The sequence below is a fragment of the Perognathus longimembris genome, chromosome 16 (genome assembly GCF_023159225.1).
Source record: "Perognathus longimembris pacificus isolate PPM17 chromosome 16, ASM2315922v1, whole genome shotgun sequence".
NCBI lineage: Eukaryota > Metazoa > Chordata > Mammalia > Rodentia > Heteromyidae > Perognathus > Perognathus longimembris.
The window spans coordinates 45,685,222-45,756,946 of NC_063176.1; the positions used below are offsets into that span (position 1 = coordinate 45,685,222).

Genomic DNA, 71,725 nt, shown 5'->3' on the forward strand with positions numbered 1-71,725 from the left:
TCCAGTCTCCTATAAGCTAAAGTATTTCTAAGACAGCTGTCTTTTGTTCTCCTTGGCCTTGAGATTCTTCTAAAGATTGAAGATGTTAATGTACATAAAACTACTTTGCAAAGTAACATGCTCAGCAAATGGGCCGTGATTAGATTGGGTTTGGAAATTGCCTGTCTCTAATTTAGGCAGGGAACATATTAGGTAAGGAACATGCTATTCCAAGTCAAGGTGGGGAGAGAGAGTTCCCCTTAGGGGAGGCGGGGGGTTCATGAAGGAAGAGGAAGACGCTGGGAGAAGGTGACCAGCTTGTTCTGGCTTTCCCAGGACTTCCCTGGCTTTAGTGCAAGTCTTATGTCCCAGGAGACCCCTAGGTTCTGGACACACCAGAATCCTGGGTCCCTCAGCCTGAAGGCATAGGGCACAGAGCCTTGCCTTTTACCTATAGCACCTGCTGTTGGAGCAGGTTGTTAGCTGACCCCAAAAGGCCTAGCCACTTCTTGCTGGAAAATCCATCAGCTGATGATACACTGTAGGCCAGAACATTCTGCACTCAGCATTTCAGCTGAGCTTCTGGAATGAATTAGTGGCTCTGAGAAATGCTCACACACTTTCCTTGGAGCCTCGCTCTTCTTCCTCCAGGACAGAGGGCGTGTGGGTGTTGTCCACTCCTGAGGAGGCAGGGCTGGCTCCCAGAGGGTGTGCCTAGTGCTTACACAGTGCCCCGCCCACACCCATCCCTCCAGACATCCTACAGCACACACATCCTGCTGGCCTTGGTGCTACTCCTTGCTCCCCATCTCTAGTCACATTTTGGTGACCCCCCCCCACCCAATCACTCTCCCAGTTCATTTCAGCTGGAAATGAAACTCTCCTATCAGCTATTTTGGTGATCTCTTTCCAGGTTTCAATTATCTGTGATCAGCTGAGGTCAGCAACTATGAAAAAAGAAAAATCTAGAAATACACAAGTTACGAGTTCCACGTGGCATACCGTTCTGAGTAGCGGGCTGAAATCTCCTGCTGTCCCCTGTCTGTCTTGGTAAGACAGCGTGTCCTCACCACACGCGCCGCCCTCCCATTAGTCACTTCGCAGCCATCTTGGTTAGCGGATCAACTGTCTTGGTGTCACGTGGCTGGTGTTCAGCTCCACTTAATTTTATCTCATAAGGATCAGTTTAAAAAAGAATGTTTCTTTTCAGGGAAAAGATGAAGTTCTCTACTTAATAAGGAAAGGAAGTGCTGCATCTTGGGCTGCGGAGATCTGTGGCATGGGTGAGTCTTCTCCCCATGAAAGTATGGAGGAGGAGGAAGAGATCTGTGCTTGTTTTGTGGTTGCACCTTCAGCTGCACGGCAGTTGCTGGGATGGAAGGATGATACTGAGCATGCGCAGGTCGATGGGGACGGTAGCTCATGTACGAGTTGAAGAATCCAGGGAGCTGGGCCAGCCCACAAAGTCTGGAGCATGAGTGAAGCTTTAAACAAAGGTCAACAGTTGCCTGTCCTTGACTTCCTGAGATGAGCATGGGTATGCAGCTGAGTTCAGTCTGAGCACTGGGATTTTGAAAGCTTCCAGGTGGATCAGAGGCTGAGAAACGTTCGATAACTCACATTTAGATCTGCCACTTAGGAGCTGTGGGGACTTTGAGCACGTTATTCAACCTCTCTGAGGCAATTTCTTCACCTATAAGATGGGTATAGATATACCTCCTTCATCTGGTACTTACAAAGGTTTAAGAGTACCTTTAAGTAGGAAGTGCTTGGTTAGCTGTTAGACATTCTTGAATTTTTAAATAGTCGAGTTAAGGTTTATTTTGACTCACTGTTTTTCAGCCCCTGGTTGCCTGTCTGGCCCTGTTGCTTTGGGCCTGGCAGTGACTAAGTTCATCACCGTAGGAGGGCATAGTGAGGGAACCTGTGTCCATCATGGTGACCCAGAAGCAATGAGAGAGACAGGAAACAGCTGGGGTCCTAATGTCTCCTTCAAGTACGTGGCCCCCTCTTCCTGCAATGACCCAACTTCCTGTCCTGAGGCCACACCTCTGAAAAGGTTTCACTACTAAAGGCCACAGCTGGCCTTTAACGCTTGGGCCGTTTTAGGATATTGAAGACCCAAACTCTAGCCCAGAAAGGGAAAATAGACTCCATTTTGGTGTGAAATGTGGCTCAGAAGCACAGGGTGGGGAGGGCGCCTGGGGACTGCAGGCTTTACACAGGATCCTCCCAGGCCCGACACTTCTTCAACGTGGGGTCTCTGAGTTGCTCTCACACATCAGACCTCTCCTGGGTCCTAATAGACAATCACGGAATCACCAGAAGTAGTCCCTAGGCTCATGAGGTGTGGATCTCAATGAATAAAAAAGTGTCAATTTTATTAATACTCATTAACAGACTTAATTATGCAGTGTGGCCTATACTGTCATGCCATAGGTGGCAGCTGCAGGAGACAGTTAATACGCTGCCCTCCAGTCCCGTAGCAGACACACTCGAGTGTGACAGGTATCTAAGCAGAGAGCACACATTCCCTCTAGGATTCCTGACTGGCTCCTACCTGCAACCCTGCCTGAATCTACATCACATGGCGTGTCTGTTCTAGCAACACTAAACCAAAGCAATCTCTTCTCTCCCCTTCCTACAGGCCTCTGCTTCTTGCCCTGGCCCTGTGATAGACCACCCTGGAGAACCTGAAAGAAATGATGTCTCCTGCTGGGACTCTGATTTCATGAATGTAGTGGTGAGATACTTCGATCAGCTCCTATTACACAGCCAGATCGGGATCGCTGACCTTGGCTGTGCTTTCCTTAGCCACAGGGGCAGTCTTACTGGCATCCAGTAGGTGCTTAATATAAGAGGAGCAAATGCTAGTGGCTTCGTTCTCCAGCAAGTGGAGCCACTCCTGGCCACTGGGAAAACCACTTGAGATTTGGTTTGTTCTGGCAACTATAGGTGAGGGCAAGGACATGGGGTTTGTCTTCCCCTCTTTTAGAAGCAAGCTAAGCTGGGAGAGCTGGGGCCTTGGACGTCTCTTGTCAGGCTTGGGTGGAGGGAAGAGGCCCTTGATCTGAGGAGAAGGGAAAGAATTTAGGAGGTGCAGGACCTGGGGCTCTCGGAGGGTTAGCTATGCTCACCGAGGCTTACGCATAGCACTGTCTGTGCTAGGCACCAAGCCAGGGCTGCTCTGACCCTCTAAGGAAGACAATTGTCATAGCCATCTCATGGCTGAGGAAACTGAGGGTCTGAGTGGGTGGAGAGTGACCTCAAAGTGGTCAGGACTGTGAGGGAGTCCCTGACTGTGGGGGTGTGACTCTGGAGGTTACAGGACAGGACAGGGCCTGCCACCTGACCACTGTGGTCTGAGAGGTCTGAGGGCCTCGGCTCCACCTCACTGGAGTCCCAGATGGTGAGACTGTCAGTAAGTACCCCACCCTGAGGATGGGAGACCTGGTCTGCAGGTCTCTGCTGCTCTTGACTCACGTTTAACTTTCCTGTCATACATAAAACAATACGTTGTGCTAGAATAAACCCCACCCTCGCCACAATATCTGGGCAGGCAGAGGGACACAGGACTTGGGCTGTCTTGCTTCCAAGCCTCGCATCTTCCTCCACTAAATTCAAGGTTGCTCCGCTTGTAGGCAAGCTCCCGCAGCGTGCGTTCCTATCCTCCAGCTTGGTGTCCAGCAGCTGTGACTTGCCCTCAGCTCTGCAGCCTGGCTATGGGACAGCATGCCTCTTGTCTCAGCTTGTCTGACCCGGATTTGTCGGGGCGGGGGGGGGGGGGGGTGGGAGGTGGGGCGGAGACTTAAGAACTAAACCTGGCTTAACTCAGACCTGGTACTAACTCATTGTATCCCCTGCTCTTACTTCAAGCAGCCAAAGGAATTTTTTAACCACCCAGGGAGGGGCCGTCCTGTCCCCGGGGCTTCTCTTTGCCCGCCCCCCCCCCCCCTGTCAAACTTCCTTGCAGGTGCCTGTTAACAAGAACTCTGTGTTTGGTTATTGATATTCGTGCTGGGTGCTGCTTGGTTGGATTTAGAATGTTCTGAGGGGAGAGTGCTTCACAGAGCAGCGGGTGGGTGACTGGCAGAGACAGAGCATTTTGAGGGAAAGAGCCCCTTCGTTTAGCTTTGAGAGTCTGAGGATGGCGACAGAGCAAGGTGCAGATTACAAATCAAACACTTAGTGTGGGAACATGGCAGTCACCCTCGCATCAGGAAGTCATAGGAACAGGAAATACTCATGTGAACAACGTGTGCCTGGTACCCAGAGCTGCACTGCTTCCCTCATATTCTCTGTCTCTGTCTCTGTCTCTGTCTCTCTCCCATCCAACCTCAGGGCCCCCCTTGTACAGATGGCAAGACTAAGAACCAGACAGACAGTGGGTGCTGGTGGCTCATACCTACAATCCTGGCTACCCAGGTGGCTGAGATCTGAGGATCGCAGTTCAAAGCCAGCCTAGACACAAATGTCCATGAGACTCTTTATCTCCAATTAACAAGTAAAAAGAAGAAAGTGAGCCAGATACTGGCGGTTCATGCCTGTAATCCTAGCTACCCAGGAGGCTGAGATCTGAGGATCACTGTTCAAAGCTAGCCCCAGTACTGGCACACACAAAACAAAACGAAAACCTAGAAGGGCTGTGTGCATTGTGCCTTAGATGACACAAGATGGAGGGCCCAGCTGGGCCTTAGGCCTGAGCCTGTCTGAGGCACCGGCTCTTTGAAGCGCTGCGCAAAGGTAGCAGAAGCGAAGCCAGAACCGACTGTTGTCAGCTGTTCTCAAGTCAGGCTGCACAGTACAGTCAGCTGGGAGCTTTTCAGCCAGCCCTGGGGCCTGGAGCCACCCTGAGAGGCAGGCTGGCTTAATTGAATTGGGCTGCAGCCTGGGCAGCGGGCGTGTCTACAGCTCCCCAGGTGGAGCTTTGTGTGCAGCTGGGGACTGGAGATGGTCCGGAGCTGAGAGGAAGTCCTGAGGTGACCCCAGCCAGGGCAGCCGAGCCGGGGGTAGTAGCAGGGAGCACGGGAGGAGGAGGACAGGGAGAATCAGGACGCTTACTCTTTCTTGTTAGGGACAGGTGACGACTGAGGTAGGAAGGAGGAGAAATGCCATGTTTCCCTAGATGGAAACATGGAGGCTGGAAGTTACCCACAACTTCATTTCCTCAGAGCTCAGGCTGCGAACATCATCGCCCTGTCCCTGAACCAGGTCAATCCAGGCCTGGGAGTGAACCCAGACCTCATTTTTGTTAAAAAACAAAATAGGATTATTTCTAGAATGGTAACACAATATGCATAACCTCAGTTTGACCTCTTTAACCATTTCTGGGCACAGAGCTCAGTGGCACAGAATTTATTCCCAGGGCACGCCCTGTTGTAAGACAGTCATCGTCACCACCATCTGCCTTCCGTGTCTTTTATCTTTCAACACGGAAACACTGTCTTCTTCCCCCCATCTCCCCCCCTGTCCCCATGAATTTTGTCTACAACCTAGACCTGATTTTATGACAGATTAATTATACCTGTGTCAGCTCAAAAGCAAATAACAGTACATACCCTTGAACAAGCAATTAAGGGCACAGCCATGGTCCCGTAGGTACTGTCACATTCCCCCTTCATACTGAGGCTCCAGATACCACAGCAGAGACGATGCCATGTCATGCCTGAAGACCGCCTTCCTTCCCTCTATGGTGTGGGGTGGGGGCCCGCCACCGCCTTCAACCTATAGGAACTAGGCAGCCGTGGTGGAGGGCATTTCTAGGCCTTATCATTCCTACTTTCTCCTACACTACTTCCCAGTCAGGTGTGTAAGGGGGCTGTGACAAAAGATGAGAGGAACCTGACTTTTCAAGTCCTTGCTTGGATGGAATCACTAAAAATGGGTACCCAATCTGCATCAAACTAGAGCATGAGCCAGAATCTCAACAGAGCTATCCCGGGCAGCTTTGTTAGTGCCGCTCAACCTGTCCTTTTCTGACTAACGCAGAGAGGTGAAGGAATCACCAACCACATAGCCAATAACTATTGGAGTCGGGATTCAAGCCCAGCTCCCTGACGGCAAATCTGGTGGTCTTAGAAGACATTGTACCTATTATCATGATATTGTTTGTATTGCTCTCGAACTATTTATTTGAGGTCAAAGATACAATTAAAAGAAAGACAACTCCATAAGAGAAATGATAGATATTTTAATGTCTTCTTTCTGCATATAACCAGACCCCTGCCGCACCCCCCCCCAAAAAAAAAGAAAACTAGCAGAAACTTCTGCTTCAATCTATCCTCCCAGATGACAAAAGGACCCTCTGGTATTCACATAAGGCAGATGTTTAAATCCATTCTTTAAGAGATGCTTCACCAGCTATTTGTTTTCTGTCACCGTCTGCGTTTTCTGTCCACGAAGAGTGATATTTTGTTCACCTCTGCTGACTTTGCCCATTGACTTTTGCAGTAAACGTCTTCTGCCAATTCTGGTACTATCCATTAGGAAGGGCCACCCCTCTGATGTCCTCCCAACAAAGCTGCTTTCTCTGTTTGGCTTTCAGCCTGGTGACATTTTTCCTGAGCACATCACACACCCCTGCGTCCTCTCAAGTGACTGTGTGGGCCTCCTAAGTACGTTTTAACCAAATCTTTATTCTCTCCTCCCTGTCAATTCACATGCATTACGCCAGCCCTGTGCTGGAGAATATTTGTAACACTTTGGAGAGGAAGAGAAAAAAAAATTGGTCTCGAGATAGAACATGAATCTGGGGACTTGGAAGCGGCCAAGTAAAGTTGGATACAGAGCAGAAAGGCAGGCACTGGTGCTCATACCTGTAATCTTAGCTAGATCTGAGAATTGTGGTTTAAAGCCAGCCTGGGCAGACAAATACAAGAGACTCTTTTTTTTTTTTTTTTTTTTTGCCAGTCCTGGAGCCTGAACTCAGGGCCTGGGCACTATCTCCAAGTTTCTTTTGCTCAAGGCTAGCCCTCTACCACGTGAGCCACAGCACCACTTCTGGCCTTTTCTGTTTATGTGGTACTGAGGAATCAAGCACTCTACCACTAAGCCTCATTCCCAGCCCTCCAAGAGTCTTTTATCTCCAATTAATAAGCAAAAAGATGGAAGAGGAGGTATGGCTCATGTGGTAAAATGCTATCCTTGCATGAAGAAGCCTAGCAAGAGTGCAAGGCCAGAAGTTCAAGACTTGGTACTGGCAAGAAAGAAAATACAGAGCACCCATAAGTAAAAAGAAAAATACAAGAAAACTTCATACATTGTGACTTTTATAGGACAGAAGATTACATGCTTTGTACTCAAGTTCTGAGATCAGGTGCAGCAAATAAAACAAGGTGAAAATTAAGTTCGAATCGTGTGTGTGTGTGTGTGTGTGTGTGTGTGTGTGTGTATCTATCTATTACTTAATATGAACTGGGTTCTGGTGGTTCACACCTGTAATCCTAGATGCTTAGAAGGCTGAGATCTGAGGATTACAGTTCAATGCTAGCCCAGGCAGGAAAGTCTGTAAGACTCTCATCTCCACTAAACTACCAAGAAAGACAGAAGTGGACCTGTGGCTCAAGTGGTAGAGCACTAGCCTTGAGCAAAAGAAGCTTAAGGACAGTGCCTTGGACCTGGGTTCAAGCCTCAGGACCGACACACACACATATACAATATATGTATATATATATACTTAATATATTATATAATTAATACATAGCATATTAATATGTAATAACTATAGAACAATAAAATATATACCTAATAAATTACATAATTAATTGTATATAACATCAATATATAAGTTATACAGTTATATATATCAATATTAATCCTAAATCAATAGTATTAACACATAAATTGATACTTATTAATAATGCAGATTATATATTAATAAATCATATATAATTATGAATAATGAATAAATGTTATATAATGTATTCAGTAGTTTTTTATTTATTAAATAGTTGAATCTCATTTTGCATAAGTATGTGTCATGCAATGTTGGGATATACTTGTGTTGAAAGTATTTCTGGTGTCTCTGAAGTGCACAGATAACTGGACAGTCTGCACTGTCCTGTAGCCCTATAGAGGGTGGCAGAGAGGGACCGAGGCAGGGGCTCAGAATGTTTGCCTTCCAGCCTTGCTCTGTCCTTGCTGACAGGGTCACCTGTGGAGAGAATATGGAACCTCCCAGCCTTCGTTTCCCCATCTTGCCAATGAGAATGGATGGAGGCCTAATTGGAGATGTACAAAAAGCCTGTGTGTGGGCCTGACACTCTGGAAGTGTTCAGGAAACAAGCCAGGAGGCAGGCTAGGCTGCCAGCGTCCTCAAATTACCTAACGCTTCCACACCTCTGGGGGTGCTGTGTTCTACTGGGTGCCTCTCTGGTGACTCTGGATGAGGTGCTAATCTCTCCGAGGCTTGGTTTCCTCATCTGGAAGAAGCAGCTAACAACACTGCCTTTTAGCATCACTAAGGCATTAGTGACTGTGTGGCAATTGTGGCAGTGCCACGAGACCAGAGGAGGGATGGGCCAACCCCGCTGCAGCTTAGGGAAGGCTTCCTAGGGGAGGTGACACTCTCCCAAGTTTTGAGAGATTGGTCATTCAAGAGGTAGAAGGAACAAAAGAGAAAAATCTAGCTGCTTCTACAGCAATGATGTCCTATATAAAACTCACCCAACAACAGCAGAATGTCAAAAGTAGTATCGATCAACATAGCTGAATATTTATGGGGATGGTAAATATTTTTATTTATTTATTTATTTATTTTTGGCCAGTCCTGGGGCTTGAACTCAGGGCCTCAGCACTGTCCCTGGCCTCTTTTTGCCCAAGGCTAGCACTCTACCACTTGAGCCACAGCACCACTTCTGGCCTTTTCTATATATGTGGTGCCGAGGAATCAAACCCAGGGCTTCATGTACAGGAGGCAAGGACTCTTGCCACTAGGCCATATTCCCAGCCCCATGGTAAGTATTTTATATATCTGATTCCACTGGATTCTTAGGCTCATTCTTGGAGAGAAGTGTTCTGAATCTCCCTTTCTTCCAGCTCGTTTGCCCAGCATTTGCCTGGCATGGAGGGCTGGGGTTTCCCTTGTTGACTTTTCTTATCTCTTCTTCCCCAAGTTAAAAAGAAAAAAAAGGAAGAAGTTTATGGTCCTGGTCTTCTGGCATTCCTTCTGCAGTGTCTCTACAGTGAGAGGGCCCTGCCTGTGGGCTGGGTGGCCTGGCTTCTAGTGCAGTTGATCTTGCCTGTGTTTGGCCCAGCAGAGGCAAAAGCGAACGCTGGAGGGCAGGAAGTGGGCAAATGACCGTATGTTTTTGTCCTCTCATGCCCCGCCTCCTCCTGTCCCCAGCAGGGGTTACATCTTTTCCACAACATCTTTGGCTCTCTCCAGCCTAAGGATCAATGGACATACAATCTCTTACGAGTTTTCTCACCATAAATTTGTCTGCTTGGTTTCTTCATCATCCAGGCAAACAGTGCCTTGAATTTCTAAGTTTCCTGTGATTTCAGTACCAAGAGTGACTTTTCTGTTACCTGGCAGAGTTCTAACTGGCCCAGAAAGAAAGCTAATTTGCTAGGCAAAGACATCCAGATTGCAGCTCGGTCTATTAAAACTATTAGTCATCCTATCCAAGATGATTTGGTGCAATTCAGTTCAATGCAGTGACTCAATTTAACTCAATTCAGACTAATGAGTGTTAGCTCTGTTGGGGAAGGCAAGTCACTAGATGGCAGGAAGGACAGAGGCTCATGCCTGTAGCTACTCAAGAGGCTAAGATCTGAGAACCTTAGGATCGCCCCAGCTGGGCCAGGAAAGTCCACGAGACCTGTACTTCCAATTAGCCAGCAAAATGCTGAAGTGGAGGTATGTGGATCAAGTGGGTAGAGTGGCAGCCTTGAGGGAAAAAGTTAAGGGACAGTACCCAGGCCCCGAGTTCAAGCCCTAGCACTGGCACAAATAAAAAAATGCAGATGCCAAGAAATGCCTGTCAAGGAGTTGGCCCTCTGGGGGCAGAGAGGGTCAGGAAGGCTGAGTTCTGCTATTCTGTCAATGGGTTAAGTTAGAGGTGGTTCCTGTAGAAGGCATCTTGATAGATGCCACCAGTACCAGACCCTACGCCTTTAACAGGGACTATAGAAAAGCTAACAAGGGCAGAGAACTAACAGTGTGGCTTTTCTGTACAGCCCCAATGCTGAGCATATTCTGGTGTGACAAGCCACCACTGGCATCTGACACAGAGTAGAGGATTCTAGCTGATTGTGGTAGAGAGTCTGGCCTTGAGACCAGACAGACCTTGAACTTGTATCCTCAGGGCTGATGTAGTGCCACGCTGCTGAGGATTTCTGATGCTCTTTTTCCCTTTCAAATGTTAATGCTTTTAAGAGCCAAATTCATCTTCCAACAGAGCTGTACATTTAATGAAGTGTATATATTTTTTTGTTGGTCCCAGAGAAGCAGTTAGGCGATCAATGGTGAGTCCAACGGTCAATGGCATTTCAGAATTGAGAAACTCCGTTTGTGGTCTTGAGTAAATTCTTTACTTTTTGGAGTCCTAATTTCCTTATCTAACAAAGGGCATGGGAGCTGTAAATAATGGAGATACATATGTGGCCTTAGCACAGGCTGGTTGCTTTAATTCCTCCATCGAAAGTCGATTCTGAGTTTCAAATAGAAGATCTGCCCGACTAGTGTTCGGCTAGCATTCTAGCAAAATCTATATACTGTGCTTGCATGATCAGCTGTGCATTTTGGCTTCTCATGGTTTCAGAGGAGAAACAAGAGAGTATATATTTTTTAAAGGTTCTCTCTTTGTATGTGTGTGTATGTACACACTGGGCACTGTCCCTTAGCTTTTTTTTCACTCGAGGCTAGCATTTTACCACTTAAGCCAATAGCTCCACTTTGTTTTTTGGTAGTTAATTAGAAATGAGAGTCTCATGGGCATTCCTGTTTGGACTGGCTTCAAACCATAATCCTCATCTCCCAGCGTCCTGAGTATCTTGGATTACAGATGTGAGCCACCAGCACGTATCTCTTCTGTATATTTTAACGGGTGCTGCATGAAACCTCTTTCTCATATCTCTGCTTTCTGATGAATGCTGAACCATGGAGGGAGAGGTACCAGCAACTTCCACCAGGGTGCGCTCTTACAACCTAGACTCTTCTATTTTCTACACTGCCTAGGACTGTGCTTCTTCCCTACAAGAAATGTATCCAATGCCCAACGTATGATACTGTAACCTCTCTGTACGTCAGTTTGATAATAAAAATTTGAGAAAAAAATGATAGGGATTTGACTCATCTATGAAGCACATTTGTGATCGTTTTTAATCTCAGGGCAATTACTTATTCTATTTTGACATCGAATGCTCTTTCCAGTTTATTCTTGGTGAGCATTAGTCAGCGCCGTTATATTTCAGGAAAAGATTCTGCTGGCTCTGAACCAGTAGTTGGAGTATCACTGGATGAAGCCATCTGAAGTCTCCATTGATATCACTCTTTGCTCTTTCTTTGACTTGAGCCAGGCCATGAACAATGGTATAAATTAAGCATTCGGATGATTCTGTGAATGTGTACGCATTTAGGAATGTCCCCCCTGCACCCCCAGAAACATCACAAGGCTATTAGATGTCTTAACTATATTTAAGGTGGCAGGCTAATCTGAACTAAGAATAAACTAGAAAACATATATTCGAATTAAAAGCCTCAAAGGCGATTGCTGAGGTGGGGCAGAGATATAGGAAATGAGTTGATGACGTCTTTCAATAGAGATGTCTCCAACACTTTTTGATGGAGGAGGAGGCAGCCATAGGGAGAGACAGAGTTCAAAGTCTGCCTTTTCCACTGACAAACTTTTGTGGATGCTAGGAAATCATTTCTCCTCCGTTTATGCCACTGTGGTCAGCTTTTTCCATTGCTTGCTGTGGGAAGTATTGTATTGTATATATTGTAAGAGTTGATTAAACTTTTGGAAACAAAGCAAAGCAAATCACTGAGAACGAAGCTGAGTGAGTGAAGTAGAGCAGTGGAGTGTGTGTGTGTGTGTGTGTGTGTGTATGTGTGTGAGTGTGTGTGACAGGGAAAGAGAGAAAGAGAGAGAGATGGGAGAAATTGAGGTGTTTCTAATTGGCTTTGAAACAACAGATCCAATCGTAGTGGGCTGAATGGTGCCTTTTTTTCAAAAGCTATGGAGTCTGTGAAGGTGACCTTCTCTTGGAAAAGGGACTTTGGAGATGTAATTAAACAAAGGATCTTAGGTGATGTCATTCTTGATTGTGTTGAGGCCTTATATCCAGTGGCAAATGTCATTAGAAGAGACTGGCAGGGGGAGACATGAAAGGCCATGTGAAGATAGAAACAGACATTGAAGTGATGCCACCACAAGCCAAAGGATGCCCGCCACCACCAACTGCTGGGCAAGGCAGTGAAGAATTCCCTTCTGGAGCTATGGGAAGGAATACAGCCTCATTTAATGACATCTTGATTTTAGACTTCTGGCCTACAGAACTTAGATTAACAATCTAAGTGTGTGATTGGCTAGCTCAAAAAGGATTAAAAGTTTACCAGAGCACTCAACCAAAACCAGGACACCTAACCAGAGCAGCTGGTGAACTTGAGCCATGCCTCCAAGCCCCTAGAAAAACAAGTCTTAGAACAGGATGTGGCTTCATTAAAATAACTTCTTGTACGATGGCGGCTACACTTAAAATGGCCATGCTTCTGTGAAGTGACCACTTTGACCGAAAAGATTCTAACTCCGACAAAGCAAAGGAAAAATGAAAGAAGCCGTTGACACCAAGGAATAGCAGACTAATAATAACAGACCGTTATAATACAACATGTCACTTAACTACCTAGACCCTGGGTGATGAGAGTGCTTTTGTAACTTTTCATTTGGTTCTCCACACCTAATGAGCGAGGCCTGATTCACCCTATTTTGCACCGGAGGCTGGTGAATCTCGGCAGGTCAAGTCTGTCCAGCTGGTAAGCATGTGAGCTGGAGCTCTCCAGTCAGATATTTTAAGTGCTCCATCATTGCTGCTGTTTCAACAGCTGACAGCTTGGCTCTCTGTCATGTGGACGCTGGAGAACACCTGAACTCAATCATAACCAATGTGTGCTATGCAATTGTTTACACACAGAGTCCACCATGTATAAATAAATCAGTGACATGTCCGCCTAGCCACCGCACCCCTCTAGGGCAGGTTCCCTCTAATTCTGTTCTTGAGCAACTCACAGACTAACAAGCGGCAAAGCCAACCATGGTTTAAAGAAGAATGGATGGCTTAAGTGCATTCATTCATTCATTCATTCATTCAGGTTGTCCATGGAACAGGCATCATAGACTTCCCCTGAGCTAGGTGAGATGATAAGGAGTGAGAGTACGGAAAACACGGTTCTTTCTCTTAGAGATGTTCCTTGGCTTCTCCATATGCCCAGGAAACCCAGGGTGTTCTGATGCCCTAGAGAAGACTTGGGGCTCACAAGGTCCTGGAAAGGGACCTTGAAGGGAGTCAGCTTAAGAGGCTCAGGAGCCTGGGTTCAGATCCTGGCTCTATAACTTACTACACATACTTCATTGGCTTCACTTGCTTGGCTGGGGATGACATTAGGCCCACTTGGAAAACGAGATCAACCTGTTATCATGAAGAACTCTGTCTACCTTCATGAGCCCCAAGTGGCTATGACTTTCAGGGAATCCTTTTCTTGCAAGACAATAGGAACAGTTTTGACCTGTCATCAGAGATTACAGCCTCACCAGAATTGTAATATAAGACCCATTAGATTCTGGAAGAGGCCTCTCTTCTCCATGTGACCCAGGTGCGTAGCTGTGTTCTGAGCGGAGAATAGGGAAGGATCAGACTGCTTGGAAGATGATAAGATGAAGGGAATGGGAAGAAAGGATGGATGAATGGGTTTATTTTCACACTACTACCTTTAAATATACTTATCCTAGGCTTTTTGTTGGGGGAGATATTTCCCTCTACACATTGAAGAAAGGAAATGAGAACAACTTTAAGGCAACTAAGTTTACAAGTAAAGTAAGTTCCTCTACATGCGTTGTTCAAAGTCCCCACAGCATGGGGTTTGCATTCCCTTGCTCTCCATTTGGGGGCATAGAGAAGGTGTGTGGTCAAAGACAGGAGGGGCATGAGCTATCCAGCATAGCTCCTCTGCCGGAAGCTGAATTTGTAACACCGGCTTTCTCACCAGGACAGGAACATCTCTGACTTAGACTCGAACTCTTGGTGGGCCCAGTGGTCTAGATCACCCTCCCCTCTCCCTGGGGTTCCCTTGTCCTTAGTGTTTATCCCTTCGGTCTCACAGCCTGCCTGTCCAGGACACTTTCCATTCACCTGGGGTGGTGGAGATGGGTGTGGTCCCTCCCTCCCTCCCTCCCTCCCTCCCTCCCTCCCTCCCTCCCTCCCTCCCTCCCTCCCTCCCTCCCTCCCTCTCTCCCTTCCTTTTGTGTTTATGCTGGTACTGGGGCTTGAACTCAGGGCCTTGTGCTCTTGATTGGCTTTTATTCATTTATTTATTTTTAATGCAAGGCTAGTGTTCTGCCACTTAAGCCACCCTTCTACTTTGGGATTTTTTTGTTGTTGCCTTTTTTGCCTCTGTTTAATCAGAGATAAAAATCTCACAGATTTATCTTCCAGAGTTGCTTTTGCACCTTGAGCCTCAGAATGCCGCCTTCTGAGTAGCTAGGATGGCAGGCATGAGCCACTAGCACCTGGCCCTGAATTTATTCTATCATGGGGATGCATCCAACATACAGCTGTGATGTCCTGGCACCTGGACTGTCACAGCGAGTGGGCATCAGGGCCACTGATACGGGCTCTCTTGGACCATGCGGTCTCAGGGCCTTCCATGTACTCCCTCCGGGGTCTTAGCATCATCCACACCTCCTCTGCAAGGCTTTGGGGACTAAGCAGAGCACAACACGGTGAGGCCTCTGTCCAGTGAGTGTCATTCTAGTGAGTAAAACAAGCATTACACAAATCAGTGAGCAAAGGAGAGTACAGTGTGTCCTCAGTGGAGCCACTCAGGAACAACACTGCATGAGCAGATGGGGTGTGGTGGGGTACCGTTTCTGATAGACAAACAAGGCCTGGTTAGAAACCAGGCACAGGAGAGACAATCAGGATAAAGAGAGGGGCAAAGATGAGTGGCAGGTCATCCCTGCCCCCACTACGGCCAAATGGAATCCCAAGGGGGCCCAAGAGAACCAGATGAATGGATACATGGCATCTTCCCAGCATCTCAGCCCGCCCAGGGCTGACAAAGTTGACTCTGAAGTGCTTCATGTCCTCTTCAGCTTGAGACCGTTCTGGCAAGGGACCTTGGAGAACCAGCAGGGACAGTGACAGTCAGAGGATGCTCCTGTGTCCCTCCTGCCTCCTGGGAGTTGGTCATCTGTGTGGGGGAGGGGTGCAGCATTTCCCAGAAATGGCTGGATTGCAACCTAATTATCCCTGGAGCCATGAGTGTGATTCCTGTCACCCGGGGGGCTGGGAAACAGGTCAGTGGCCAGGACAAAATGTTAGAATGTGCCGCCCAGACCAGCAGCCAGCCTTGCCGGCTGCAGGCCTCCATCCCCAGCGGCCACTCACCTTCAGCACAGAGACCCGTATGCTGCCCGCAGCACAGCCAGTCTCCTAGGCAGGAGACGGGGTCCTGGTTCACACACTCACACCTCCTCCCGCTCCCCAAAACACTGCTTTCCCCAGACATGGCGGTCACTCAAGTCCCCAACCTTCTCCATCTCAGCTCTGAGGTATCCGGCTGCTGTCTCCTGTAAGTCGCCATTTACACCCAGGCCCTTCTGTCTGCAATACCCTTACATTCCTTCTCCCCCAGAGAGTCCATAACCTCTCGTCCCAACTTGCTTGTTGAGATGGTGTCTCTCTAACTTCTTCTCCTGGGCTGGCCTTCAGTGTAGAACGTCCTGCTTTCCAGAGGAGCTGGGATCACAGGTGTGCACCACCTCAGCTAGCACTCAACTTCTTTAGGGACTTCTGTGCTGGCTGTATTTATCTGTTGGTGTCGGGCATGCACTCTACTGCAATCAGGATGAATTCTCTGCAGCCTTTGCACCCTCAGTCTTCACCCAGGACTCATCCAATTCAAGGAGCTGAAAAGAAACATACTAGAAATGTTCAACTGAATACTGAATTATGCAACTAGCAGTAAGAGAATGCAATTTTGCAAGAGCAAGCATTATCAACTCCTTTTGAGTATCAAATTCCCAGGAAGAATTACAGCTACTATTCTCATGGGTCCAGAAAGTCCTGGACCCCTCCTCTTTCAGGTCCACTCATCAAGGTCAAATGTCTTCCCCAGCTGTTGGCTGGAAAATCACAGCTCAGATGGATTTTTAAGAAAGGACTGGCTTTGCAGCATTTGGAGTTGAGTCTTTAGCTGTTTGTACTCAGGAATCTATTCTCTCAGGGAACTGGGGGGACTGGGACTAAGCAAGGCCGTAGCATGAGGCGCCACTCTTTCCAAGAGCCCACAGGGACTCCTCTTCTACAAGACAAGGCTCTGCCTCCAGCTTTGGGCTGGATGGGCAGGGACTTTGTGGTCTTCCTTGCTGTCAATTGGCTCCCACCCAACTTGCTTTCTCCCCTCTTTTTTCTTTTTCCTGTGGGTGCTGCTCCTCCTAACCTTTCAATCTTATTCCTGGCTCAGTCTCTGCTTCCCAGAGATCCCAAATACTTTCCTACTGCTTGCCAGTGGACAGAAGCAGCTCAGAAAAGAGCCAGCAGGTGGGGGACCTTCTTTGCAGATGCCACATCATTGATGGTGGGCGGAAAGACAGAACATCCTCTTGTCCAATGACATCAGCATTGGCCTACGGCCATCGAAAGCCATTGCTAGCGGCCTGTCCTTAACCTGAAAAGGATACAAAGAGTCACTGGTTGTTTTCTAGGGAATTCAGCTGTAATTACATTGTCCAAAATATTAGAGTAAAATCGATCGGAGAGGATGCTATTCTTGTGGCAAACGTTCTGATTTCCCAAATGAGTCTACATCCAAGACATTATTGATGAATCTTATTATTTCTCTCAGAAGATGAAACATAAAAATAAATAGTACTGTCTTCGATGGCGCCCCTCGGGGAGCTAGACCAGCAAGGGCTTCGGAGGGCATCAGGGGTTGGGGGAGAGATTCTCCAGCTGGCCATTTTCTAGTCTCGGGCCTTCAGGAATGAGCTCCGCTATCCTTTCCTCTCTGTCCTTTGCAACCTCCAGCAACTCTCTCTAGGTTCCTGGGGACTCTTGCCTCTAGCCACTTCTGATTTGCGGCTTGAGGAAATGTATACACCACCTCCACAGTGCCACTTTCTCCTCTCCCGCTCAGCTGGAGCCTTCTGGGCCATGGTAGCTCTAGTGTGTACGAGTCTTCAAGCCCCATGCTCTGAGGGCATAAGGAATAATCACATCTAATATTGCTCTTGGCAACTTATTTTTGGTTGTGGTTAGTAGTACTAAGATTTGAACTCAAGACCTTAGGCTTGCTAGGAAAGTGATCTATCACTTGAGTCACCCCACTAGCTCCCTGCCCCCCCTTTTTTTGCTTTAGTTTGTTCGCAGATTGAGTCTTATGCTTTCACCCAGGCTAGCCTCAGATCTTGACCTCCTATTCCTAGTTCCTGTGTAGCTGGGATTTCAGGCTTGAGTCACCATGCTAGGCTTTGGTTTTGTCTTCTGTGACAAGGTCTCACTATATAGGTCCATCTGGCTTCGAACTCAGTTCTCTGCTTCCACCTCCCAAGTTCTGAGACTACATAGCACCATCGTGTCTGGCTACTCTTGGGTAAACTCTAATATCCAAGATATGTCTTCAAGAAAACAACAACTTGGGGTGAGATGGCTGAAGGAATGGCTAGATTTCTGCCCTCTAGAAATTTCAGAAGGCATTGATACCTTTCCTCTCCCTCCTTGACACTGTTTAACAGCACTGTTGATGGAATGGGAGAACTGTGTCTACCATAGTTTTTGGCACTTTGACCTTAGCTGGATTATTGTGAGCTGCAGTTGAGATTTCAGGGGTGTGGGGGAGGCCTTGTAAACTGTTTAACTCCAGTATGATGGTCAGTTATGGCCATTGGGTGCTTACATCTGCTTCTCTTCTCCCTTCATGGAAGAGAAGTATCTTAGCCATGTTCAATGCTTGAGAAAGAAACCTACAGAACGTTATAAGAGCAGGCAAGCACTGTATGGCCTGAGTGAAAGTAGCCATCTGGGGACAAACAGAATTTATGACTGACTGTCCTCTCCTTAGATGGGTTGTACCTGTGCGACAAGTTTCAGGCCAAAGGACATATCATTGCACTTTCTTAGATGATGGATCATCCATTCCCCTGTCAAATTAGTGGTCTTTGGGAGCCACATAAATTCTAAACTCCATGCTCATTGCAAGGATGGAGAAGGAGGAGTCCTGAGGCATGTCACGGGCCTGGTATTTTCAGGGTGCATAGCTGTGGTGGTGTGTGGGGGGGTAGGGTCATGTCTCTACCCTCCTGTCCTCTGGTGGAGCTTCTGAGATATTGCCAAGTTGTGGGGTACTGGTAATCACAGAATATGAGGTGCTCATCTGGATTTGCTGATGTGCGCCGAAGGCTGAAGGTAGCAGTTGTCACCTTGTCCTCAGGGTTCCAGAGCCCAGCGGAGTGCCTGACCCATAGGCCCCATGCAGAGACTGTCTGCTGAGCAATTAGACAAAGCCACCCAGCTTTTAGGCAGACACACTCATGTCCAGACTGTCCATTTCAGAGAATCCTATTCTTGGGACTGTGGAAGGGAAAAAGAACCCATATACTTGTGCGATGGACACAGGTGAGCTTGATTTCTGGGGGTATGTTTCAAGCTTCTTGAGGAGAATCACTTATGTCCATGTCAATGTGTATATTTATTTATCCATTTTCACTACTAATTTATGGCTCTCAACAAACAAGTAGAGACTAACTACCTAGCTACTTAATCAGTTTCTTCAATTTATTTTACTCTAGCTAACCATCTAAAGTGATGGGCATTATCCTCTCTCATTTGTAGATGGGCACTGTCAGATATACAATGAAACTGGGGCTCAACAGTAACCCTGATCATTTATTCCAGGCACGCTGCTAGCAGTAGATTCTGAAGGGGAAAATGGTGGTGGTGGCAGTGGCGGGGAGACAGGGAGAGGCTTGGAAGATAAGCTCCACTGCTTTTCTGTGAGACTCAGGTAGACAGAAGAGGTGACACACAGAGCCAGGCCTGCTGGGAGCCATGGAAACCTTGGTCCATTTTCTGATTCCAGGAACATCTTCCTGACCGACCTGCATGGTATTTGGTTTAAGGCTGAGAGCTGTGTTCAAACACAAATGCCCCTAGGAAGAGGAGCCCATTACATAAGCAGTCATTAGAATGGAGTGTGAATGCATTTCACACACGCCCCTCAGTGCCCCATTGGATGGAGTTCTGGTGGGCTGAACAGACAGCGTAGGACCACAGGATATCTCAGATGACAAAAGACAAAAAAAAAAAAGATAAGTCCTCAGCATCAGCCTTGAGTAAAATGAAGAGGAGAATAAAAGCTAATGTCTTCGATAGCAAACAAGAAGGTGTAAGATGGTTTTTAATGGAAACCACAGGATTCATTGTGGTTTATGCTGAAGAAAAGAGTTAAGAGGATAGTCACAGGCCTGCTATTGTAAGTTTGTGGCCAATCTCTGCTTATGCTATAACTTCTCCTAAAGGGGAATTCTTGCTAAGTCTACTCACAAAGAAAAGCAAAGTGATTTCCAAACAAATTATTGTATCACCCTCTAAGTGTGAAACTGTCAATATTATTTTATGCAGAACCCTGTGTTTCTTTTGGGAGGTGGACATTGCTCACAGACCACTATCTGTGACCTCACAGATGTCTTTCTATCCACACAACCCAATGAAAAGGTCTAGTATGTTCTCCTGGAAGAAGGAACACAGCTAAAGGCATTTTGTCTTGTCGTTATGAAGAAAGGAAATAAAGTGACTCATAAAATAAGCTGGTGGCTCCTGTGTATAAGACTAGCTACTCAGTAGGCTGAGATCTGAGGATTCAAGTTCAGCTTTGGCAGAAAAAAATCCCGAGATGTTTCTCTCCAATTAACCAGTAAAAAGCCAAAAGGGAAGGTATGATTCAAGTGGCAGAATGCTAACTTTGAGGGAAAAAAAGCTAAGGGAGAATGCTGCCCTGAGTTTAACCCCTAGTACCGGCACTAAAAAGAAAAAAAAGTGACTCATAAAATAAGCTGATATATATACTAAAGTGGCATTGACTGATTAGCTACTTTAACAAAGTGCAGAATTTCAGAACAAGTACAAGAAAATAGATGATAAGGATAGCAAGCCTGGCTAGAACAGTGAAAATGAGCCAAGACCAACACAACATGGAAACTCATGGTAGAGAAAACCAACAAAGATGTATCTTGGATCCTTGAGAAAACAGATGGAATAGAGAAAATTCTGGTAGGGTTGCACCATAGCGGAACAGAAGGGACATACAAAGAGAAGGCGGGGAGGGGGGCAGGGCTTCAAAATTTCTTCAACAAATAGAAAGGACACCACAGAACTGGGGAGAGAGAGAAAAGGATGGAGAAGTAAATCTGGAGACCCTGAGGTTCAGTCATGGCCATTTCTGAGGTTCTCTCCTCATTGTTATATACAACCTTTGCTTGTCATGATGGCTGAACATGCTACTTAGGATTCCTTTGGTTGCAATTGACTAACATCCAGATTCAGACTAGTCAAGCAAAAAACAAAGCAAACACCCTCCCCCCCCACCCGCATGCATTATGTCACATAACTAAAAGGTTGATTGGTGGCTTGATTTGGGACCCAAACAACTCCATTTGCACCCTCTCTTGGGTGTAAGCCTGTCTCTGTTCCCTCTGCCTCTCAAGCTCACAGTAACACAACTTTCAGGCCAGTAGGAAAAAAGAAAGAAGAGACTGCCCTTCGCTATTCCAAGATAAAGCTCTGTCAAGAAGCTTTTCTAGAATTGCAAATTTACGAGTTGAGTTGGACAAGTCTTCATAATGGCTAGGAGAATGAATGTTCTAGAAAGCTCTAGTCTCAATTACATGCCATGGAAGATGAAGGTGGTCATCTACTGAGCCACATGAACTGAACCCTGTCCTGTCACCACGACGTGGAGTAAGAAAACTCCCACCGTGTTCCATTACCCTGGGGGTGGGGATGAGGCAGCGAAGGTCACTGGGGTCCTGAGGGTCTTTGGTCTGACTGAGGAACGTTGAGTGAGACATCTACAGGCAGCCCTGTGGGGGGCTTGATTGAATTGGAGAGGTGAATTAGAGGCAGTTTCAGAAGGCCTGCCAGCCTGTGGTACCCACTGAGTTTCTGAAGGAATCAGTGACAGGAAGCCAGAAGCAGCAGCTAACCAACCACAGGAGTGACATATTGAGGTGATGTGGTCAAAGAGAGATTGGCAAACTCTCTGGGAAGGGAAGAAAAGGCCAACCCCTGGGGAATCCAATTTGTAGTCATTCAAACCAAGTGCCTTTGAGGTCTGGATGAATAACTCTTCCTTCCGTGGTTACAGTGAAGCTGCAGAGCCAGAAGTCTGAGATGTGAGAAAGGCTTTCACAGCTGTGGCTCCGGCCAGAAGAACAGGTGGGGCTGGGGTGAGAGTTTAGCTGAATAGTTAGGAGAGGAAAATTAATAACACAACGATGCTTCTGAGATTCTCTCACAAGATTTAGAGTTCAGCATAAGATGCGAAGATCACTTGTGGTCTAAAAATAGATCCTCGAACCACAGTATTCTGAGATTCACGGTCAGGTAAGATTTCTATTGTTCTTTGCACCTGACAGGCATTTTCTCTCCAATGTTAGGATTCCTAAAGTGTCCGTCGTTCACTCAATCAACCAACACTGCATCGAGAACTTATGGAGAAAGATTCAAAGCATCACTCAGGCTGGGAAGACTTTTCACCGCACCATCCTCATCTCCTGGTCCTAAAGCAGCTGACCCAACATGTCTCAGGATCATTTAAAATGCAACATCCCCAGCCCAACTGTTGGTGACACTCTTCTGCCACACCTTCTTCTCTTCCAGACTTTCTCATCTTAAGAAATGGTGCCATCATCCATCTTCCATGCTTCCTAAATCCAACCCAACAGCGAGTCCCATTGACTCTTCTTCAGGATGAATTTTGAAGGCTCACCATAATACTAGCAGTTGGGTCTGGCTGGTGTCCAGCGTCTCTCTCTAAGACTGGTTCAACTCATGCTCAATTTGGTAATCAGAAACAAATGATTAAACAGGCCGCTTCTCTGACTCACATCCTTCTGTGACTCTCTACTGCATTTTGTACATGTTGGGCAGGCTCTTTGCCTTGGCTTGTCAAATTCTGCATGATTCTAGACCTTCCCCCCCCACCCCTGTCTCCCTTTCCCTTTTCTTTCCTCTCTCCTTTTCCCTTTCCCTCTCCCTCTCCCTCTCTGTCCATGATGGTTTCATGCAAGTCCTCCTAAGCACTCAGCTATTTCTCATCCCCAGCCTTTGCGTGCACTGTGCTTTTTGCCTGCTGCTACCTTGGCCTCTGCCTACCTGTTTAGCCTCCTCTTGATCCGCTGGCTCCTTCTCTTCCCAGGGCTCTCAGTGAAGTTCCCAGGCTGTCCCTCACTGAACTAGGTCTTCCCCTTCTGCTCATGGCCTCTGCCATCCTTTCTGACTGGACATTCATGTGGTCATCCTTTCTATTGAATGTCTGTCTCCCATGAACGTGGGGCTTGCATCTCCTTGTCATTGCTTTACGGATGCCTTGCACCTAGTAGTGTTCCTGTCAGTACTAACCCCCATGAGCTGGGAGCACGTGTGGTAGTATCACACAGAGCTGGAGTGAGACCTCACAGAAGACACGTGAGCCTGCCCTGTTCTACCCATGGCAGGACCATTCATTCACACCCCTAGGCTTAGCTACAGCATCTGAATGAAGACCTGCTTATTTTCAAAAACTCCTCCGATTTCCTGGAAACAGATTGTGTCTCTGATGGTCTATTAAGGTTTGTTTTTTTTTTCTTTTTAAGCTGCTGAAGATCTTGGAACCAAACCAATCTGCATTTCCATTTTTATATCTTAATTTATAAACTGCGCCTTATAATTTACAAGCACTCACTTACTTAGTGTCACTAACAGAGACAAATAACAACTTTGCCAGTTCTGCTACTCCAAACTTCCCTCCTCACTCTGCTCCAGGACCGGCTCGGTCAGTCTTGGCTGGGAGACATAAGGACATAATAATGCTGATGACCTCCCTTTATAGGGAGTGGGACAATGATTGTGAAGGTGCACTTGTAGCAAGTGGAGATGCTACCCCTTTGGGAGTCTTATTCCAGGGACCTCTGATACCAGGCCAGAGGCTAGTGACATTTGGGGTGGTGTCATCTTTGTTGTGCACCCTGGATTGTAACAGCACGCCTACCTCTACCATGACATGCCACTGTGACAACCACAAGTATCTTCATCATGGTAAGTTATCCTTTGCATTGACCCTAAATGGAGAACCTATACCCCTAGCCTTAGTTAAACTGAGGTGCAGGAAGCTGGGCACCAGAGGCTCAAGCCGGTGATCTTAACCTACTCACGAAGCCGAGATGTGAGGATCACAGTTTAAAGCCAGCCCAGGCAAAACAGTCTGACTTCTATCTCCAATGAACTATCAAAAAGCCAGAAGTGGAGGTATGGCTCAAGTGGCAGAGCACCAGCCTTGAGTAAAAAAAAAAAAAAAAGTCAAGTGAGAGTAGAGCTCAAGCCCCAATAACCCACAGGCAAATAAAAGCAAAGGAAATAAAAACAAAAGGACTGCAGGGGTGGCTTCTGTGGTAGAGCTACATGGCTCATCTAGCAAGCAGGAGGCCCTGAGCTGAATCTTCAGGGCGGTTGCCACTGCCACCACCACCACCACCATCACCATCACCACAAAGGGGTTTTCTTGGTTGGGCTATTCACCCTTGCTTGGTTCTACGTATGTGAACTCGTGGCACAAACTCAGGGAGTGGAAAAGGACTAGGAATCCCCACTCCAGCCTACAGCCCTCCCCTGCCAGAGCATTTACGACTGAAACTCAAGGCAGGTACAGAAGCCTCCCGGGCCTCTGTGTCTTGGAACGCCGGCAGGCCTTCAGAGGCTCTGCCCCCACAGCTTGTACTGGCGCGGTGTCTAGCAGCTCCCACCCCGTGTGTGTGCGTGTGTGTGTGTGTGTGTGTGTGTGTGTGTGTGTTTACTCGCGCTCTGTATCCCCCGTGGCTTTGTGGGGTGGGTGGGTTGGCCCGAAAACCACCACGTCGCGTGTGGGAAAACTTTCAGACAGCAGCGGCAGCCGTGGGCAGGGCCCGGCGCAGGAGCACGTTCGCTTTCCTATCACCCGATGGGGCTGGAGGTGGGCAGCCTGGGCGCGAGGGACTCAGCCAGACCCCCGTGCCCGGCCCAACACCGGCCCAGAGGCCCCCGTGGGGGCCCTGGGGCCGCAGCCACTTCATTTCTCCTTCCCAATTCCATTAAGGCTGCTCAAAATAAACACAAATAAACAGACAGATCCAAGTCGTGTCAGCCAGGACAGCCTCCTCCCGGGTGATGAAGCTCGCTCTCCCCGGGGCTCCTACTTTTTTGGGGGGGAGTCACGTTTGGGCACCCACGGCCAGGAGTGCAAGGGTATTGTGTGAGACCCAGATCTCGGTGGCCCCAGGCCGGGATCCCAGGCTCGGATCCCAGGCTCAGCCGGGGTTTCCCCCCGGGGGTGGGGGGGGTGCCCCCTTCCCAGCGGGCCCCTCCCCCAAGGTCACCCAACTTTTCCCTCTCCGCCTCCCCCGCGGGCGGGGCGGGCTCCCCGCACGCCTCCTCCATTGGCCAGAGCCGGCTGCGGGCCCGAGTGCTGATGTCAGGCCGGCGCGGGCGCGGCGGGTGCAGCGGCCCAGCAGCCCGGGCGCGGGTGGGGGGGCGCCGCGTGGGGGTGGCGGCCAGCATGCGCTCGGCTGCGGCTCGGCCTCCCACACCCGCGGCGCCCGCGTCCGAGCCAGCGGCGGCCGAGCGGCGCGGCGAGCGGCGGCGCGGCTGCAGCGGCCCCGGGTGGGAGCGGCGGCGGGGGTCGGGACCCGGCGGCGGGGAGCGGGGGCCCCGGCATGGCGCGGCGGACGGGCGGCGGCGGCGGCGGGGCGCTGGGGCTGCTGCTGCTGCTGCTGGGCGCCGCGTGCCTGGTGCCCCGGAGCGCGCAGGTGAGGCGCCTGGCGCGCTGCCCCGCCACTTGCAGCTGCACGAAGGAGTCCATCATCTGCGTGGGCTCCTCCTGGGTGCCCAGGATCGTGCCCGGCGCCATCAGCTCCCTGTGAGTGGGGCCCCGGCCCGCCCCGCGCCCCGAGCCCCCCCACCCCCCCCCCCCGCCCCGGGCTCCCCAGTCCCTCTCCTGGGCATCGGGGTGGGGACGCGCTGTGGGACGCGGGGTGGAGGGTGGAGGGGACTCCAAGCCCCGGAGAGTCTCGGTCCGCAGTCGGGGTTTCCATCCTTCCCAGGGCTTCTCCGTGTGGTCCGCGGGCCACCTGCATTGGGCACCCCCTCCCGGGGAGGCGGGGAGCGCGTGCAGATTCGGGGCCCCACGGGGAGGGCGGATCTCTGCACCCGCAGGGTCAGCATTAGGCATCCCCGCGTGTGTGTGTGTGTGTGTGTGTGTGTGTGTGTGTGTGTGCGGGGGGGGGGGTGCGTTAAAGTTTGGGAGGCTCGTGGGGTGTGGGGGTGAGGGGTGGGAACCGCCAAACGTGACCTGGTGGAGAGCAAAGCCGGCATGGGGGAGGCCCGGGAGGCACCTGGGCCTCCTCCCGACCTCTCCACTCCGCAGGGCCGGCCAAGGCATGTTGGGGTGGTCCCCACTTGGCTTGGAAGAGGGGAACCCAGAGGGTTTGGCAGAGCCTTGGGATCTATGGGGTGTCCAGCTCATCGCCAAGAGTGGGAAGTCCACCTGACTTCTTGCCCTGAGTTCAAGAAGCTTCTCGTCCCCTCTTCCCCGCACCTCATAGGACTTGGCTTTCTTGCTGCTGGAGGAACTGTCCAGAAAGGCCTCGGTGATGATCACTTGGTCATCTTCTAAGGGAGATAGTTGCAACTTGGCCTCAACACAGCAGCCATTCGAGCCAAATGTGGCTGGCTTTCACCGTGCGTGACCCGGGAAGGGGCTGCGGGCCATTGCTCTGCCCCCAAGGGATGAGGTTCCTGCTAGACGATTCTGGGGTCCAGGAGAGGGGCTGGAGTGACCCCTCAGGTGTCTGACTAGCCCCCTCTCGCCCCAGGATGACGTTGCTTGTGTTTTCTCTGGGAAACATCATGCCTTTTGGATTCCTCCTTCTATTGTCAAGTCAAATGACATGGAAGATTCCAGAAATTCTATCTCCTCCCCCCCCCCCCTTGTTAACTTCTTAAGATCAGCAGCAGTTTGATTAGTCTACATGTTAAGGGAAATAAAATATCGAGGTCCTGCTGTGACCAGAGCCCCTCCCCCCCCACCCGGTACAGAGCCAAACTTTTTGACCCCCGTTGACCATTTTATCTGGCAGATGGCACCACTTCTTATTGCGCACAGTCAGGTTCAGGTGTCTTGAGTTTTCCCCCAAGGCTTTCACGGTGCATTTAATCAGAAGTGCTCCGAGTGTCTTTCAGAGACACATTCCCAAGGGGGAATGTCTAATCCTACCCTGGAGTTTCGTGGGCCAACATTAACTTTGTGTCTGCACACACAGAATCTTGGGCAGAGGTGAGGCAATTACCCCGCTTCGGCTGGGCCCTCCTGGAGTGAAGCTGGGGGGATTGATTTAAGCTGACTGAGCGAATGTCTGTGCAAGGAGCCACACAGACTGTACAGGCTTCTGTTAGCCAGACTAGTTTTCATATTGATTAGGTGCATTGGAGAATGGCTTGTCTCTCCCCCCATCATCACCCCCATCCTCCATGGCACCCCCTCCCCCCACTGTGTGAGCCTCAGGCAAGCTAGGAAGAGAGTGAAGTTCAGGTGGACAGTGAGGTTGCTGTCCACCTTGCCTGGCGCATCCGAAAAGAAACCTGGGCCTTGTTTTATTCCTCCTTTGCCTGCAGGAGCCTAGTAAATGGAACTTTTTCGGAAATCAAGGACCGCATGTTTTCCCATCTGCCTTCCTTGCAGCTGCTGTGAGTATGGGAAGGTCTTTCTGTAAAATGGGAGTTTCTGAGGGGGAGGGTGGGCTCTGCCTCTTTGGTATTAGTACTTCCGTCCACATGTGAGTTTGCAGAGTCAGTCATTAGTGTGCCCCATGGTATCCTGAACAAAAGGTTAAGGCTCCTTTGCTCAGCTTGGTATACTTTTTCTTCCAGGACTTTGCTATAGATCCCAATTTTCACTGAGAAGTGATCGCATTAATCACACGCAGAACTTTACCTCTACATACTCTTGCTTAAACATTTCACTTTAAAAGAAACTTACATTTTTTAAATGTTAATGTTACTTTAGAGACATCAGTGTTTCTGGTTTATTGAGTACTTAAACAGGCAGCCTACTATTTGTTTATTTGCATAATTTTATCTCATTAGCATATAGCCTCCTCCAGGAGCATATTTTTATTCTCCCATTGATAGGAAACTCAGGGAAATTATTTGCTCGAAATCACTGAGACAGGATTTGAGACCTAAGGCCAAAGCCCACACTCAAAAGTACTTTGTCTCCGTAGTTAACATTACTAACAAAAAGAGATCTCTAGCTGAGCACCGGTGTAATCCTAGCTACTCAAGAGGCTGAGATCTGAGAATCTTTGTTGAATCCAGCCGAGGCAGGAAAGTCTAAAAAAGACTCTAACCAGCAGCAAAACTAAACTGGAGGTATGGCTCAAGTGGTACAGTACCATCTGTGAGTGACAAAGCCATACTCAAGCCCTAGTACTAGCACACATAGGAAGGAAGGAAGGAAGGAAGGAAGGAAGGAAGGAAGGAAGGAAAGAAGGAAGGAAGGGAGGAAGGAAGGAAGGAAGGAAAGAAGGAAAAAGTCCCACAGCACTTTTCAAAAGCTGATCAGTGACAGGTGGTCTTGAGTATATATCAAAGTCTCGTTATGTTGGTTTTTAAAAATTTGACATGGAATTATAACTACAGCAATCAATGAACTACAGAAAAATATAGAGACGTACAGATTACTACTTCTCAATAAAGTTCCCCTGGATAGTTTTGTTAGTGAGATATTGCATGCCTATTTATAACATCATGATTACCATTTTAAAATCAGAATTGTCTTAGAATTGCAGTGATGTTAAAATATATTTTCCCTATAATAGTAAGAATAGAAATATAATTTTAGGTAATATGTTTTAAATTCATTTTTTTGAAGTAGAGTCTTGTTATATAGCTCAGCTTGGCTTAGAGTTCTCTTATGTAGCACAGGCTGGCCTTGAACTCAAGATCCTCCTGTCTCAGCCTCCAGAGTGTGGTGGGATTAATTACAAGTGTGCAAGACTACAATTTCGGGTATCTTTTGCTTTAATGGTGTCTATAGAGACTACATAGACTTTTACCAAAGGAACTTTAATGGTAATTCAAATAGAAAATTGCAGTGATAAACAGTTTTTTGAAGCTTTCTTCATTCAAGGCTTGGCATTCTAGTACTTAAACCACACCTCCAGTTCTTATCAGACCTTTACTACTTTCCTTATCTAACTTTGTTATTTATTTATCTTTTTGTCAGTTCTGGGGCTTGGACTCAGGGTCTGAGCACTGTCCCTGGCTTCTTTTTGCTCAAGGCTAGCACTCTACTTGAGCCACAGCGCCACTTCCAGCTTTTTCTGTTTATGTGGTGCTGAGGAATGGAACCCAGGGCTTCATGCAGGCTAGGCAAGCGCTCTATCACTAAGCCACATTCCCAGCCCTCCTTATAAAACTTTTAATGCTATTTCTCATGAGAATGTAAAGTATAATAGAAGGGAATTTTTTAAAGTTTGTTTTTGCCCTAGCTATGTGATCTTGTTTCCGTCACTTCATTTCTTTGTGTTCAAATTTCTATAAAGATAGAGCTGGATTCAATCCTTTTCGATCTTTGATTCCATGCTTCAATTCAGGCATGCACTGGCTGTTTAATTGTGCCCTGCATGAAAATGTTTCCAAATAACAGTTATCAGTTCATATTTACTTAGACCCTCAGAGGAGAAAGAAGTAGAACATGGAAGATGAGCAGAAAATCCATTCCAAAGGACCCCACCTCCTGTGGCCTCTGTCCGCAGTCATTCGAGAACCCGTTTGGGGTCCTGCTGAATGTTCTTATGCTGAGAAGGGCCCACCATTGCCCAGAATCCGAACATAGCAAAAGAAACAAAAACGGCTTCGCTGAGAGACTCCACCTTTGGTCTCTGCATTGAACTCTGCCTTGTTTTCAGGTTGCTGAATTCAAACTCATTCACAGTGATCCGGGATGATGCCTTTGCGGGACTTTTTCATCTGGAATACCTGTGAGTATTGTGGTGTGTGTGTGTGTGTGTGTGTGTGTGTGTGTGTGTGTGTGTGTGTGTGTGTAGGATGGGTTCAAGTTCAGTGCCTCAGGGGAGTTGGTAGATGGTGGCTCTTGGGCTCTTTGTCTCTTTGGAGAGGGCTGATAGAGAAAATCCTCCTTGTCTAGGTGGCACTGACCTTCAGTAGTTCATTTGCTTATAAACACATTGGGACAGGAGGAGGCTGGAGACAAATCTGGAGAAAGGAAACCAAGAAGGAAATGTGCTCATTCATTCTCCGCTGACACTTAATTTGTCATGGAGTGAGCAGACTTGGAAATTGTGTTGGATATTTTTACCTCTTCTAACTACGATGGATTTGCTGATCACCCAGAAATAGAGGCGAAGGGTTCTGAGGGTTACTTATTTTTAAATGAGGTTTCCCTATTTGGGGATGAAGCCATGTGTTTTTAATTCAGCTATCTCACAGCCTGCTTGTGATTTCTGCTGAGGGTCTGACCACATTTTTTTTCTTTACAAAGAGGGGAATGGCTGTGTGCAGCTGGGCTTCAAAATCCCAATTTAATTACATTATTTGTAATTTGTACACTATTTTTTAACCTAATTATAGTCATCTTTACAGAAAAAGCGATTAGTATCTCATTTCCTATAATCAATCCTTTGGTGATTGTCTTTGTCTGCCGTTTCATGGGTACAGACAGCAGGTAGTTCCTGCGAGAGTTTATGAGTGAAACACTGCCTCAAAATGTTGTCTCTGAAAGACTTGGAGACTTGCTTTTGTATGAGTTGATTTAGAAAACTGATGTCTAATAAAAGAAAATATATATTTGTTGGTTAAAAGAAAAGATGGGAAAGAAGGCTGGGGATATAGCTCAGTGGTGGAGTGGCTGCCTAGCACGTACAAGGTTCTGGGATCTATCTCCAGCAACACACACACACACACACACACACACACTCATGTCTTTAGGTGTGGAATCCTCCCCTCCTCAGCAGTATTAGCTTTGCTCTTTGTCATTTTCCCTCACTTTGCTATCTTTCTCCCCCTCCAATCCTTGCACCTTTGTACTAGGAAGTTTGTAATTACACTAATCCTGCCATCAGATAGGATTTCCTTCCTTAGCATTCAGAGGACATTGAAAGCCTCATCTCGGCTTTCTTATCTGAGGTCAACAGGTATGTGTTAGAATTCCAGACACATCCTCAGCAGAAGAGAGCTCTCTGCTGGTTTGGGGCCTTGGAGATGGATGTCTCTGCGGGATTTCTTTCTCCAGGGTAGACATAAATATGTACATTCTCAGAATCCAGTACTGTGGTGTGTGCTTGACATGCAAAGAATATCACAGCTGTAGGGGCCGAAGCCACTGGTGTCTGCCAAAGTCCACGCAAAACCACTGTGGTAGCAGAGCTGTGCATTTTCCCTTGTGAGAGGTTCAATCTTACAGACCAGGGTGTTGGGGGTTAACAGTTTATACTGAAGTCTAGTACTTGAGACACCATGCGCCCCAAAAGCATCCAGTGAAAGAACCGCTGCATTAATGGTGTCATGTAGACGTGGCCAAGACTCTCCTTTGGATATCTCATCACAGGCTGCCTTACCTTTGATTCAACTCTCTGTGGCTCTAGGGAGAATTCGTAGTGCATTTGCATCTTATCTCATGTACTTGGCTTGTAGTTTGGCAGTGTGATTGATGTAAAATCCAGTGTGCAATCTGTATGCCATTTTAGTTCAGGGGAAAGAAAGCCAGCCTCTGCCCAACTTTCCTGTGGCCTACAGCTCTTAAGAGCATCGGTGCCTCATTATCCTTTGCTCCCAGATCAGGCTGTGTGGGACACTGTGAGCGCAAGGTTGCTGGAAGCCCAGCTTCATGGAACTCTCCCGCATCAAAACTGTCACACAGCTGGGCATTGGGGGCTCACGCCTGTGACCCTGGCTACTCAGGGAGATCTGAGGATCATAATGAGAAGCCAACTGGCCATAAAAGTGTGTGAGACTCTTACCAACCACCAAAATGCCAGAAGTGGAGCTGTGGCTCAAGTGGTAGAGTTTCAGCCTTGATTGAAAAGCAAAGGGACAGTACCTCTGCCTGATATCAAGCTCCAGTACAAGCACACACACACACACACACACACACACACACACACACACACACTCCTACACAGACAAGCAAACAGACTGTAGTAAAGAGATATAAAACAATGGGCTATGAGATTGTGATATTAACAAAAGTATGAATAGCCAGGTACTGGGAACTAACTGTGAGAGGAGCTGAGCAGGGAAAATGGCTGGAACCATTCCTGTCTAGAAGACAGGGGAGTCTCTTGCTTCTGTATGGTACATCCTTCCCCTTCCCCAGACGTTTCTACCCATGTTGCGGCTCTGAATTTGCATATGACCATGATGCTGCTGAGGGGGGAGGGGAGTAAAGGCACACTCATGTGCAGGGAGTCTTGCACACACATACCAACCCTTGTGCAGAATTCAGTGTGGCCCAGTCTTCATAGACTCTCTAATTCCTGGTTGCTTTTGGTTGTCACTCTCTAAGTATGCCGATCTCATTCTGAGAGATACTAAACAGAGGAAGTTCTGTTGAATTGTTCTGCTTTCCTCCTCAGGTTCATTGAAGGGAACAAAATAGAAACTATTTCCAGAAATGCCTTCCGTGGCCTGCGGGACCTGACTCACCTGTAAGTCCTGTCAACACCCCTGTAAGTCCTTTCATGGGAGGGGTGAGAGTCTCCTCCTGATGACTCTCTCTTCCTTGACATTTCCATATGAGAGCATTCCCTGAAGGAAACTCACTTCCCAGTGGTTCTAGAGCTTTCTACCTGGTCTATAGCAGTATTGCAATTATCACACTGCTGGTGTTTTTTTATTTTTTGGCCAGTCCTGGGCCTTGGACTCAGGGCCTGAGCATGGTCCCTGGCTTCTTTTTGCTCAAGGCTAGCACTCTGCCACTTGAGCCACAGCGCCCCTTCTGGCCATTTTCTATGTATGTGGTGCTGGGGAATCGAACCTAGGGCTTCATGTATATGAGGCAGGCACTCTTGCCACTAGGCCATATTCCCAGCCCACTGCTGGTGTCCTTATGTGCCCAGCATACCGCTCTGCGCTGGGAGTGGGGCACATGACTGCCTGTGATGGAGGAACCCAGGGGCCTGGCCCCAGGGGAAAGTGGAAAGGGAGCACAGGTCTCGTGCCCACTTGGTACCACACGCAGGGCTGGGGGTGTGGGGACCCTTCTTCTCTACCTTGTGTGATCATCGGTGAGTCCCATTTCACAGATTGGGTTACTGAGAGTTAACTGACTTCCTGAAGAATGTCAACGGGAGGATCAGAATGAGGAAAAAGTAGAATAAAGATGTCTTTGTGCTTTCTCTCATTTGAATGCAAATCACTTTTTTCTTTTATGTTGGATTAATCTGTGGCTTCAGCTAAGCTCTCTGGTTCTTTAATAACTTTCTGGAGACCAAAAAAAAAAATTAAACAAATTGATTTGAATTGACATATCAGAATGTAGCAAGTACACACGGAGCAAATTTAGAAAACTGGAAGAAATTGTGGCTTTGTTTATGAAAATGCAAAAATAGTTATTGTCTCAGTGGGAGTAATTTATTAGCTAGAGTGCCGGCTCAATTTGCGCGATAGATATTTCGAGTCTGTGTATTTCCAGTTTGTGGCCGGCCTGTGTGCAGTAAAAAGAGAACTGAGAAACTCAAGGTGGGTGCTAGGCATGGGCTGTGATATTCTGGGGTGTCAGCCTGACAGTACAGTGTGGACAGAACCCCGTGGCCTGTGAACCCTCAACCTGGCTCAGGTGTCTGTGGTATATATAGTAGCCCTGGGTCCTGGGTGACCACCAAGCAGAGGCTCTGCCTGAGCTGGAACCCAGAGTTTGGAGAGTGAGGAAGTACAAGAATGATGGGGGAGACCCACCCATCCTCACCTGCACGGTCCATGGGGGAGAGCCTTTTCTTCCTTTGGAAGCCTTTCTTCACAGCCTGGTGTTTTCTTCACCAAACCCCCACATTCTTGGGAGGCTGAGATTGTTAAATTTGCATTCCCTTGGCCTTGAGTTCAAAGCTCTCGGGCCATCATTTATGCATCTTGCTTTGCTTTTTCTGAGCTCTAGTTTCCTTATCCTTAAAATAGGGTTGGTTCTACTGACTGTACAGACTCCCTGCACAGACCGATTAGTAATGCTGGCTTGAGAAGTAGCTGCCCACATCCTGCCCTACATGGCAGGATGGCGTGGCCATTCTCTGTGTGCTCACTAAGGAGTCTGGGTTCTCTCTCCCGGGGGCTGCTGAGTAAGTAAGTGTAAACCACTTGGCAGTTGGGGAGGCCAGACAGCGGCTGCTAAAAGGACAGCTGGGGGTGTCTGGAGAGAAACAGCTGAGGCCGCGTTAAGTCTGCTTCCCAGAAGTCAGGAAGAAGGGGCTTTGTTTGTGAGCAAAAGCGCTGGGCAGACCGTGAACCTAAAGCAAAGCGCACAGGCCAGGCTGAGCTAGTCCAGCTGGCTGCCGTTCCTTGGTGGAGGATGTGAACATGCAGGTATTGTGCATGTTCCTGGGTTTACAGTACACAGACTACACATGTGTGAGTGCGTTAACTGTTCAGGCATGTGCATGTGTGGATTTCCTGTGTTATCACCCGGCATGCACACAAGAAGAACCTTCTCTGGATGATATCAGGGAGTGCAGGTTTGGAGGGGTCAAGGAACTCTCTCCCAGAAAGCACTGCGTGCATTGGAGAGAAGCGGTGTACCCCAGGAGTATGACCTGCCTGCCCCTCCCCCTGCTCTGTAGCCTCATTCCCTTGCATCTCCAGAGCCCCCGGCTCTCTGTGCACCCCATGCATACTCAACTCACCCCATCACTGGGCTTTGCTTTCCCTCGCATCCTTTCCTTTGCCTGGGATGCTGTTTCTTCTGCCCTCATGGTCCATCTCCCCCATGAAGCCCTGTCTGATGCCTCTTGTGCCTCTGCCCACCGACTCCACACAGCGCTTCACCATGTCTGCTATTCACATGGGTCCATCTTGTTTCTGGATGTTAGATTTCTCTCCCAGGAGTGTGGAGTGCTCCACGAGGGCCGGAGTGCTCCATGGGGGACCAGGCCTTTGCACCCTCCCCTTAGTTAGTGCTGGTCTCTTCCCGTGTCCAGCCAGGTCAGTAGGACCTGCTGTGATTCTCTGGAGATCCAGGGCTTCCTCCCTAAGCTGGGTTTCCTGCATGCACTTTACTTTCCCGGAGAAGTTAGCCGCTTTCAAACTTGTCCCCTCCAGACTGGAGATGTGTTTAGTAATCAAAAACGTTTATTATGTTTGGTTAAAGAATGAGTTCATCGTCCCCCCTCCCTTTATTAAACCTGTGATCAGAGAAAGCCTTAGCTTTAAACTTCACTCCTGGAACAGGTAAAGAACATGTATATGAAGTATCTGACTTTCATGAACTTTCCCAACATCGATGGACCCATTTTAATCTGTTAAGGAAACAGATCTGTTTCTGGGCAGTCAGTGAAGGAACCATGCTGATCAGTAACTAAGATCTAGGACGTTTGTTTTCCAGCAGCCCTAGGGACAGGGAGCTGTTAAGTAGCTTTAGAAATGAAGTATTCGGTGCCATGAATTTGTGGACAAAATGAAGTCAAAGGGGCTACGTTAAGCACTTAGCGAGAGGGCAAAACCTGCTGCTTTCTGAACTCTGAACTGCAAACTTGAGGTGACGGCTCAGCTTCCTGCCCTCAGTTATACAGTGTATTTTTCAATACAGTAACTTTCAATGAGCCAAAATTTAAAGCTAGATTGTGTGTGTATATGTGTGTATGTGTGTGTGTATGTGGGGGGTGTAGTTTCTAGTACTGGAGCTGGAACTCAGGGCCTCAAACTCTTGCTTACCTTTTTGGCATGTTACTCCTAGAGCCATTCCTCCACTTCTGGCTTTTTGCTGGTTAATGGGATATAAAAGTCTCTTGGATGTCTGCCTGGGCTGGCTTCAAATTGTGATCCTCAGGTCTCAATCTCTTGAGTAGCTAGGATTACAAGAGTGAAGCACAGGTGCCAGGCTTTAGCTAGATGTTTTTAACCTCTAATTAGCTGAGACCCTTTTGTACTTTGCTTTCCAAAGAACAAAAAAGAAGTGCCGTCATCAACCAGGAAAAAACGCTCTTTTTTCTAATTTCCAGAAGCTACTCTGAATATGTTCAGACTGATTTAATTTTCAAGTTATTTTCCAACACATAAAAATTGTACACATGTATCATTTAGAAAAGTAAAACAGTACATAGAATTCCATTTTTATCCACTTGTGGCTACCCAATGAGAAGGAATCAAACTCAGAAACTGCATTTTTCCATACCCGGTTGATAATCTTGAAGCAAGACTGTTCGGATAACAACATGTTTGGATAACAATAGGCTCAAACTTTCTACTATGTCTAGCTAGCTGACTCCCAAACACTTCCTTCATCCACATTCTGAGATCATACATGAGGACATTATGGTCCACTAAATTCACATGTATTTTTAAAGCGGTTTATCATTGTTCCGTTTTACGGCGGATACTCATACGGATAGAAGGAAACAAGCAGACGTCAGTTTCTAGAACAACTCACATAGGCGCGGGGTGCCAAGGGGAGACCACAGACCTGCTGTACATCATTTTGGGCCCCAGCCTTTCCTCAGCCCTGCACTGGGGGCTTCCGTCCGTCTCAGCAGGATGATAACAGGCAATGCAGGAGCCTGAGTCATCACAAAGAGGAGATGCTTGTTGGAGGTGGGGCATGAAGTCACGTCTCAGACAGGCCTTCTACACTAAGGACAACCGTGCAAAATGGCTTCTCATGGAGCTTCACTCGTAGGCAGGGGAAAATGATCGTCATCAGGGATCACCTAAACATTCGTTTTGTCCATATTTCATTTTTATCATCTCTAGGGGTTAGATTTGTGTGTCTATATAAAGAAGAGTCCACAGAGAAATGAGGCCAAGCTAAGAGAACTCACTTAGATGGAACATTAGGGAATGACTTACGATAAGACTTTATCTTCTGCCATCACTGTTGCCTTGGTGCTTCATTCACTTGCCCTACAAAGGTTTACTGAGAACTTGCTGTGTGCCGGCACCAGCTTGTGTGTGACACATCGTGGACAGACCCTCGTCTCTGTCCTTCTTTGGCCTATGTTTAGCGAGAATCCACCAAGAAACAGATACAGCTGGCACTGGTGGCTCACTCCTAAACCCTAGTTACTCAGAAGGCTGAGGTCTGAGGATCCAGGTTCAGATCCAGACTCTTATCTCCAAATTAACTCCTACAAGCTGGAAGTGGAGGCATGGTTCATGGTAAAACACTAGCATTGAGGGAAAAAGCTAAGGGACAGTAAGCCTATGTCCTAAGTTCAAGCCCTAGCATTGGCGAGCACACACACACACACACACACACACAAGCAAATTGATAATTAAGATGTGCATTGTGTCTTCTAATGAAGATCAACAGAATAGGGGAAGGGATAGAGGCGCAGAAGTTCAGGAAGGTGGTAGTTGGTTGAGGATGGACCTCCCTCAATGAGGTGATGGAGGGAGCGGTTGGCTCTGTAGGGGAAGAGCTGTAGGCAGTGGAATAGAGTAAGGCCTTCAGGCTGTCTGAGGAGGACTGAGGAGGCTGGGGTGGCTGGATCTGAGCAGTGGGCGATGAGGCATGGTTGACAAGCAAGCAGTAGTGGAGGGACCCAGACACTACACACTACCAAAGGGACTTGGACTTTTGCTTCAAGAAACCTAGGAAGCCATCTGCAGTTTAATGGATGGGCGCAAAGAACTTAACACGTGCTGTTTTAAGAAGAAAACCAACCAGCCATGTACCAGTTACCCACACCTATAATCCTAGCTACTCAAGGGGCTGAGATCTGAGACTCACAGTTCACAGCCAACCCAAGCAGGAAAGTCTGTGAGACTCTTCTTTCTAATTAACTACCAATTACCCAGGAGTAGAGCTGGGTAGAGTACCAGCCTTGAGTAAAAAAGCTAAGGGACAGTGCCCAGGCCCTGAGTTCAAGCCCCAGTGCCCCAGTATTGGGACACACACACACACACACACACACACACACACACACACACACCCCACACACCGCACAAAATCAGCATGCTTACAGTGTAATCCAAAATCTATGTTATCTTCTAGCTAAAGTCATTGATGAGCAAAGGATTGATGAGCGAAGCCAGGAGCCGAGACCCATTGGGATCAGAATGTTTAGAGCTCCATTTAAGCTATTAGCTGTATTTAAAGGGACTTCAGAGTGACCGGGCATGAAGATAATAACCACATTAAAATGTGACTTTCTTTTTCTAGTTCTTTGGCCAATAACCACATTAAAGCACTACCAAGGGATGTCTTCAGTGACTTAGACTCTCTGATTGAACTGTAAGTAATGAAATTAAGTTTGCTTGTGCTGTCACTGGGCCCCAGTTAATCATATATTTCAACCCCCTTGGCTACTTTACTGCAATAAAAATCAATAAAGTAGTGCACCCTGGGAAGCGGCTGTGTAGGTTTCATTGTGCTGGATTTTGGCTATTTGATACTTAGCATCATGAGACCAGTAGCAAATCAAGCTCTCTGCATGGGAAGTCCCACGCTCCTAAACAGTGTGTTCCTTTGCTTTAGCTTCCAGTGTTTACTTCCAGCGGGACATAGTTTAAGAAGATCTTAAGAGTTTCACTTGTGTTTGTGAACACTGTCTTCCTGTCATTTTGTATTTTTAGGAGAACTGCCTGGGAGAGGGTAATGTTCTGTTGTTCCTCCTAATTTTCACCATGTTGTGGGAATGGTTTCTAGAGGGTTTGGGGAGGGTCTGACAAGCCATCTCTGAGAGCTCTCTGTATGCCATGCAGTTCAAATCAGTTAGAAGCAGTCAAGGCAGGAAATCCGTAGGACTCTTATCTCCAATAAATTAAAAAAAAAGAAAAGCCGGAAGTGGAGTATAGCTCAAGTGATAGAATGCTAGCCTGAAGCAAAAGAAGTTTGGGAACAGTGTGCAGGTCTGCAGTTCAAGCCCCAGGACCAATGAAACAAAACAAAACAAAACAATCCAAAACTACCAAAAAGCTGAAAGTAGGGTTGTGGCTCAAGTGGTAGCCTTGAGCAATAAATCTCAGCGACAGTCTTTAGGCCCTAAGTTCAAGCCCTAGCATGCACACATACATTCTTTTAGGAGGTTTTAAATAAGTCAGGATATTACTAATTCTAGTGTTTCATCTCACAATATGCATCTTATTTCCCTGTGTACATATTTGTGTTTTCTTTTTAGAGATTTAAGGGGTAATAAATTTGAGTGTGACTGCAAAGCCAAGTGGTTGTATCTGTGGTTGAAGATGACCAATTCCACAGTGTCAGATGTGCTGTGCATTGGCCCGCCAGAGTATCAGGAGAAGAAACTGAATGACGTGAGCAGCTTTGACTACGAGTGCACAACGACAGGTAGGCAGAGCCTATGGCATCAAAGAGGGATATTTAGTTACTTGGTATTGGGAAGTGAGTGTAAGGCCTTGTACTTGCCAATCAAGTTGAGTACTAGTTTTTGTTTTTGTTTTTTGCCAGTCCTGGGCCTTGAATTTAGGGCCTGAGCACTGTCCCTGGCTTCTTTTTGCTCAAGGCTAGCACTTTGCCACTTGAGCCACTTCTGGCCATTTTCTATATATGTGGTGCTGAGGAATCAAACCCAGGGATTCACGTATATGAGGCAAGCACTCTTGCCACTAGGCCATATTCCCAGCCCTTTTTCTTTTTCTTTGTATTGAAATCTTCTTTGATTCCTTCCTCTACTTCCTTTAGCTGGGATCTAGGAGGAGTTCCCCTGCCTTGCCTGACCCAAAGATGGGTGTTTGGAATAATCACTTTATTTTTCTTGTGGAGGTCAATAGAATGGGAAGGGGAGGGGCAAGAGGTGAGCAGAGATGTTTTCTACACTAAAAAGAATGAATCAGTGTGATTAGGAAAACAGCTCAATCGTTTTGGTTTGTTGTTGTTGTTAACTACCCTGACTTTTGTTTTGATTTTTTTTTTTTTTTACCAAATTCACATTCCTTAGAGCTCTTTTTGTTTGTATATATACATTTTAAAGATCGCAGTATGAATGTATAGATTTTTACAGAAGACCATGTTCAAATCAGAAGGTTTCATGGAAAGGCAGTGCCAAGACAACTGAACTATTTTGTCACCACTGCTCTCTGGATTCAGTAAGATGATGTTTATTGGAAGTTTAATGCAGACTCTTCCATGTATGTTACTTTCATCACACCATATAAGAAAAGATAACTAGATAAATTATAACCGATGACAAACTAGGAAGTAAAAATTGGCAGCTAGTTGTTAAAGAAAAAATCCACACGGAGGGAAAACTGTAAAGGAAATTTGACTTTGTTTTCCCAGTGCCTGCCTTGGGATTTTAGTTCATATATACATTTTTTTTTTAGTTTATAGAATAAAATTAAAATATCAACCACCTCAATGTCCCAGCAGGTAGAGAACAGGTAAGGATCTCCATATAAAAGGCTCAGGACAGTTTCTACAGCTTCTAAAGCCAGATGTTAAAGAAGACAGGATCAATCCACAGTCTGAAGCCTCCCTTCTAGAAGTTTCTACAAATAAACATTTATGCCGAGAACTCATATTTCCAGAGCCTCAAGGCATGATAGAAGCAAAGGGAATGAAAACTCACATACTCAAAAATTCCAAAATATTACTTTTAACCTAGACCTGCTACTACCTCCCTGCCCCCTATGTAATAAAATAAAATTGCCCCAAAACCTACAAGGTAGAAATTATTTCTAGATGGCTCTGTTTGCAAAGAAGGAAACCTGAAGTCTCTAGCAGGTGCCCTTGTCACTCCAGAGGGGCTCATTCAGCTGTGTAATTGGCAGGCGCCCTCTAGCCAACGGAGGCCATGTGAGGCTATTTATTACACCAAAGAACTACTACAATAAATCAGAGGTCATAGTCAATGTCAGTTGTGCCAAAAGGTAGCATTGGAGACCATTTGGTATGAAGTGCTAAACTGGTGCTCTTTGGTAGCCCTTCTTGGCCTTTTCTCCATTTTTTCCTAGAAAGTTCTCTATACCCCAAGGGGAAGTTGATGTTTTTCCATTGCCCTCTTCACACTGGGTGTGTAAAATTCAGTCTCCGTAAGCACTGACATGGGAGAGACTTGGGCAGAGAGGATCAGTTATACAACAAGACGTGGTTTGTCATCTTAGGGCCTTTTGGATGGTTGTAGAAATGGCCCAGCCATTGGGAATTGTTCATCAGGAAGTTGAGCCCTTGGAATCACCAAGACCTGAACGCTAGGATCTGTGGGGGCAGTATGAGGTACTGAACATGCACTTGAGGGCTTCTCTTGTTTTATGTATGTAGATTTGTCTTTTTTGCTAGTTTTTCTCATGTTTGGAAGTCAACACAGACTTTCTGGTCACGGGGAGATGGCCATTCTGTCTTTATTGCTGTCGATGGAAATGTTAGCTCTTTTGTCCATCACATAAAAATGGTAGGACAAAGAATAAATCACCCCCAGATAAGGTTTCTGCTATGTTAAGAATGTGATCAGCACGTTGGGAGCATTTGGGGTTCCCCTGACCAAGCTGGGGCTCTGGTGCTTTATCAAAGGCTGGGAATGAAGGAGTGAGAATATATGGAGGATGGAAAGTCTGATTGAAGAACTCAGGGAAACCTGCTTGCCACCTTTGATCAAGGTTTGGGGAAAAGCACATTTTTCCCAGTGTGTTCTTTCTCTCTTAGCTCAGATTTTGAGGAAAGAAATAAATTTCATCACTCTCCATTTTGCCTAGAGAGAAGAAGGCATCATTAACATCCTATTCCTCAAGAAAAGGGAATAATTAATTCCATACAGCCACCACTGGGCTGCTTGAGCTTTTCAGATTAATCACACTTCTTCTATCCCCTCCCCTTTGGGTCTATTTTTAACCACTCAAAAATCCCTGTTACCTAACAATGATTCCCTGTGTTAGGTGGATAATTCACTGTATTCCTTAGAGGGAGTGAATTTTGCATCCTAATTGTCCTGTTAGCTTCCCCATTTCTGGGTTGATGAAAATGCAAAGAGAAATGATGCATTAATGTGTATTTTCTCTCCCCTTAGGCTCAGCATCATGTATAATTTATTTTCTTCCAGTGCTATAAATAGTTAGGTTAAAAAAAATCTGTGGATTCCAGCGAGAGACAGGCCCACATTGTCAAAGACCCAGTGGCATCGTGAACTCAATCCGGTGTCGACGGGAGTGGTAGTTTTTCTGCTGGGAAGTGCCATTCATATTTTGACACTAGGAAATGAATGTCGCAGCAGCATGTGTGTTCTCTGAGATCTTGACACAGTGGTCATGCTTTCAAAACTGGGTTTTAGATTGCCAGCTCAAAGTCTAGGAGTCCCAAGTTAGGAGTAGCCAGTTGCTCCCATATCCAAATAAAAAGACACGGAGAAGAACAAAGAAGAGTTTTTGCCTGGAAGCCATGGGCAGACAGTCATTTTCAGAGGTACAGACACTGGCTTCAGGTTAAATAGGGAGAAATGGCCTGGTGCTGGTGGCTTACACCTGTAATCCTAGCTACTAGGGAGGCTGGGATCTGAGGACTATGCTTTGAAGCCAGCTCAGGAAGCTTGCCTTGAGCAAAAGAAGTTTACAGACAGCACCCAGGTCCTGAGTTCAAGCTCCAGTACTGGCAAAAAAAAAAAAAAAGGCAGGGTGGGGGAAAGAAAATTGGAGGCCAGGGATGATTAAGGTATGCAAAATTAAAACACTTCCAAACTGCAAGTATGCCCTGGTTGACCATCAGCTCAGTCTTTGTCCCAGGAGAAATTCCAGAGAGGTTGTTATTACTTTATAAACAGAACAGAATGGTGGTCCCCCAATTTTTTTGGTTGTTTTGTTTTCAAATAATAAGACATTACCTGTTTGAGGACAGTTTGCCTTCCACACAGATGGTCGTTCTTGGGGATTGCAAAGTTGACTACAGCCGAGATCAAAGGGCACAGATTCAAAGTGGGGGACATTTAATTAACTCACTTGATGCAGCTAATGCATGTTTTAAGTTGCCTCTTAGACACTTTTGGTGTTTGGGAACGGTGAACTAAGATGAGGGTTAGGAGAGGGTATGTAAATTCTTCTGCCCCTCCTGCAAAAGGCAGAAGCATATATACGCCAATTGGTGGCTATGGCTCCTTTTCTTTCTTCTAGGTATCTTCTTCTTTCTTTTCCTTTTTTTTTTTTTTAAATTGAGATTAAGTAATGGTACACAATGATGAAAATCATCATTCTAATCTACAAAGCTTATGAACTCTATGAACTTTAACAGTAAAACAATTTCTTCCAGATTGGGTGATACATACCTTTCTTCCCTTTTGCTTAGTATCCTCTATTCCCTCCTTCTCTCTTGTTCCCCTCCTCCCATCCCCACCCTTGGGTTGCTTCGTTCACTTTCATCAATGTCCAGTGCAGCTGTGGGGCCCCTCTGCTGTATTTTTCCACCTGCTTTCCACTCTTTCTGTGCCCTCCTCCCAGCTTCCCTCAGCTGTGCATGTGCATACCCTACATAGGAGGTAAAGCATATAGAGTCATCTAAAGATAATAAGACAGTTTCAGAAGAGGTCCTTTTTTCCCTTATCTTTAGGATTCTTTTCAGTCCGTAAATTATTTTCTGTACATGTGAAAAGGTGCCTGGGTCTTACTATTTGGTGCTTTTCTCTCAAGACTGTCCTCTTTGGTCTCACTGTATATTGGTATCTTGAGTCCTGTTTGTTTTGCTATATTTCATTGTATTTTAAATCTAACACCCGCATATCAGGGAGACCATGCACTGTGTCTCTCTGTTCTTGCCTTATCTCGCTCAACATGAGTTCCATCCATTTCCCTGCCAATGCCATTATTTTATTCTTTCTAATGGCTGAGTAAAATTCCATTGTATATAGATGCCACATTTTTGGGGATCCATTCATCTGTAGTGGGGCATCTGGGTTGTTTTCATATCTTGAACAGTGCAGCAATGCACATGGAGGTGCAGGTATCCTTGTCTTGCCCTGGATTCTGTTGCTCAGGGTAGATGCCTAGGAGTGGTATGGCTGGGTCGTGGAGAGGGTCTATGTTTAGTTTTTTGAGGAACCCCCAGACCACTTCCCAGAGTGGTTATGCTAGTTTACATTCCTCCCAGCAGTATGTTAGGGTTCCTCTTTATCCGTATCCTCCCCAGCATTTGTTGTTGTCTGAATTCAGAATACTGACCATTCTGACTGGGGCAAGGTAGTATCTTGGTGGTGTTTTTATTTGCATTTCCTTTACGGCCAGGGATGGTGAGCATTTCCTCATGTGTTTCTTTGCCAGTTTTACTTCTTCTTCAGAGAAATCTCTCTTTCGCTCCCTTGCCCATTTAGTGATTGGCTTATTTGATTAGTTTCTTGAGCTCCCTGTATCTGATGCATATTAGGCCTTTGTTTGCTGCATTGCTGGTAAATATTGTTTCCCAGTTGGTTGGCTGTCTTTCTAGTTTAGTAGCTGTGTCTTTAGCTGTGCAGAAAAATTTTATTTTAATGTAGTCTCATTTGTTGAGTCTCTCTCTGATCTGTTGTGCCCTGGGACTCTACTCAGGATGTTCCTGCCTGTGTCTGTAAGTTCTAGTGTCTCCTTTTATTTTTTTATAGTGGGCTTGGGAGCCATGTTTCTATTAGGAATTAGATTTGTCACTGGGTATGGTGGCTCACACCTATAACCCTAGTTATTCAGGAGGCTGAGATCTGGAAGATCATGCTTCAAGGCTGGCCTGGGAAAGAAAGTTTGCTAAACTCTATTTCCAAAATAGCCAGGCTGGAGGTATGGCTCAAGTGGTAGAGCACCAGCCTAGCAAGCAAGCCAAGTAATTATGAGGGTTGGCTTCAAGCCCTAGTACTGCCCTCTTCCCAAAACACCCCTCACAAACCAACCAAGCAACCAGCCCTCCCCCACACCCCCAAGATTTGCTATTCAACTGTGATGCCAGATAGTTGGTATTTAGAAAATGTTAGGAAATCACTGTTGGGGAAAATAAATTTAAATGTGCAAAATTCGGACAGCTCTCCTTCCTCCTGGAATCCCTCAATAAAAATGGAAAGGTCTTTGGCTCTGCACTGCTGTTTAACAGCCTCCATTTATGTAAGTGCTGGTGTTTGTGCCGCTTTGAGAATGCAGGGAGAGTTGGGAGAGTAAAGGAGAGACTAGAGAGCTGTGGGCACGAGGGAGGGAGGACTTAGAAGCTGGCAGGCCGAGGCAGCAGGCTGTTCAGGCCCCTCGAAAGGTGGCACCCTGTGCCGCTGTTCATCTCTCTCCTGCTCTGCCATCTGCCTGTGAACTCAGCAGCAGAGCAACTGGCTGATGGCTGTGTGTGTGTGTGTGTGTGTGTGTGTCTGTGTCTGTGTCTGTGCCAGCACTGGGGGCTGATAGTTCGGGCCTGGGCCCTGTTCCTGAGCTTTTTTTTGTGATTGTTGTCAACACTGGTATTCACCCACTTGAGCCACGGCTCCACTTCCAGCTTTTTGGTGATTAAGTGGAGATAAAAGTCTCACGGGCTGTCCTGCCCTGACTGGCACTGAACCTCAAATCTCAGATCTCAACCTCCTGAGTAGCTAGGATTACAGGCGTGATAAAGCTTTTGTACTGGTTCTGCGGGTGTGTAAGGCGGGGGTGGGGGGGGGGGTGAGCTACTTTTTCCTTTTCTTATTCTAATGTATTTGTTTATTGTAAAGGTGATGTACACAGGGGTTCCAGTTACACAGGTCAAGGTAATGAGTCCATTTCATGTTGAACAGTGTCGCCTCTTCCCCAGTCTTCTTGGTCTCTGCCCAGCATCACTGTTACTTCTGGGGATGGGAAGCCTGACAGGAGGGCCGTGAGCCCCCAGGAACTCTTTCCTGTCTCCAGCAGGTGCCTCAGTGCAATCACCGCCGCCTAGATCAAACCCCAGTGCATCTGCACAGGCAGGAGCAGCCTTCTCAGCTTCCGTTCCTGGCCTCAGGGAGCCTTTCCCATCACCCATCTGGAACCCCCCATCTGCTTCCTGCTGGGGAGTGAGGGCCATCCTGTTACAGACATCCCCTCTGTCACCTGATACCTGGCGGCCTGCAGAGGCTGATTTTGGGGTTCCCCTGCCCCTGCCGCTGCCTGAGGCATTCAGCAACCCTGCCCTATGCTACAGCCTTCCAAGCGGGCATGGGACCAGCCTGACCAAGGCCACTCCATAAGCCAAAAGGAGTTCAATAGGCATCAACAGTGTCCCTCAGGGAGAAGCCCTTGCATCAAGTTAACATGTCCAGAGTGTCATGTTGCATGGAACCGAGTGCTGGCAAGCCCGCCAAGAGACAGAGAACTGGAAGAGAGGTTATCGGTCCAAGGTCACTCAGCAAGAAGGTGGTAGCTCAGCTTCAGTGTCTTACTTGAGGCGCCACTAAAAAGGACTCTCCCTCCGATTGGGCAAGGAAGCGGAGCTGGCCTGTCTGTTCTTGGATCTCACATTCGTTCTCATTAATGAGTCCAGGCCTGAGTAGGGCATTGCCACCCCCATGACCTGTCATGTCCTTCCCCCTTGTTGGCACCAGGAAGCGGAGACTGGAAAAGCAGCGCGTCTCCAGGGTGGGCAGTGGCTTCAGGCTGTCAGGCACTGTTGCCTCTGGAGCCTCTCAGCCCTAATCTCCTTCTCCCTAACCCAGCTGCTACCCCCATTTTACCTCTGCTCAGTGTGTGTGTGTGTGTGTGTGTGTGTGTGTGTGTGTGTGTGTGTGTGTAGTACTGGGGTTTGAACTCAGGGCCTGGTACTTGCTAGACAGGTGCTCTGTCACGTATACCATGCTCTCAGCCCCTGTTTTGCCTGAGTTATTTTTCAGACTTTTTGCCTGGGGCTGGCCCCAGACTCCAGTCCTCCTACTTAGTGTAAGCCTCCTGGGATGACAGATACATACCACTGCACTTGGCTTGCTGATTGAGATAGGGTTATTAGTTCCCCACACCCTGGGCTGACCTTGAACTGAAATCCCCCAACCTGTACCTGGAGAACAGCCAGGATTACAGGCATTGCTCCCGGGCTTTCTCTGACCACATTCCTTTTGCATCTCCCTCCTTTAGTCACCCTGAGCAGCCTCCTGGGTTTTGGTCTCCCAGAATATCTTTGATGAGCCTTCCCCAACCAGAAGTTATTTCTTGAGTGGCTACTGTGGGCTTGCGCTGTGAGAGGCTTGGAGAAGCAGAAGACCCAGGTTTAGGGAGTTCATTCGCAGCCCACTGCCTCTGTGGTTATGGCCCGGTACTCAGCGTCTCTGGAGCGTGGCTGAAAGGGCTCTAAGATACTAGCTTACCCTGATGTCACTGTAGTCATGGTGACTGCTCAGATTTAGGTAACATGTCCTCATGCTGAGCAGGATGGGTCAGAGAAAGCCTTGGAGAAGACAAGGGGTTTGAGAGGGGTTGGGTAAGGGTGGCAAGAGACAGCTGGGGAATGCTAGCATTTCTTCCTTAGCTAGGCATCCCCTAGCTAAGGGGGATTCCGTGTTGAAGCCTGGGTGTGTCACAAAGAACAACACACCTTGACCTGAACCATCTCTGGTCAAAAAAGACCCCCCCAAACAAATCAACAACCAAAACAACTTAATCTTTACCAGTGTGGATTAAAAAAAGAGATGCCACCGCCTCTAGATCCACCTGGTTCTTCCCAGACCCACCATGCCTCGATTGTATGGACCCATCTGGGTTTCCCGTAGCACGGGGGAGCAGTATGGACGCAAGCACATAGCCCCTCCATCATGTGTAAGGAGAACATGCCCCCCCCCCCCCCATGGGTGGCTTTGGCTTCCAGATACACAGTGCCAGCATGTAGTGCTCACTCTGAACCTGTAGGGGTGCTGTGCCCAATCCCAGGCAGGTACAGGGTTGTGTGTCAGGTGAGTTACATAAAGCTCAGCAGGCTGCTTTCTCACTGTGGTTGTTCTGAGAGCCAGAGTCTAGCATATTCCAAACTCATTGGACCCCGGCACCCCTTGGTCTCAAGGGCATTCCCATGACAGCTTCCAGAATGTATCAGTAGCCTCCTTTCTGCTATGCTATTTGGAAAGCCAGACACCACCAAATGTGCTTAAAGCTTTGAGTTCCGGTTACTTTGCTTGTGAAGCTGTTTATCTATAGGAAGCTGTTCATTCAGTCTGATGACTCTGTTATCAGGACTCTTTACGATACAATGTGTCTCTCTCTCTCTTTCTCTCTCTCTCTCTCTCTCTCTCTCTGTCTCTCTCTCTCTCTCTGTGTGTGTGTATGTGTGTGTGTGGCTTTCCCACAAAATATTTTAATGATCATTTATTTTTAAATACCCATCCTTAGATTTCGTTGTCCATCAGACTCTACCCTACCAGTCGGTGTCTGTGGATACGTTCAACTCCAAGAACGACGTATACGTGGCCATTGCGCAGCCCAGCATGGAAAACTGCATGGTGCTAGAGTGGGACCACATTGAAATGAACTTCAGGAGCTATGACAACATCACAGGTGTGTTGAGACTCTCTGAAGACGGTTGCTGTGGTTTCAGGATGGCCTGGGGAAGGACCACACTCCAGCTATGGAGTCACTTCCATGCTATCGATGCATCCTCCTCCTTAGCAGAGCTGGAGCCTGGGGGGGGGGGGGGGCGGTGGCGGTGATCAGTTTATTCTTTTTTTTTTTTTGGCCAGTCCTGGGCCTTGGACCCAGAGCCTGAGCACTGTCCCTGGCTTCTTCCTGCTCAAGGCTAGCACTCTGCCACCTGAGCCACAGCGCCCCTTCTGGCCGTTTTCTGTATATGTGGTGCTGGGGAATCGAACCGAGAGCTTCATGTGTAGGAGGCAACTCTTGCCCACTAGGCCATATTCCCAGCCCCCTAATTTTTTTTTTTTTTTTGGCCAGTCCTGGGGCCTGGAATCAGGGCCTGAGCACTGTCCCTGGATTCTTTTTGCTCAAGGCTAGCACTCTGCCACTTGAGCCACAGCACCACTTCTGGCCATTTTCTGTATATGTGGTGCTGGGGAATTGAACCCAGGGCCTCATGTATAACGAGGCAAGCACTCTTGCCACTAGGCCATATCCCCAGCCCCTGATCAGTTTATTCTTGGGGATCCTTTGATCTTCCTTATGGTTGAGGACTGTTGTTTTGTTTTGTTTTGGTTTTTGGGTAGGACTTGTGTGAGAATAGGAAAATATTTTCTAGTATTGCTGAGAGATTACACATGAGCTCCTAGATTCCTGTGTGGATCTGAACCAGTCTTTACCAGAGACGTAATGGCCATGACTTTTATTAGGCTGATTGATAACTACTGTGCCAACACACACACACACACACACACACACACACACACGACAATAGGCTGAGAATATTTATCTGGACAGAGTTTTAGTGAGCATCTCCAGGAAAAGAAATTATTTGTCTCACCATGGCCTATTGACTGTGATAGGCTGACTTCTAGAGCCTTCTGAGCAGTTTGGCAGTTTAACTCCAAAAACCTTAAAAACTAGACACAATACTTGCCCCAGTGAGTCTTACTTTAACAATACTGCCAGATGGTTTCAAAACATGTGACTGAACGATATGTTAAAGAACCATGTTATTTAACAATAATGAAGAACTAGGAATGACTACTCTGTCCAACATTTAAAGATTAGTTAAATAAATGATGGTGGTCCATCCATGTAATGGCATGCTGTTTAGCATTTAAAGAACGAAGCTATAGAACAGTAAACACCGAAATTAAGTGAGGAAAAGCAGCTTCTAAAAAGCATGTGAATGATAGAAGCATCTCTCTGGGTTTTTGTTGTTGTTTTTTGGTGCTTCTACTGGGGCTTGAACCCAGAGCCTTACATTCTTTCTCAGTTTACTTAGGTTTTTTACTCATGTCTGTGTTGATATTTTGCCTAGGCCTTACACTACTGCTTGAGCTATATCTCTACTTCCTACTGCTTGCTGGTGAATTGGAGATGAGAGCCTTACAGTCTCATACCTTGACCCTCAGATCTTAGCCTCCTGGGTAGCTAAGGTTATAGATATGTTCCACTGAGGTCTACCTAAGCAAATTTAAATTTATGAATAAAGCTGAACTAAGGGCCTTGGCTGAGTGGAAGCCGACAGTATCCGGCTCTATGACTGGCTTGTTCTGCTTGTCAGTGTCTGTTCTCAAGATCACCTGCACTGGAGCCCGTGCTAGCCTTTTCTTTCTTTCTGGGCTACTTTCCCATCGTCCGTGTACATTTCTTCCATAGTTAAGAAGTGCTTCATGGTGCTATTCACACACATGCTCACTATGTACTTGGAACAAATTCTCTTCTGTCATCAGTAGAATTGGGTTGCGGGAGGTGGAGTGTCCTATGGCAATTCTGTACTTAAGTTTTCAAAGAACTGCCATACTGGACCCCTTCACCCTCCTCCCTACAGCTGCAGGTGCCAGCGTTAGGATGGAGGTGCACTGTGGCCACTCTAACTCCCTCCTTCCTTCCCTCCCTCTGCCCGTCTCTCGGAGCACAGGCCAGTCCATTGTGGGCTGCAAGGCCATTCTCATCGACGACCAAGTGTTCGTGGTGGTGGCTCAGCTCTTCGGCGGCTCTCACATTTACAAATACGATGACAGCTGGACCAAGTTTGTCAAATTCCAAGACATAGAAGTCTCACGCATCTCCAAGCCCAACGACATCGAGCTCTTTCAGATAGACGACGAGACGTTCTTCATCATCGCCGACAGTTCTAAGGCCGGCCTGTCCACGGTGTACAAATGGAACGGCAAAGGCTTCTATTCGTACCAGTCTCTGCATGAGTGGTTCAGGGACACGGATGCAGAGTTTGTGGATATTGAAGGGAAATCGCATCTCATCTTGTCCAGCCGCTCGCAGGTCCCCATCATCCTGCAGTGGAATAAAAGCTCTAAGAAGTTTGTCCCCCACGGTGACATCCCCAACATGGAGGACGTGCTGGCTGTGAAGAGCTTCCGGATGCAGAACACCCTGTACCTTTCTCTCACTCGCTTCATCGGGGACTCCCGGGTCATGCGGTGGAACAGTAAGCAATTCGTGGAGGTCCAGGCGCTTCCATCGCGGGGCGCCATGACACTGCAGCCCTTTTCTTTTAAAGATAACCATTACCTGGCCCTGGGGAGCGACTACACATTCTCACAGATCTACCAGTGGGATAAAGAGAAGCAGCTATTTAAAAAGTTTAAAGAAATCTATGTGCAGGCGCCCCGTTCCTTCACAGCTGTCTCTACTGACAGGAGAGATTTCTTTTTTGCATCCAGTTTTAAAGGGAAAACAAAGATTTTCGAACATATCATTGTTGACTTAAGTTTGTGAAGGCGTGATGGGTGCATTTAGATGACATAGAGCATTAGCAGTCACAGGAGAGAGGACCAAGAGGAAACACAAGAAGATAATGAAATAAAACAAGCCAAGCTCAACAGCTCTGAAATTAACTTTTTTTTAAAGGCACTTGGGGGGGAGGGGATAGTTAGAAGTTTGCAAACTTTTAGATCTCACATTTTAATCAGGGATTATTGCATTTATGGGCTTAACTGCATGACATGTCCCTACCATTTCAAAAAGACATCTTCAAGCCTGTAATGTGAGGGAAGAGGGCAGCGTTAATTCTTCTCACCACCTAGGAAGTAATGTGCTTTGGCTTTCTGTTTAATGAGGAAGGAGAACCATTGGATAAGATGGGACAGTGAACAAAGTTAAAAACCAAGCCCAAATCTCCCACACCTATGGGCCCTTCCCATTCTGTTCTCAAAGTCTTATGGGTAAAAACAGTTAAAGCCAAAGTCAGCTAAAACCATTGGCTGATGATTAGTTGGAAAGTCTTAGAACACTCAGCAATGCTATTTTGAGCCATCCTAGTTTCCTGAAAGTAGCACTCAGTCTTCCAGAATCATCTTTAAAAGAGGACCTTGGTTGTTTCATTGGCTCCTGGGTGGATGCTCGTTAGGGGTGTGCTAAGAGTTTGACATGGGTCCCTCTGTCACGGAGAAAATATTCTGTCCATACATGTCCGGGCCAACCTGGGCTATGGGGTCAGCAGTGAGACAAAGGGCCGTTTCCCTGTTCTTTGGGGTTCAAAGCTGACCCTCGTGGCGGGCAGAGCAATAATGCTTGTTTGATGCGCTCCATGGCTCATCTGCTTCTCCGAACCCATCCTTTGAGTTTGTATGTAACCAGCAGACAGGCCAAAGACTGAATGGTGCTTTTTATCTATCCTTTGGAGGGATGGAACAGGTGTTTCCATCCCATGTGTATTTGGTAGGGTTTTGAAGTGAGATTTGAGAGTCGAAGGGGACCTTACTCAGATCTCCATGTGCTTTGAAACCCAGAGGGGGCCCTTTGATGGATGCATGCCTTTGCCCTCTGCACAACTTAATATATCAAGTCACTGAATAGCAACCTGCCTACCTGCCCACCTGCCAACCTCCCGCCTCCTCGAACAGCCCTGCTTTGTGGAGCTGCTGGTGTGGGCGGCGGCTCGTGCAGCCTCTATGGAAGTTGCTCTGCACACAAAATCACAGCTGGGGACACCCGTGATGGGGACACGCCTTCCCTTCCCAGCACTTTAACTAAGGATGCCAGGGTGCACACACTCACCACAGAGGGCCAGGGTGCACACACTCACAGACATGAGTGAGGGCAGGCCATCCAGTAGAAGCAGAGTTCCCCAGGGGACACCCACTGGAGCCAGATAAGTTTCACCCTCTGGGGCAGGTCTATATGGGGGAGCGGGTGACCTCTTACAACATGGTCCTGAATGAGGGTGATAGGGAAATCATGGAACCTGGTTTTGTGGATGGTTCTTTAGTGATGTTCTGCCTAGATAGCTCGTTCACAGTATGAAGCGACTGTGTCAGGGGTAGAGTTTTACAGCCCCGAGGGATCAGCCTAAGGACATTGTACTGTAGAATTGTGTTTCTATGATAATCTTAAGTGCTTGGCAGATGTGCTCCGAATGTGAATGCATTTGTTGTTTCCTGACTCAAAGCAAAGCAAACCGAGCAGTCAATAGCCCCAAATTCGAGGCACTGACATTGCATCTGCACCCTTGGGAACTTTGGGCTGAGGCTACCAGCCTCGGGACCAGGGAGTTTAATGGATTCGCTCACCCACATTTACATGTGGTTGTTCAGAACTTAGCTGCTAAATACTAAGCAAATGGAAAATGTCGTTTGTTGTCATTTTGTAATCACCCTTTGCATTCTTTGGCCTTCTTGATTTATTTGAACTGATTGTGAGCACCTGCCTAGAGTCAGAGATCAGAGGTCAAAGGTGAGATGTTCTGCCATTCTTGGAGCTGCAGGTAAGCGATACTACCTGGTTTATGGAACCTTTTGGGCAGGCCTGAATGGAGAAAGACAGTGGGCAGATGGTACGGGGGAGATTGAGACAATCCTAGTTCTTATGTCTGGTCGGAATGACTTCCCAATGCCTGTTGCGTGCAAAGGAGGCGAAGGCAACATCTTTCATAGCCCCCTGCTTCAATTTTCCTGTCCTGCCTTGGAAAGTGAAGTTAGGGATTAGCATCTGCCGGTGACCACTGTGTAGAATGTGGAAAGCCAAGAAGCCCAGAGTACCTGGCTTGGGAAGGGAGATCTGTTGCTGTCAATAAGGTATTAAGGTGAATGAAAGACCTTGAATAGGTCGTGGGCATAGAGGGCGAGAGGGCTAGAAATCCACCCCACTGCAAACAAGAGTTTTATTTTATTTTATTTTTTTAAACACAAACTTTTTTTCAGGACTAGCATCTGAAATCTCCTGAGCTCCTTCTGTGTGATGGGAGGAGATCACTTGCTCTGGTGAGCTTACCAAAGAATGTGCGCATTCCTGGCACGAGGCAGCCAGCGCTTTGCCTCGTTCATCTCGCTGCTCCCTTGCAAGATCTCTGCAGCATTAAGCAGTTTCTGCTGGAAGCTTTCTTCCTGCTAGAATCTAAACCAAAATGCCAACCTAACAGCCATGAGAAAAAAGCCCATGGCAGAGAACTAGGAAGCCCTGCCCTGTGTCGTTCCACAGACCCCAGCTGCCCTTGCTTCTTCCTCCCCATCAGCCCCTGGTGTCACCTGCTCTGCTCATCTGTTCACGCTTTATCATCCCTGTGTCTGTTCTTTCTCTTCTGAAAGCCATATAGCTTTAAGTTTTTTTACGCACAAGTCAGGATCTGTCCCCAGACTCCCAGGGATTGGGAGGTTGTCTCTAGAAAGACTAAAAATACACGACGTGAAGGGTAGTGCTATGTTCTTGAGTGGTGCTCAGATCTCTTTCTACCTGGTGCAGGTGGCTCAGACCTGTAATCCCAGCTACTTAGGAAACTGAAATCTGAGGATCATGGTTTGAAGCTAGCCTGGGCAAGAATGTTTTTGAGATGCTTATCTCCAATGAATTACCACAAAAGCCAGAAGTGGAGCTGTGGCTCAAGTGGTAGAGCCACTAGCCTTGAGCAAAAGAAGCTCAGGGAGAGTGTCTAGGCCCTGAGTACTAGCCCTAGGACCCGCACAAAGATCACCTTGCACTTCTCCAAAGCTTGATTTTTTCCCCCCCCCTATGTGTCTTTGAGCTCCTCTCATTTGTCATACCTACTTATTAATTGACCAGAAGGCAAATATTGTTCTAATTTCACACAGAAGAAAATAGATACAGTTGGATTGCCTGCCTGTGGCCACCTAGTAGTGAGCGGAAAAGCTAGGATGTTTCCTCTGACTGGCAGGCATTGTAGTCTCTTTGTATGACAGTTGGCTCTGCCCACCCAAAGAAAGACTTCCCTTGTCATCATGACTGTGGGCACCTCAGTCATGATAAAACAAAAAAAAAGTAAAAATAAAGAGATAAAACAACAACAAGAAAACATGCAGAGGCAGAAAGAAAATAGTGCATAGTAGACACTCTTTACTCAGCCAGTTTAACAATGAACAGACACTATGGAACTGCAGGACTGTGTAGCACCCTCCTTAGCCTTCCAGAAATTTCAGATTGCACGTTCTTGTTCTAAGCAGGATTTCTTCCCACCTAGCTAAGGGAGGAATGCTGAGGTTTTGATGAAGCTGGGTCTTGTCAGGATGTTCACCAGATAAAACAGATGAGTTCTGAGAGCAAGAAATGAACATCCCATTCTCACAAGCGATGAAGAATGGTTTGGGGGCTTCTTCAGCCTTCGGGGAGCACACCAGCAATGACAGTGTCCCGTTCTTCCCGGCCAATGAGAGAGAGAGAGGCTGGGGATTTTTAGGAAAGAAATTAGAGCGGGATAACAGAGGTTTGGCTCTCAGGAATGCTCAGGATGGAATCTTCTGGAAGGCATAAGGAAACAAGAAATAAAAAGAAAGGCGGGGGGGGGGGGGCGGGATGCAGGTCTGCAGAGGAGAATTAATTGACATGCTTCCTGAAGAACATCTCTAACAGACTTCTCAATTCTGCCTGTTTGTAGTTTTGGAAGAAAGTTTGTAGACAGTGGTCAAAGATATTCCCTTTAGCATTGCCCGGGAGTGAAAGGCTACAGGCTAAGTGACAGGTATAATAAGAAAGGTGGTCCAGACTTGGGGGACCGTGGGGGTGGGGGTAGGCAGAGGACTGTGGAGGAAACTCTTTTGTTGATGTAGCAATGAACTGGAAGGAGAGAAAGAGCACTGGTGATTTCCTTGGTCTCCGCTGCTCCAAGCAGAGGAAAAGATGAACAGTGGCGGAACAGCAGCCCAGCGCCTGGCTTGATGCTAATTCTAACACGGGTGGCATTGGAAGGTGACTGAGAGGGAGTTGGGTCCCTCCTCCTGACGGCTGTCATCCGGTCCGCCACTCCTTTCAGAATCCACCTTTTCTAGTAGGACACTCTGCGTTCCCGCCCCGTCCTTCTATCTATCCAGGACTGTATACAAACAGGGATAAAGTAGGCCAATATGTCATTTGGTACTGTTTTTATGTATTTTAAATCCATAACTTAGGTAAAATAAGAATAGTTTATATGTAAATGAAAGTACATTTTGCAGTAGGCAAGCAACAGCAGATGCATTTTAAAGATAGATATCGGTATCTATGTAGGTATATATATGTGTGTATACATATATATATACACACATATAGATATCGATCTCTCTCTCTCTCTCTCTCTCTCTCTTTTGGTACACTGATTTGACACGTGCGTGATGCCCCTTGATTCAATATATTCTGTAAGCCTGTGAATAAAATCTAGTTCATGCCTCACTCTGCCCTGCTCTCTGGTCTGCTTGAACGGGACATGTCACTGGGTCAGAGTGAAGGCCACCACGCGCAGGCGGGTTGGGAGCGGGGAGTCTCCTTTCTTCTGTTGGAAACCGCATGTTCATTCCAAAGTCACGAAGACCTCACAATAGGACGTCCACAGCTGACTCAGAATCCTGACAGAATGGCTGGGCAGGCTAAGAATCTGAGAATCTTCTGACTCCATGTGATGACAGGAAAGTAAGGTGGGGATGGATGCTGACCTTTGACTTCTGCAGGTCTGGAGTCACACAGTAGGTCTGTGATACATCCTTGCTACACATATCTTAATCTAAAACCAGTGAGTTTACGTGGGTAAGGGAGGACCAGGACCCCAAATTACATGTGACTGTGTACCTCCTCTGTGTCAAGTACCTTGATATGCTGTGAGCTTTTTAAAAAGTGCAAGGACAGTTGAGCACCCGCGGTTGATGTCTGTAATCCTAGCTACTCAGGAGGCTGAGACCAGAGGATCATAGTTCCAAGTCAGCCTACAGTCTTTTGTCTTCAATTAACCAGCAAAAAAAACACCCAGACTAGAGGCATGGCTCATGTGATAAAGCATTAACCACGAATAAGAAAGCAGAGTGAGAGGTACTGAGTTCAAGCTCCAGTACTGGCAAAAAAACAAAAAGAGAATAAGGTGGGGGAAGAGGGGGCAAAAACCGAGTTCTGGCATTCTGATCTAGTCCAGAAAGTCATAATTAAATGCTTGGTGTCCACAATGCAAGGTATAGATACAATTCTGTGATCTAAAGCCCAGAAACTAACTGAGTAATGAATGAGACCTTTAGGAGTGATGACTAAATAATGCCTGGCTTGGCATGACACAGTACTTGTGTTCTATTGCTGTGCAATATAGTATCACAGATGTAGTAGCTTAAAACAGCATCCATGCCTTCGGCCCCAGGGCAGTTCCCAGGGCTCAGGTGCAGCTGTCACCCCCAGGCCTTTGCCAGCAATGCTCCAGGACTCCACTTACCTGTTGGCTTCCTCCAGGCAGCAGGAGCTCCCAATGTGATACCTTTGCTGGTTTGAAGCAGGTTGCAGATACTGCCCTAACTCAGGGGGAGGGGATGACACAAGGACACAGTTGCGGTCACCCTAGGAGTGTTTGCTACAGACACTAACCCAAAAGATCCATACCGAGTAGATCACAATAGGTCTCAATCGTCAACAGGCCCTTGGCTTCGGGGAATCAGAGGCATGAATGCAGGTAATGACTTCCTGGGAGAGAAGGCCAACCTCAGCCACAGGAAGCATCCTATTGGCCTAGAGAGAGAAAGAAGGGCCTGGTCTTTTTCCTTCTTGTTTTTCCCATTTTACATTTGCAGGAAAGAACTAAAAGTTTCCACACCTGCATGTGAGAAGCTTATTAAGGCAGAGACGGGGTCCTAACACTTCCATGCATTTCCCCTTGTAACTCAAGTGCTGTGTGTGGGCGACCCATCCAGAACAAGGGGGGATGCGTTCTTTCTCTCTTTCCCAGAGAGGTAATTGAGGCCTAAGTGTCTGAGAAAAATGGGAGGTACAAGTCACGTGTCACACTCATTGATCACTGTCCTTGCAGGACGGTCTGGCACCAACCAGAGTCTAATTGGCACAAATGACTTTATTTATTATTATTTTTTCCAACAAATTGGTAGCAGAGGTGACCCCAGAGGCCTTAGATAAACCCCACCTCCCGGCCTCTGCTCCAGGCAGCCGCTCGTTAGATGTGAACTTCTGTTCCTGTTGGCAGCCAGACAGAAACCCAAGGCAATGTGAGCAGAGAGGCTGATGGGAAGGGAAATACTGTCCTGGATGGGTGACTGTACTGCCCTGCTCACCCCAGCACTGGCTGCCATGTCTGTGAGCCCCGAGACAGGAAAAAAAGGACCTCTGAGTTCTCCTGGAGCCCAAGAGAAAAAATGGGTAACACAGGGAGAAAACAAGGCTAGCCCTCTGTGCCCTATCTCTGTCACCCATCACCCCCCAAAATGGCTCTGGGCTCCAAGCTGAGTCTCTGGCTGTGCAGCCAGCCCGGGGAGTCCTGCCAGCTCCCTGCTCGCTCTGGATGGTGGTGCCGGCCCAGGGCTGTGGCAGAGCTGGGGAAGGGCCTCAGGGAATTAACACTTGCCTTGCACCCTGCTTTGAACTTAACTCCTGCCTCAGCCTCCTGAATGCTGGGAGAGCAGGCATGCGCCTGTATGCTCAGCTCTCATTAGCTTTTCATTTGAGTCTTTTGAGCTGATTCTGAGCACCCGCTGTGAAAGGAGCACCAGGAGGGTACAAGAGATGGAGAAGTTACAAAGCATTCGTTTAAGGAGCTTGAAATACAGTGTGTTCTCCACATTTTGCTTGTGGTGGAAATTCTCCAGGAAAGTGAGGCAAACGGATCCCCAATAGGACCTGTGGGATCAAGGCTCGCCAGGTATAGCACTTAGCCAAATGCCTGCCGAACCAAATCATAAGCGCACAAGTCATTTTGACCTTGTTGTACATCGTAGAAAGAAGAGCGCATGCCTTTCTATGCTGGACGTGTCAACCTCATGCAATCTTCTGCTCTTGGGACCAGGGCAGTATTTGTTTGTGTGTGTGCCAGTCTTGGGGCTTGAACTCAGGTCCTGGGTGCTGTCCCTGAGCTTTTGTACTCCAGGGTAGTGCTCTATGACTTGAGCTCCACTCCTGGCTTTTGGGTGAATAATTAAAGAGTCTCAGGCTGGCTTTGAATTGTGATCCTCAGATCTCAGCCTCCTGAGTAGCTAGGATTACAGAGGCGAGGCACCAGTGCCCAGCAAGGGTAATATATATACATATATTACATACATATAATATATATATTACATATATAATATATATTACATATTATATATATATATATATATATATATATATATATATATGGCAACTTGCAAAAGCTCTTGTGGATTTGAAGCAGGACAATAAAAAGAACTGCGGCAGCACTGAGAGTCTGTGCTCCAGGAGCTGGGCGGGCACTGGGGAGGAAGGATGCCCATGCCCGGTGCCCATGGTACTCCCCCAGTCCCTTCCCATGCATTTAATTTGCTGTTTCCTCAGCCTTTTACATTGCCTCGCCTCAACACTCAGGCCCTGCAGTGCCATTCTGGGATCCCCAAAGGAGAAACGGGTCAATGTTACATTTCTTACAGTAACACAGAGAATCAGGGAGAATGTTCCAGTGTTTCGTATTTTCAGCCATGTGGCGTATCTGCTCCACTTACTAAAAATGACAGTCCCCGCCCCATCCTCTTCCATCTGCGCTTTCTGCTGAGGTGGCTCTTCCTCCCCTCCATGAAGGCAATGCATTTGCATTTTCTGTCACAATAAATAACCCCGTAGAAACTTCCAGGGAGGAGGTTCTCAGCCTGGCTGGTTCCCAGCATGGAATTCCAGATCGTGATTTATAGTCACTATAGCTCAGAGGAAGGAAGAGCGGACAGTGGTCCGAGGAAAAGAAGGGACTTCATGCGGAGGAAATGAAAGATGGAGCAAGGCCGTGGAATCTTTGATGAGCACTCAAGTTGTGGCTGGAGTGGGAGGCCAGGGCGGAAAGGAGGTCTTGTTCTGAAGGCTGCTGTCCTCCGCTCTCCAATAGTCTAGTCCACAGGATGTTGATGGACTAAATGGTGGCAGAGAAAATAGGGATGACCTGTAAAAATCTGAATGTCAGAAACATGATGATATGTTTTGGGTTTAGTCCTAAATATTACACGGGTCATTCACCCACCCAAGAGGGAAGACCCTGAAAGTTAAATGTGACAGGGCATCATTTCTCCCCTCCAACCTGGCATCTGTCACGATAGCCATGTCACACAATACACGATCTCCAACGTGATCTGTACAACACTGGGCAAGGTCACTATTACCAATTCATTTCACTTAGGCCACGTGAGACATAGACAAAAACATCAAAGCTAGCCATCCGGGGGCTCTTGCAAAAAAAAGAAAGAAAGCTAGCCATCAAGGAACTCTCACTGTCACTGCCACAGGTGAGCCACGGCTCCCATAGGCCAGCTGTGTCTGCTGTCTGCCACCCCCTCTTTACTGATTACTTACTCAACAATGTGGGCCTCTCTCCTATGCCAGCAGCCACTCTCTAGGTGGCAGACACAGGGTTTGAGTCTAGAATCGTGGTTCACAGGGACCTGAAGCCCCTTGGAGCTGTTGGCTTCAATACCCAGGTGTTGCAGAAAGCAAGCCGAGGGCCAGATCCAGAAATGGCTAGTGTTGCCCCCAGGGGTACAGGCCAGGCACTGTGCTATCTGCTGTAGGTGACACAGGATAATGGCCTGGAATATGCAGCTCTAACTGTCTCCATTCCAATGAATGATGAGGTAGAAGACCATGACACCAGGAGACCAGGAAACCCGACAGGCTGAGGCCCCTCAAGCCGGGGCGGGGGGGGGGGCGGGGGTGTGCTGTCTATCCCACACCTCCCCTTTACCTTGAAACTGATTATGCATGGCTTGGGTGGGTTCACCTCAGGGGTTCCCATTTGCACGGCAAGTGCTCTACTATGTGAGCCGAACCCCCAGCTCTCTTTCTTCTTCCCTGGGTTATTTCCCATGCAAGTTCTCACTTTATGCCTTCCTGGGCTGTAATCCATTCTTTGTATTTCCCTGTGTTATGGAGGGTGACAGGCATGTGCCACCCAAGACATCCTACTTCCCTTGAGGCTGGGGTAACAGGTGCACACCACCAGGCCCAGTCAATGGATGAGATGGAGTCCACAAGATTTTATGCCCAGGCTAGCCTCAAACGCTGGTCCTCCAAAGTCAGCCTCCCAAGTAGCTAGGATTACCCGGTGCCTGTCTGAAGGATCAACTTTTGATTAGCAGAACCTTAAGACATGAACCTTCTCAACAGCAAATAAAAGAAATATATAGACTTAGATTTGTCTCTGTGACCCCCTCCATCTAGCCACGTGACAGTTGTCTTTTTTTGGAATGACTCCTGGGTTCTCAGTTGCTGCCTCCCCCCTCCCCTGGCCCCAAATCTCTTCTTCATTTTGTGGTGCAGGGAAAACCCAGGTCTTCCATTGTTCATGGAGCAGGAGCCGGAGTCCTGCAGCCCTTCACATTCCTCGATACCCTCTCGCTTTGTTTCCCTGTTCTTGACACACGCAGTATGGTTACTTCTTTATTATTGTCATTGGATGTTAAGTAGTTGTATAAAAGGGATTACAATTCCATAAGTCAGGTTATAAGTTCAATGCTTCTTGGTCAATGTCACCCCTTTCTTCATTCCCCCAATTTTCCCCCTTAGCCCTACCCATAAGTTATATAGTTCATTTTTTGCACAACGAATCTTGAATACAATGAGTGCATTTGCCCACTCTTCCTCCATTCCCATGACTTGCCCCCCCCCATAACATGTTTCCACTTCCTTCCTGGTATTTGTTTTGATAAGTAACACATTAGCTGTTCAGAGAAGGTACGCCTTTGGCTTTCTCCTGTAAGTATTTCCTCCCCTGTTCAGTTTGTGTGTAAATGCGTTGAGCCCTGTGTCTGTTATGGTACATAGTTGTATTTTAGATCTGACTTCCACCTATGAGAGAAAACATGCACCTTTTGTCTCTGAGCCTGGCTTACCTCACTTAACATGATTTGTTCTAGGTCCATCCATTTCCTTACAAATGACACAGTATTATTCTTTCTAATGGCTGAGTCAAATTCCAGTGTGTATATGTACCACATTTTCTTGATCCACTCATCCATTATGGGACACTGGGGCCAGTACGGTTATTTCTGTAGCCTCATCTCTTAGGTCATTCCCCCTGCAGGTGTGGCTGCAGCCATTCCAGCCTCGTCCTAGCTCATGTTTTGACCATTCCTTGGGGTGGAGAAGGCAAGTGGGGGAAGCAGCCAGGATCCTGAATGACCTCAGGGGACAGAACTGTCCCACAGGCTAGTTGGACCCTCTCTAGACTGGCAGTGCAGGACAGATGAACGTCCTGCCTTCCTGAAGTCCCAGCATTGTGGAGTCTGCTTGTAACTACATTGCTTTTACCATACTCCATGCAAGGGGTGGCGAACTAAGTCTGCTGTCTGCCTGCTTTTATGCAAAAAGTTTTTTTTGAACACAGCCTCACTGAGGATTGCTGTGCTGCTTCCAGCCTGGAGGCTCTGTGACCTTTGAGACCTTCAATATTTACCCTAGCCTGTCGTAGAAAATGTTTACTTGTCTCTGCTCTAGACAGAACACATGTGTTCCCATCATCCATCCTTCATGGGGGGAAAATGAAGACCTGAGGGATACGTGAGGGGTTCCAATAGCAAGTGAACAGCTCAGCTGGATGCAACCCTGGATTCAGTCCCAGTACCATCTGACTCTCAAGCTCAGACCAAATAGCGTCTTAGGTAGGCCAGGCTGAGCAAGGATGTGCCACTCACTTACCTAAGCATGGCCTGCATGAAGTTCCTGGATTTTCCCTCTAGCTGACTGCTTTTAAGATTGGATCTTGCTAGGCAGCCCAGGCTGACCTCAAACTCACAATTCCTCCTGCCTCATGTTTGCAAGGGCTAGGATGACAGGTACATATCACCATGTGCGGCTCGATGCACTATTCTTTATATACCCCACCACACAGAGTAAACCCTAGCCCCTCCCAGGATGCTCTGTGTAACCCCCATGTAGCAAGCTCATCAGGTCGAGCAGGCTGCTGGGCAGTAACACTGTTCCAGAATTCCATCTGCTCCGGCATCTCCTCTGGCAAGCCTTCAGGGTCCTGTGGCAGAGAGAGTTGGGTAGAAAAGGTTCCCCCCCAGCCCCCCACCCCCCCACTTAGAAACCCTTCTGGCTACTCTTGGACTCTGCCTTGTTCTGGTTTGGTCAGAGAGAACATTAACCCAAGTTAGATGTCTCAGTCTGCAAAAGCAATGTGATCATGGTCCCTACCTACAACGCAGCGTCCAAGAAGAATGCGAATGCATCCAGTCGGAACAAATGTTCAATCTGTGTCAAATTGCCATGGTCCTTGCTGGGTGCAGGTGACTTGCTGGGGCTGTGAGAACCTCCGTGGCCCTTTCCCTGCAGGCCCCTCCCCGTGGGCCTCAGCCTCCCCATCACCCCGCCAGGGTGGTGTTCCCATGGGGGCCATGGTGCTTGCTACTCATCATGCTGGGCCATGCTGAAAGAGCTATGGTGAGCTCCTCCTGGGCATGAGGGTGTGGGAGGAGGCACGTCATCCCTGAGCATGCCTCCCACTCGCTCCTCCACTTCCTCCATCCTCCTTTCCCTTCCTCCCACAATCCCCTGGGGCCTCACCACTGTGTTGTATCACATGATGCCACCCAGCTCTGCCTCCCCGGGAAACTGTGAATCCCAGCTAGAGGTGGGAATTTAGATACCCGTCTGCCCATTATGTCTGGCTGTCAAGGCTATTGTGTCTCTAAAGAAGTCGGGGCAGACAGCGTAGAGCCTGCAGCCCAGCCTTGGCCTCTTTCTTCTGGGCAGAACTGCCCCCTTCCTTGGGGCAGCTGGGCAGTCTTCTTCTCCCCGTGGAGAAGCACCCTGCCACATCCACTAGGTGGAGCTGTTGCAGAAGGCAACCGTCTGCTGGGCCAAAATGTCTGCAAGGTCCTTCCTGGCAGGGCTGGGGGTTGGGGTGCACAGGAGACCCCGAGGCATTCCTGACACGAGCGCGAAGGGCACTTCCTGGGTGGGTCCAGGGTCTTTGTAGAGCAGGTACAGCCCTGAGAAGTAGCCGGGTGCCCAGAGTTCCCTATCACACCTGCGCTTCCAGGACCTGGCCCGTGGGGCGGGCAGGTAGGAGGCTCCCAGGAGGACGCAGGTGTTTCTGTTTGTTAAGGCATTGTGAGGAAACGCTGGATGGGGAGGCGATGTTTGGAAGCACATCTTGGCTGGCATTGTGCGTCCTTTGGGCTCCCACGAGGGACAGGCAGAATCCTTCAGGCCTCCCACCATGCCCACACGAAGACCAACAGGAGAAAGCACAAGCAGGGTAACTGGAGATGAGACCATAGACACACAAGGCCAGCTCGGTTTACATATGAGCTTCAAATTAAAATTCAATTATGTAGGTGTCATTTGGCCACAGCAAGACCTCCATCCCGACGTGCGAGTCTGGCTCATGTGTAATCCACAAAATGCTGGCAACACAGTGCTGTGACTGCCAAAGATGTATTCGGTGTCCAAGAGGCATGGCGGAGGGCCCCCAGTGTGGTAGCGTGGGGGAACACTCATCTCCCACTTTCTGTGGGGCGGAAGATCAGCCTTGGTTTCGCTGGAGTCTCTGCTCAGGGTCTCTCGTGGGATGACCCAGGCCGCTGCTGGTGGAGCTCTGTTCTGATCTGAGGGCTCACCTGGGGAGAAATCCACTTGGCGCTCCTTTGGGTTCATGTTCTCATGACGATGCAATTCATGGCGCCTTCAAGACAAAAGTACCAGTGTGCTACAACACTCCAGGCACTGGAGCCACAGACAACACACATACATTCTGGGGCTCTGAGACAAAGCTATCGCCAGGTTTAAATTCCTCTGAGGGCTTGAATCCTGGCTGGCAGATGGCTGCTCTCTCCCTCTGGCCTCACTTCTGTCTGTCTCTTTCTCTTCTTATGAGGACGGTGGTCACACCGTATCCGGCTGGAGGTGTACCCCTACTGTCTCATTTTAACTTGAAGCATCTGTTCAAAGACGTGATGAAGTGTGCTGTGCTCCTGGGCCCCAGTGAGACCTCCAAACTCTAAGGAGGTCCAGACCCAGCCCGTACACAGAGCCCAAACCCGGGGCTCTAAGAGGTGAGACCCGCGGGGCACCTCTGCGCTGCTCCTGCCCAGGCCACCATGCACCTCTGTATGAGATTGCAAACCAGAGCCACCTGGCTGAGCACTCCCAGAATTGCTGGCCACGGAAAGGACAGGGCCCTGAGTGATAGTTACTTTCCACCCCAGTCTTTTGGGGCCATTTATTCGCATCAGTGTTGCAAGGATGGGCGTCAGGGGATATGTGCATATAGTGGCAGTGTCTTCACCCGGCTTCAGCCTCTATTCCCGGACCTCTTAACAGTTCCATTTGCCCACATTTCTTCCACAAAACAGGCCCACTCGACCCACAGCCCTGTGCATACTCCTCCAAGCCCCTTCCTTTGGGAGTGGCAGTTGCCTTGGTTTCCTCATGCCGTAGGTGTGGGAATGAACATGGAAGCTGTATTCATGTTGTTATGGCTGGCCGGCCCGACCATGGGAGGAAAGTCAGGACGAGAGCCAGAGAAGGTGTGACGGTCAGAGTGTCATAGAGAAATAGACCCAAGTTCAATGCCAAAGCCCCTCCTCGAGGGGGGGGATGTATGCTCAGAGGACACGGGTCCAGGAGGCAGGAGGATGAAGGCAGGGCTGGCTCCTTCAGCCAGGTCAGGGTCAACGTCAACCCAGAGCCTTCTGGGTTGTCACCTGCCTATCAGGTGATTCTCCAAAAAAGTGTCCAGAGTCTTTGGCCACATTGACTTTCTTGGAGAGTTGCAGAGTCATGTACGAATGGAAAATAAAACATTTTATTTTGTTATAGATTACATCTCTTTTATTTGCCTATTACGATGCAGCTCAAGCATCCTATTGATTCTTTAAAAAACAATGTGTGGGGAGGAAGAAAGATGGCGCCGATGGAATAGGGAGACACCCCGACTCGCTCCAACGGCATAGTGAACTGGGAACCCCAACACCCAACACCCCATCAAGAACCCAGCAAAACCAGCAGCCAGAAGCAGTGGAGAAACGCAGGAAAACAAAAAGGAGCAAAAAAGAAGAACCGAAAACCTACACGGAGCCGGAGATTCACCCGGGCACCCTCCCCCCTCCAGCCGACCCTGGCACAAACAGGGTCAGGCTGGGAAAGGGGAACCCGGCGATCGGCAGACAGGCTTCCAGGAGCGCAGAATTCATACAGGGGGAGACCCCACGGACACAAGGCAGGGTGCGGACCAAGACACACCGGCAGCGACGAGAAGTTCGGGTCCACACCGGGTTTGGACAAGGGAACCCAGCGCGGCAGAAATCGGGAACCAGGGAAGCCACCACGACACTTAGCCAACCCCTGGAGGGCCAACGGCAGCGCGGGACACACACACAAAGCAGCAAAAGTGAGTGCCCTCCCCTCCCCCCTCCCCCACCCCTGAGGGAACAAAGAACCCACAAATCAGGCGGGGAAACCCCCATCAGGCGCTGGGAAGTCAGTTTAGCAGGGGAAGGGCTCAGCAGCACCAACACCCCACAGGTTCCTGAACTGGCAGAACCGGCCCCGCCCCCTTCCCAACAGGGGCCGGGAGACAGCCGGTTGTGCAAACCCCACCTGAGGCGCCTGGACCTCGCAGACTCTTACAACTAAAACCACAGGCGCTGGTGGGCAATACCAGCCCAGCAGGGTCACTTGAGCCTGATCACGTCCCCCCTCCTAACAGCGGAGGTGAGGTCTGAAGGTGCCAAGCCACACCCGGACAGTCGATCCCACTGGGCCCCACACGTACCCCGCCCCCACAACGGACTCGTGGGAGGGCGCAAGCACAACCCAACAACCCAGGACTTGCTCTGGGAGGCATATCCCGCCGAAGTGCCTGTTGCACTGAACGCACAGCGCACAGGAGGGCGGGGCCCCCGGCGACAGCGCCCGCTCTGGTAGGCGTACCCTGCACTGGTGGGCGGGGACACAGCGACAGCACCTGCTGCCCGTAGACACGTCTACACAGGAGGGAGGGAGGAGCTACAAACCAAACCTGAGAAGCCATCCAGATCTCCAGATGCGCAAATCACAAAGAAACATAACTCAGTTCATCAAAGGGCAAGCCAACTCGCCAGCTCCAAAAAGCAGCACGACTGAAGAGGAGATGGAGACTAAAAAAGCAAATGAGGCCATGCTAACAGGAATGATCGAAAGCGTCCGAAATGAAATCAGAAAACAATTCCAGGAATTTAGAGCGGAAATCTGGAAGGACACCCAGGAAGCCAAGAAAGAAATGGAAGCAAAACTGGATACAATGCAAACCTGCTTTAAAGAAATGGAAGCAAAAATGGATACAATGCAAGCTGCCTTTAAAGAAAATCTCCACATCCTAAGAATTGAAATGCATGAAAAAATAGATTTAAAATACAACTCTTTAAAGGAAGAAATCTCCACGATCAGAGCTGATATGACAACCATAAATAGCTCTCTGACATCCATAAACTCCGCAATTGAAACCATGACACAAAGAGTAGACCATATAGAATCCAGAATCTCTCGCCTGGACGATGAAGCAGCTGACAACAACCAGAAAATGACCACACTCCAAGAAAAGGTGAAGCTTCAGGGAAGACTAATCCAGGAACTAATGGACAAAGACAAGAGATATAATCTGCGCATAATTGGAATAGAAGAAGGAGCCGAATACCAGAGCAGAGGGCTTAATCATGTTCTCAATAAAGTTATTGCAGAAAACTTCCCCAATCTCACAGGAGACCCCATCCAGGTAACCGAAGCCTATAGGACACCTGGCAGGCCAGACCCCAGGAAAGCCACCCCAAGGCACATAATATTCAAGACTTCAGACCTCAAGATTAAAGAGCAAATTCTGAATTCAGCCAAAGCGAAGAAGGAAACTTTTTTCAATGGGAAGAGGATTCGAATAACATCCGACTTATCCACACAAACTTACCAAGCTCGAAGCGAGTGGAAGAACACCATCCAAGTACTCCAGAATAACAATTTACAACCTCGGATCAAATATCCAGCGAAATTGGAGTTCACATTCGAAGGGAGAACCAGATCTTTCCACACCAAAGAGGAGCTAAAGGAGTATGTGAATAAAAAACCAGCCCTACAGCGAATATTAAGAGGGGAACCCCACCCAACAGAGATCGTAAAAGACACACAGACAGAATCAGAAAGAAACTTCAATAGCCAAAGCCCAGCAGAAACACAAGCTCACTAAAGACAAGAAGAAAAAAAAAAAAGAAGAAAAAACAGCCCACCAAGAAAATGGAAGGAGAAAAAACACCCTTATCCTTGATCTCTTTAAATATAAATGGTTTAAACTCCCCGATAAAGAGGAGCAGACTGGCAGAATGGATTCGCAAACAAAAAGTTGACATCTGCTGTCTACAAGAGACCCACCTTACAGCAAGGGACAAAAACAGGCTTCGAGTGAAAGGATGGAGCAAGATCTACCAAGCAAATGCATCCACCAAAACGGCAGGTGTAGCCATCCTGATCTCAGACAAGCTTGACTTCTCTTTAAAGTCCACTCAAAAAGACAAAGAAGGACACTACATATTAATACAAGGAAAAATCCAGGATCAAGAAATCACGGTGATAAATGTATACTCACCAAACAAAAGAGGCCCGACATATGTCAAGCAAATTCTCAAAGAATTACAGAGCAAGATAGACGCAAACACAATCATAGTGGGTGACTTTAATACTCCTCTCTCTCCAAGAGACAGATCCAACACTCAGAGGATTAGTAAGGGAGCTGAGGACCTAAATAACACCATTTCCCAAATGGATCTAACAGACCTATATAGAACCTTTCACCCCACAGAGACCCAATACACCTTCTTTTCAGCAGCCCATGGATCATATTCCAAAATAGACCACGTCATAGCCCACACAAAGAACCTCAGCAAATACAAAAGTATTGACGTCATCCCATGTATTATATCTGACCACAGTGGATTAAAGGTAACCCTCAACAACAAAGGATACCACAGAGCCTATACACACTCTTGGAGGCTAAACCCCACGCTGCTATCCAACACTTGGGCCACAGATCAAATTAAAGATGAAATCAACGAATTCATAAGCCACAATGACAAAGAAAACACATCACAAAGAAACCTATGGGACACAGCTAAGGCAGTTCTGAGGGGCAAGATCATTGCACTCAGCACCCACATTAAAAGAATGGAAGCAGAGCAGGTGAATACCCTCACGATGAAACTAAAACAACTGGAGAAACAAGAAATGACAGAATCTAAAACGACTAGGAGAGGAGAGATCACAAAGATTAAAGAAGAGATAAATCTGATTGAAAATAGAAAGACCATTCAACAAATAAATAAGACTAAAAGCTGGTTCTTTGAGAAAATAAACAAAATTGACAGACCCCTTGCAAGACTTACAAAAAAAAGAAGAGAAGAGACTCATATTCGTAAAATCAGGGACTCCACAGGAAAAATTACAACAAGTACACACGATATTCAAACAATCATAAGGAGCTATTTCCAAAACCTCTACTCAGCAAAAAACAATAATTCTACAGAAATGGATCAATTCTTAGAGAAGTACAAACTGCCCAAACTGAACCAAGAAGAAATAAATCAGCTAAATAAACCAATAACTTACGGTGAGATACAGGAGGTAATCAAGAACCTCCCTACTAAGAAAAGCCCAGGCCCAGATGGATTCACCAATGAATTCTACAAAACCTTTAGTGAGGAGCTAATTCCAATACTCCTCAAACTCTTCCGCGAAATAGAAATGGAGGGAGAAATTCCAAATTCATTCTACGAAGCTAATATCATACTAATTCCCAAACCAGGCAAAGACCCAACAAAAAAAGAGAACTACAGACCAATATCACTAATGAACACAGATGCAAAGCTCCTCAATAAAATATTAGCTAATAGGATCCAGAAAGTGATCAAGAATATCATACATCATGACCAAGTAGGCTTCATCCCTCAGTCACAAGGATGGTTCAACATCCATAAATCAATCAACGTAATTCACCACATAAACAGAGCTAAAATCAAGAATCACATTGTTATCTCAGTCGATGCCCAAAAAGCCTTTGACAAAATACAACATCCATTCCATTTACAGTAGCCAAAAAAAGAATAAAGTACCTAGGGATCAACTTAACCAAGGACGTGACGGACCTATTCAATGAAAACTACAAAAATCTAATAAGGGAAATCAAAGAAGACACAAGGAGATGGAAAGACCTCCCATGCTCATGGGTAGGCAGAATCAATATAGTGAAAATGGCCATATTGCCCAAATTGTTATACAAATTCAATGCAATACCTATCAAAATCCCAGCCACATTCTTCACTGAAATAGAGAAACCAATCCATAAATTCATATGGAACAGCAAAAAACCTAGAATAGCCAAAGCAATTCTAGGCAAAAAAAGCAATGCAGGAGGTATCACAATACCTGACTTCAAGATCTACTACAAGGCCATCATAACAAAAACAGCATGGTATTGGTATAAAAACAGATCGGAAGACCAATGGATTAGAACTGAAGACCCAGAAATAAAACCACACTCTTACAGCCAACTGATATTCGACAAAGGAGCTAAAGATATACAATGGAATAAACATAGCCTCTTCAACTACTGGTGCTGGGAGAACTGGGCAGCCATATGCAGAAAACTCAAAGTAGACCCAAGCCTATCACCATGCACCAAGATCAACTCAAAATGGATCAAGGACCTCAACATCAGATCTGAATCCTTGAAACTACTGAAGGACAGAGTAGGAAAGACACTAGAACTTATAGGCACAGGAAGGAACTTCCTGAATAGAGTCCCAGGGGCACAACAAGTAGGAGAAAGACTCGACAAATGGGACTACTACAAATTAAAAAGTTTCTGCACAGCTAAGGACATAGCCACCAAAATAGAAAGACAGCCAACGATATGGGAAAGGATATTTACCAGCACAGCAACAGACAAAGGCCTGATATCTGTCATCTACAGAGAACTCAAAAAACTAAGCCCCTCCAAGCCCAATAAACCTATTAGGAAATGGGCAAAAGAGCTAAAGAGAGACTTCACAAGAGAAGATATAAAAATGGCAAAGAAACATATGAGGAAATGCTCAACATCCCTGCTAGTAAAGGAAATGCAAATAAAAACAACCCTGAGATACCACCTCACCCCAGTTAGAATGGCCTATACTCTGAACTCAGGAAACAACAAATGCTGGAGGGGCTGTGGGGAAAGAGGAACCCTTCTCCATTGTTGGTGGGAGTGCAAATTAGTACAACCACTTTGGAGAACAGTATGGAGGTTTCTCAAAAAGCTCAATATAGACCTACCCTATGACCCAGCCATACCACTCCTAGGCATCTATCCTAAACAGCAAAATCCAAGATATCAAAAAGGCATTTGTACTACCATGTTTATCGCGGCACAATTCACAATAGCTAAAATATGGAAACAACCCAGATGCCCCTCCACAGACGAATGGATCCAAAAAATATGGTACTTATACACAATGGAATACTACATAGCGATTAGGAATGGTGAAATATTGTTATTTGCAGGGAAATGGTCGGAACTCGAACAAATAATGTTGAGTGAGACAAGCCTAGAACACAGAAAACAAAGGGGCATGATCTCCCTGATATATGACTGTTAACAAAGGGAGACGGAGAGACAGTAGAGACCAAGTCTGTGAATACTGTATATGTTCTTGATACATTGTATATTGCATATATGTCAACCTGACCTAGACAAGGGATAGAAAAACAGGTTGTAAGATATCATAAGAAATGTACACACTGCCCTACTATGTAACTGCACCCTCTTTGCACAACACCTTGTAAAAAAATTTATGTCCAATTAATAAAAAAAATAAAAAAATTAAAAAAAAAAAACAAAAAAAAAAACAATGTGTGGAGAGGGTGTTATATTATGTAGGAAGAAATAATCTGGTTGATGCTGGGGGAACTGTACTTCGTCCCCAAACCTTCTAAGTAGCCCAGTGTAACACGTTTGCAAGTTGTAATCCATCAGCTGGAAAAGGGGCGTGGTCCACACAGCCCCCATCCTTGCTGGCCACAGGCAACTGTGAACCCACTTCCCCTGTGTCTGGATTCCCCTGCCTTTAGTCACACGAGAGGGTCCCTCCATGGTAGAGGAGAGCGGTGAAGGTGGATTGTGGATACTGTGTGGAAGGCTGGGTGGGTTTGGTCACTGCAGGAGTGGCCAGAGAAAGAAGCAGGGCCCAGATGGCTTTCTGTGTTC

At 47.4% G+C, this 71,725-nt stretch overlaps 1 protein-coding gene across 1 annotated transcript; it reads left to right on the forward strand.

Annotated features, from left to right (window-relative positions):
- Positions 1 to 25,142: 25,142 nt before the first annotated feature.
- On the forward strand, positions 25,143 to 52,392 carry Lgi2 (leucine rich repeat LGI family member 2). Its single transcript, XM_048364126.1, has 8 exons — positions 25,143 to 25,345; positions 27,100 to 27,171; positions 29,397 to 29,468; positions 32,082 to 32,153; positions 37,811 to 37,882; positions 38,769 to 38,938; positions 47,857 to 48,021; positions 50,024 to 52,392. The coding sequence occupies exons 1-8, from the start codon at positions 25,143 to 25,145 to the stop codon at positions 50,839 to 50,841; spliced, it is 1,644 nt and encodes a 547-aa protein (XP_048220083.1). The 3' UTR covers positions 50,842 to 52,392.
- Positions 52,393 to 71,725: the final 19,333 nt, after the last annotated feature.

Coding starts and splice junctions, on each gene's coding strand:
- Lgi2 (XM_048364126.1), top strand. CDS start 25,143: ATGGCGCGGCGGACGGGCGGCGGCGGCGGCGGGGCGCTGGGGCTGCTG. Junction 29,469..32,081: donor CTTTTTCATCTGGAATACCT/GTGAGTATTGTG, acceptor TTTCCTCCTCAG/GTTCATTGAAGGGAACAAAA. Junction 37,883..38,768: donor TTAGACTCTCTGATTGAACT/GTAAGTAATGAA, acceptor TTTTCTTTTTAG/AGATTTAAGGGGTAATAAAT.